The following is a 72,089-nucleotide window of genomic DNA, read 5'->3' on the forward strand; positions in this document are numbered from 1 at the left end:
CTACTGGGAAAATGGAAAGAAAGGAAGTAGGGGAACAGTGGTGGTAAAAGGTCTCACTCTGTATTTTGCTATGATAGGAAGTTAAAAGAAAATGTTTAAAACATATATATTTTTTAAAACCTCAAAAATTCTGTTTAAACACCTAGCAGAGCTAAAAAAGAACTGAAAGTTACTTCTGGGTAGGACAAGGCCAAGAGTGAAAAGAAGTAAGGCAGATGAAGGGTTTCTGGTTTTGAGATATGCTTCCTAATACTCTTAACCTTCAAACCTGCAAATGTTATTTTATTTTAGTCTTATAGATGGAACAAATAGCAGAGTTTTGTCCCCCTTCTTTGTAAATGGGCCCATTATATGGAAAACAGACTCACAATACACTCATAATCACAAAATTCACAATACAAACAAAAGCAAGCTTCTTCCCCATTATATCTCATCACCCCACCCCCAGACCCAGCAGTTCCACATCTCCACCCTTAGTTGGGAGTGGGGATAGGGGCGTAGGTAGGTAGACAATCTACACAAAAGAGAACCACCGGGCATGGGCTCTTTTCAGGGCACCTGCCAGAAAGGGCAGCAGGTGACATCGCCTGCGTTAGAAGTAGTCCTGGGACCGGGCAGTCTGGCAGGAAAGGCTCCGCTGTTCTCGGGTGTAACCCTGGCGCAGAACCAAGTGGCTGTGCTGTCACAGCAGACTACTTAGAGAAAGCACTGAAGCTTGGTTTCAAAAGCAGCCAGTATTCATAGGCAGGGCTACGTGAACCTGACTACGAATCCTGCCAAGGTCTACCAATCCTTCCAAACTTGGTTCCTTGGGAGTCAAGTGTAGTTTTAAAATTCAAACACCCGACTTGTACTTAAATTCAAATTGCTGCATTATTAACAAATCCGCATAACCTTCCTTCTAACTCAAACCCTGGAGGTCTCAATTACTTTAGGGAAAAGTTCCAAAAGAGAGAGTCTCATTACAAAGAGCTGGAAGGCCCAGTTTCAAAGACAGGAAGATCTTCCCTGTGACCCTGACATTCACACTGCGACCCAGTGTGATCCTTTCATTCATCCAGCACATTTTCCCCTACAAATCTTAATTTACTGCAGTCGCTTGTTTCCAACAAAATCTAACATGGTGTCCAATCCATCAGGCAGCTGGGAATGCAGCTGCCCTAGATGTAGAGAGGCCCCATCCCTGTGCCCATTGGGCCCCAAGGGTTCCTGAAGCACTGCTCCCACCAAGGACTCCCCAGGGCTCTCATCCACCACATCCTCGGGAAGATCCCCTGGAGGAGGAAACGGCAACCCACTCCAGCATTCTCACCAGAAGAATCCCAGGGACAGAGGAACCTGGTGGGCTACGGTTCATGGGGTGGGGTCACAAAGAGTCAGACGTGGTGCCCCTGAGCACCTGAGCACGCACACATGGCCTCACCTGAAGCTCTGCGATTCCTCCTCCTCCAAGAAGCTCTCTCAGACTGTTCACTCAAGGTTCTTTCCCCCTGAATCAATGCATACAACTACCTTATATGAATTTGTTTGGTCCTTGTGTACGACTGTCAAACCTTTTCCACTGTGACTTGCTTACTATTCAGTATGATAAAAGAGAAGGCTGAGATTGTTTTCTTAAAAAGGACGTTTTTAGAAACCATTTTATAAATAGATTCTTATACAAAGAAGAAACACATATACAGAGCACCCAAATTACCAGTAAGATGGACCCTAGCCCTTCTTTCCTGCACTGGGAGAACAGAACAAGAAAAATGATTCCAACTGGTTCTTAACTGTTTCCACCTAGGCAGTCAGTTTTTCAAGTAGCATTTCTATTCCTTTGCTGGTGTTTTTGCTTTTTTCCAAGGCAGGAATCAGGCTTTTCAGTCCAGCTTTGACTTTATTTGCAACTTCTTGATCAGAACTCTGGAGAAGGCTGAAGAGAGAAGACAGAAATAAACAACAACAAAAAAGTGTATTTCATAAAGCCTCCTAGATTGGTCTGCAAATACTACCTTCAGACACTGTAAAAAATTCAGAGCAGATAGTCAAGAAATGCTCAGAGTAGCTGAGTTAACATCTACGAGTAGGTGTACATGTAGGGAGGCGGGCAGCATAAAAGGTAAGCAGTTAACGAATGGCCTTCTTGCTGAACTCTGTTGCTAAAACATTGACTGAAGGGGCGAAGAGGTTTACCTTATACCTCACCTGTCCAGATTTGAGAAATGCCTCTGACACCCTAGTAACTATACAACCAAGAGCGTGCATTAAAATTCTCAAAGACTGCAATTTCCTGGCCTATAGAATGGAATCAACAAAAGAATCCACCTTCTACCTCACAGGGTTGTTTTCTGAGGCTCACATGATCTCGTACCTAAAGCACCTAGCCAGAGCCTGACACGTAGTTAAGTACTCGATGTGAGTCACTGAATAAGATAAGGTCAGCTCTGCTCTCTGATTCCTTGCTGGGGCACTCTATCCCAGGTGAGCAGGGCCCTGCAGGCTGGCAACAAGTAGGCCCCTTTCTCTAGATAGGGGCCAGGTCATAGGGACTCTGTTGTCAAACACCAGGGCTGAATTTCTTATTCTCCCCTGACTTCCTCATGACCACATTTACTGACCACTTTAGTACATCCTAGAAAGTAATCACTTGGCACTTTTGAAAGACCTTGGCTGCAATATTTCCATAATGTCCATAGAGAGGAGGGGAAATGAGCAGCCCCCAACAGCATTCCAATGCCTGTGGGAGACAAGCAACAAGTACTGCCTGCCACCTGCAAAGCTGAAAGGTGCCCTCTTAACAGACTTGTGACTCACTAGGTGTTTTTATTTTATATACCTTGGCTAAACACACAGTCACATTGTGCACAATAGTAATACAAGTTAATATTTACTGAACATACGCATTAGACCCACTGCTAAGCATCACGTATGCATTATCTCATTTAGTTTTCCTAACAACCTAGGATTATTATTAATCTCATTTTACATACAAAAAAAATTAAGGCTCAGAAAAGTCAAATAATTTGTGCAAGGCCACACAGTGAGCTGGGAATGGAACCCATGCATTTCAATGCTAGAGAATAATGCTTCCCTGAGTTATTTTTCAGACTGCATACAAGGCTGTTTTTTTTAACCCAGAATGAGGCTTTTCCACTTACTCCTAAAAAGATTTAGCAAAACAAACAAACCAAAAATAAAAACACATACATGTACTGCATGAGTTTAAAGAAAAATATAAACAAGCAAAGAATCTTGCCAAACAAGTCAAGCACGTGACTGACAATAATCTATAACCAAATACACAATAATTATAATAATCAATTATTATCTACAGCTTCACTTCTCTTAGAACCTCAGATATTTCATATTTCAGTTTTAAGGAGTACTCCATAATAAACCTACAGTATCCTTCTCATGTTTGAAATCCATCCAAGGGGAGTTCTGATTGATGATCAATCTTAAAAAATTAATTTTATGGCACTGCCAGAATTTTTAGTTAATTGCATGTAATGAAAGAATATGTCAGTAGGTTGTTAATACTCCAAATGCCTGGTAAAGAAATCCATGTCAAAAAAGTTCATGTTTCAACTAATGGACTCCAGCTGCTCAACATCAACTGGAAAATAAGCTAATTTTAATGAGGAATAATCTAGTGATCAATATCACCTGTGCATCTGGAGACACTGATATACCAAAAAAAAAAGAATGCCCATTTGGAATGTACATACTTGTGAGTACATGTGTACCAAATCAAAATATAAACTGAAGAAATACCTGAGACGTATAAACAATACAAATTAAATTGCAGAGGATCTTGCATGTGAAATACTATGGGAAATTCAAGCTGAAACTGGTAACTGTTTTTTCCAAAGCTTGATGACACAGCAGGGGTAAAAATCAACTGTGATGGCTTTAAAACAACACAGAATCTATTTTAAAATGAATATCCTTAATAGAAGGGTTTTATCTGGGAACAGAATACATGGCAATTTCAATGCCCTGTAAATTATAAACTCAACCTATGTCCAGGCAAAAATATACAAGTTAACCACATGTCTCAATTCACAAGTCATTAATTTTCTATCACCTTAATTAGAAACAAAGATAAGCAGGTAGACTATAATAGCTAATGCTTCTCGAATCCTTTCGGAAGAGTTGAAAACAAAGAATTATATGTAAAGTCAGTTGTGATTTAAAAAAAAACCTTCATCAGATTCCACAGGAACAAAAAACTAATACATTAAAAAAGCATACAATTATACTGTGGTCAAAACCAAAAATATGGTGAAACAATCAAATGATACCTTGTAAACGCCCTAATTTTATGATCCTTAATATCCAAAAGAGGGCATATGGAAAAAGTGACATTTACTCTCTAATATTTGGCAAATTAAGACCAAGGGTGACTGAGAGGAATGCTGGGCTACTGAAAACAGACATTCCAACTGAGAAATAAATGTGAAGGAACCCCGTTTTGCACCAACAGGCGTTTGGATAAGAAGCCTCAGCAGGAAAGGCACACACTCTACATACCTAGAGAGAATAATGGCTCCTCGATTGACACTAGCCCAGGACTTCAGGTTCTTCACACCAACATGTTCTATGAGTGTTTTTGCAAAACAACCTGTAAAATAAACTGAAACTTCATGAACGTCATATACCAATATTTAAACTCCCACTCTCTCTCTACTACTCTTAGAGTGGGAAACATGTTTTAATAAGAAAGCTAATAGAGTTCTCACCCAATATCACTTAACACGATATTGTTAAGCTAAGCTTGACAATGTTAAGCTCAGCTTGATATAACACATTTTTAATATAGCCATTTCTTTCAACTCTGACCCAAATCCCCAGCTATGTTTAGCAGTAATTACTCAAGAGAAACAATGAATTTTTATAAAATGCTCACTTGGTCAGGTTTGCATTTCTTTGTACTATTTAATGATTTAACCCTAATCTGAAAGTTATTCAGGAAGTAAAGGATGTAATAGCAGTGTTTGGTTAAAATCAAGTTGCTCCTCAAGGAAAATGCTCACTCCAAAGGTGCCATGAACACAATTATGTTTTCTCTCTACAACACTAAACATTTATTCTTCCATCAAAAATACCATTCATCTTTTGTTATTGCAGTACATCTGATTCCCAAGGTTTTAGAGTATATTACCGTATTCACTGGGTCATCTAAGCATGACTAACTCCAGGACAAAGGAGAAACTCTGAATACCAGGATCTGGTACAGATGGAAGTAGGGACAACCTATTTTAAAGGCGGATATCTTGGGTAGGTCCTAAGTATAATTCATTCAGAGATATCCAACAGTGAGGAACCTTTAAAAGCCAAGGGGTCTATGGCTATGTCACTCTGTGGCTTGTGCTCAAGAGGGACAGAAACCAGCTGGTGAGGCAGATGACATTTTGCAAAGGTGGCCACAGCAACATCTCCTTTCCTGCGTCTGCTTCTAGAATAGTGCCACTTCCCCATCTAGAGGTGGAACTGGTATCTTCTGTGAACTGGATGGGCCTTTGTGACTGACGTGAAAGTATGGGACAAGTGACCTTAAATCACTCCTGAGGCTAAATCATGAAGTACCACATACCTACTTCATTGTCCTGAAACTCGACCACTATGTTGTAAGGAAACTCAGCACACCAGAGAGGGGGACTGAGACTGCTGGACTTAGCCACTGCCAGTCATGGTGTAAGTGGATACTCCAGCCCCAGGCCAAGCAGCCCTGGATGACTCAGGGCAGAGCTCCACCAAACACCACCAAATGAATGCCGTTCTGAATACGACTAGGCTTTGAGGCAGCTCGTTCCACAGCAACAGATAACCAAGACTGGTAGCCATGCATCCGGTGCTACGTGAAAATGACGAATACTTCAGTCCAAGCAGATGTGTTTCAGGGTTGCCAGTGCAAGTGAAATAAGGAGAAAAGTCACTAGAAAATTCTTCACATTTTAAAAGCAAGAAAACTTTTCTGACATAAACTCAGCTCAACTGTGTCTCGACTTTTTAATAATGAAAAAGATGATTCAATATATTATTTTTTCTTCAAAGTTTATTACAAGAAGATTTCTTTTTTATTAAAAAAAAATTACAATGAGAAATAGGGCCAAGTCTATCTTCTTAAAGACAGAGTGAGAAGTGACAGCTCTACTGCTTCCGTGATTGCCTTGCTAGCCATCAGCACTGCAACTTGCCTCAAGACATAAATTCATGATCTGTCACTTTTTCCAGACACAGTAATAGAAAGCCTGAACTGTTTTAACTCAGTGGGAGGAAATCTCTTTAGTGGCTAAAATAGAGTCTGAATCGAGTTTGAATTTAGAAAGAGAAGGTCTGGTCAAAGAGACAGGACTGACAGGGGAAGGACATGCAACTTCTCACTTAGATAAAAGATGCCGTCGTCCTCCTGGGAGCTAAGTTTCTACAGAGCAGCTGTAAGGTTTATGAAAAACCGTGAAGTGCCAAGGACTGGCTTGCTCTTTGGTCATATGCATTCCAAGGCCAAACTGGCATCAGTTCAAAATTCTCTGATAAGGGTAATTTTCTTCTGGTTATCCTTTCCTCAAAACTAGAGATAAATATGTTTTCAATTGGGGTGATGATACTCACAAACGGGCCCTCCTACTCAGCTCTCACCATCCTCAAATAAAATGGCATTTTAAAGCACTGGACAAGCCTTTTTTTTGAGGTCTGAAGTAGTAGAAGAGGGAGGGAGGGTGGGAAAGGGAAAGAAAATGGAAAGATTCAAGGAGACAAATCTCCAGAGGAAAAAGTAGTAACCACTAAATCATTTCTTACAGCTATCATGTCTCAACACTCAATAAGCTTTCATCTGAGCTCATAAAAGGCCAGCATAAAGTTCAAGGATGCCAGACATTACTGAAATTTCACATACATATCAGAAGAGGTCAAGTTGCATAGCCTACCTTCTCTTCCACGTTCTTTCATCTTTTTATCTTGCTCAATTAACCACTTCAGAACCAAATGTCCAGCAGGATGTTCTGCTATGTGAAGCTGTAAGTGGTCAAGAACACATTAATTAAGAAGCTGCCTTCATCCACCTGATATCACCACATACGGATAAGGTTTCAGGCGAGCTGCAAGTTCCACATGGCCTGCTGCTGCTGCTAAGTCGCTTCAGTCGTGTCTGACTCTGTGAGACCCCAAAGACGGCAGCCCACCAGGCTCCCCGGTCCCTGGGACTTGCCAGGCAAGAACACTGGAGTGGATTGCCATTGCCTTCTCCAATGCATGAAAGTGAAAAGTGAAAGTGAAGTAGCTCAGTAGTGTTTGACTTTTTGCGACCCCATGGACTGCAGCCTACCAGGCTCCTCCATCCATGGGATTTTCCAGGCAAGAGTACTGGAGTGGGGTGCCATCGCCTTCTCCATCCACAAGGCTTAAGAGGTCTTTATTGAGAATGATTACTACTCCTGGAGAGACAAGACCTACTCCAACCCCAACTGAAACAAATACAGTTATTCAAGATAACACAGCCACCAAAACAGCTCACACTCAGCTTCGCGAGCTCCAGATTGAACAGCCTTACCACTAGGCTCGTCTTAAGATCACACAAACCACTTTTCAGATCATCATATGCAGTTCTGAGGAGCAACACAGTAGAAACACTGAAACCTGATGTTGAACGATGTTTAAGTACAGGTGCCTGAGGAGCACTGCCTGGTGAGCAGGATAAGAAACCATCTTTCCGCTTAACCTCCCTCCTTTTCAAGGGCCATATGAACTGTTTGCATAGAGATCAATCTCTCCGCGTCCAGTGTGGGAGACAAGCTCTATCTTCTTACAGAGGAACTTTCAAGACACAAGCATCATCCCAATTTGTTAATAGGATCTGCTCCATGATGGCAGGAGTCAGGGCATCTCTAAGACCCTGACCCATTTCTTTCCCCATCTCTTGTGTCAGACAACGGCCAGCTCCCCAAACATGTCTTTCCATCAGGAGCTCACAACCCTGCACGGGACAAGGCCCCAGCAGAACGTGGCTTCTGCCTTCCTCTTCCCTCTGCTCACTGATTTTCAGCCCCCTGTGCCTGCTGTTCTCAAACATGCTGAGCTCTTTACTTCCTCCAGGAGGCTGCACATGGCTCTTCTTTCTGCCTAGAATCTTCTTCCTTCACTCAGCTACCGATCTTCTGGGTCTCAGCTTAGCTTTCACTGCCCTGGGAAGTCCTCTGAGGACAAGTTGGTTCTCATTCATATACAATCCCATAGAACCTAAAGTTTTCCTTCACACCGCTTATCTCTATTCTACAATAAACAATCATTTGTGTACATATTTATTTAACTATAATGTTTCTCCAAGTGGTATTCTCTTTTTTAGGTGGGGGTAGGGGGAGTGTGGGCCACTGTCTAGCACGTAACTGATGCATGAACCGATAAGCTTGAGATACAAGACAGAATAATACAAGGCCCAAATAACATAAGCAAGAGCAATTAGAAAGAGCAAAGAGGATTCTCCTGATGTCCAGTGGTTAAAAGTCTGCCTGTCTATGCAAGGGACATGGGTCCAGTTCCTGGTCTGGGAATTAAGATACCACGCGCCAATGGGGCAACTAAGCTTGTGCACCGTAACTACTGAAACCCACTCACCCACAGCCTGTGCTCTGCAACAGGAGAACTCACCACAGTGGAAAGCCTGTGCATTGCAGCTAGAGAGCAGCTCCTGCTCGCTGCCACTGGAGAAAGCCTGCACACAGCAACCAAGACCCAACACAGCCAAAAATAAATAATAATTCAAAAAAAAAAGGAAAGAGCATAGAGTTTCTGCTTGAGAGGGAATTAAAAAGACTTCATGGAGAAGGATTCTGAGGACTCGGAAGAATAGGCAGTTTCTGCAGGAAAAGTGCGGGAAAATGGAAGTATGGGCAGCACTTGCGACTGAGAAAAGAAGTACATACAAATGAAGAAGTACAAAAGTCCGCAGCAAATTCTAAACAGAATTAAGAACACAGAGAATGCTGGAAAGACAGCCTGGGTCAGTCATGGACAATATTAACAGGAGTCTGTTTTTACTCTGCAGATAATGTAGAATCATCAAAAGACAGTGAGTGTTAAAGTCAGTGTTAACAGCATTGGTGTTCTGAATTCACAATTTCCAAATGTACTATGGGTAAGGCGTGAGTGAACAATCATTAAAAGGCTCTTTCTAGCAGTGCTCCCAGAGACGGGGGTTTCTGTGGCCATGGCGGCTTTCTCGCCTGTCTCACAGTGGCATCTCACCTCTCCGTCCTTGCCGCCAGGATGTAGCTCTGCCGCTGCCAGGCTGGCAACAGCGTCCATGGCGGGCTGCACGTCTCCCGTGGCGGTGCCCAGGATGTCAGCCACCAGCACGCACGCGGACTTATCCAGGACCACCTCCTGGGCGTGTCCCTGCAGGTAGCTTAACAAGGCTGGAGAAATGGACTCTAAGAGCTCTCGTCGGCGGATCTCTGTGTCTTTCTTACTGTGGGAACATGATGAATGAAGAATCAAGGTAAGATGAATAGCAAAGTTAATGTGGTGCTTTGCTCATACAGAAACCTCTAAGGCTTTTAAGAGCTAATGTCCTGCTCTGCTATAATTGTCTGATTTCTGCTGTGCACATGGATAAGCAATTGGAGGCTGGGATATCTTTCATTTTTGGGTCCCCAGGATCTGAACAGTGCCTGGCACAGAATGGGCACTCAGTAAGTGAAGCTCGCCTTGTGTAACACACACACACACACACCCCCAAACCAAATAAAGACAACAACAAAATATCTCACAAGACAACACATGTTTAGATTACAGTATGGATTCTGCTTTCTAGAGGACCTGACTAACTGGTTGCTTTAAATATAAAGCAAAATCACAAAAACACCACACACCCAGCCACCTACTATGTGCTGGGTCCCAGAGGCATTCTTTTGGCAGGATACTTTCATTTCCTTTTCAGGATAAAAACTTTTAAGAATCTGCCACAACTACAGGCTTAAAAATGGAATTCACCTTTGGAGTTTGAGGGAGGAAGCATGAGATGTGGACACGTGTGCCACTCAAAATGAATGAACAACCAGAGTGGGCTTAAGCCCTTACCTGTGTGCATTACCGTCTCCCTTCTGCAGAACTTCAATGATCTCTCGTACCGTGTGGGCAGGATCTCTGGGGCTTAGTAAATACAATAGGACCTTCCTTCCATATTTGTCATTTACTATGTTCGGCAAGGAATTGATAATTTCCTGTAAAATTATAGAAACAGAAAGTGAAACTATACACTTAAACTACGCTTAGAATCTGAATGGAAAAGAAGGATACATAACTTTCCCCCAACATAATGAAAAATGTACAGCTAGTTCTGAAATCGTCTCATTAAAGCTAAAGAAATTTCTTACACAAGGAACACAGAACTGCTTCTCTACTGGGACTAGCGTTACTGAACAATCCATTTATAGCTGACTGACCAAGCCCAAGGACTTAAGGAGCTAACTCATTCATCGTAACCAATATTTCTTAGGCGGCCATTACTTGGGACACTGCTTGCTGGGGCCACTGAGCAGATACAGTTAATTTGCAGCTGCACTTAAATGCAGCATCAGCATTGATTGGGACCATTCTTCCTAGAATTTCCCCACTGAGATGTATGTGAACAGAGATAAAGAAACTCTGTTAAATAGAACAAGTGGATAAAGGCTTTTAAAGTTAGGTTACTTATTCATAGCAAATGAAGTATCGCATGAAAAACAAAAAGAGGGGGGAAGGGAAATAACTGCAGAAAGACTCTATGGAGCAGCTACACATAATTGCTTTCTATGACATTTCCCATCAAGTTACCAAGAACAGTAACCTCCTTTTCTAGTTGTTTGAGTTTAAGGAACAAAGGCCATGTCATCCCCACCCCAAATGAGCTCCCATATAGATTTGGTGATGTCTACTAAGACAGAGAAATCACTGTGTAAAAATTCCTTTATTCTAAATATGAAACAAAAAAATCATTCGCCTTCCCCTAACATTCCTATTTCTTATAAAACAAACCTAATAAATATTCAAAGCCATGTGCATCTGAACACCAGAGATACTTCAGAACTGGTTGGGGCCACAGAAAAACTCCAGCCCAACCACACACATTTACAGAAATGAGGAACCCCGAAAGTGGGGAGGTGACCCACAGGATGATGCTGGGTGTTAGTAAAAGGGCCCTGACTAGTTTTGGTCCCCTGACTTTCCAACTCTAGTCTCTCTCAAACAGAACATGTACCCCCTCATCAGGAAAGGAATTCTCTAGGAGATGTTATACTCAGATCTGCTATTCTCTTTAGTGTCTATCAATCAGAATGAGATTAGTAATTTTAGTGGGGGAAAAAAAACAAGCTGGAAAATATGTACAATAGATATCACCACCTCAAAATGAATACAATTTTAAACCACTCAGAAAAAATGAACTTAAAATTTCAGTAAAAAAGGGGAAGACAGAAAAAAAAAAGTACATAATTTACCATGGGGATGGGAGCTTTTCTCCAATTTCAAGGTAAACTTGCCTCAAAGTAGACTCAATATATGGATTTCTGATAAAGAACATTTAGTGCCACAAATATGGGCTATCTTTAATGTGGCTTTTTCAATTTCAATTTTAACTAAGGCATAAAAGAAAACAAATGCTTTAATCAGAAGAGACTGAGAATTACATGTAGCTTAGGTGAATTTCTACAATCGCTAAAACTCCATAACTTTGCTGTCTTTAAAAAACACTCTGGAGTATTATACCTTTAAAACATTTGATTTTTTGAAGGGAAAAAACCAAAAAGGGAAGGTGGGGGGTGGGGTATGCTGTGAAGAACTATAAATGGCTGCTATTTAGCTATTTTCTCTTGGTATAGGAAGAAAAGGGGGGTGGCATGAAGCCAGCATGTATTCTTCAATGGACTTGGTCTTCTCTACACTTACGGGCTAGTGCAGTGTATTTAGCTTAGGCAGAAATGGCTTCACTTTAACACAAGATGCATATAAAACCCATGCAAAACTACTACTCAAGGACTAGCCCCCAAATTCACTGAAATTTAACTACCTTTCAGTTTGCAATTAAGGAATTTAGAATCTACATTCAGCTTGGTCTGTTTTCTTGAAATAGCATAATGTTTATAAACTAACAATCCTAAGAAACTAAAAAATGGTTACTTAAAAATGTGTCATTTAATTCTCCCCCAACTCCTACTATCTTGGGAAAAAAAGGCAGTCTGAGTGATGCTGTTTTATGGAATTCTAATTCATTTCTATTTAACCTGGGGTACACAAAGGACAGAAAATTCTAGATGATCACTTGGGGAACACCGAGTGTCAGAACACGCAGAGACAAGAAGAGGGAGCTATAAAGCGCAGCTGATTTGTGTTGAATTTGGTCTTTGAGTTCAAGTTGTGTGGCCTTTGGAAAAACCTTAAACCTCCCTACACATCAATTCCCTTCTCTGTGCAAAAGGAAATTGATATATCTGCCCAACCTGTGGGCCACTACCAGGAGTAAATCAAAAAATTCACTCTGCAAACTGGGAAGTGCTATGTCATTTTCTTCATATAAAAAACTCCTCTCAATGTACAGCACCTTTAACTATGGAGATTAAATAAAGCTGATGGGGTCATGAGTCTAGCATCCTCAAAAGAGAACTCCAACAAGAAAGGTTCAAATGCACAGGTTTTCAATTCACTTTCCCTCTGACTTAGAGAAAATCAAAACAATTTTAATTGTTGCAACTTCTTTCCCTTATTTATTTTACTCCAAAGCAGGTGTGCCCAAAGAAAGGCAATGCCAAAGAATGTTCAAACTACCACACACACTAGTATCTCACACACTAGCAAAGTAATGCTCAAAATTCTCCAAGCGAGCCTTCAACTGTATGTGAACCGAGAAGTTCCAGATGTTCAAGCTGGATTTAAAAAAGGCAGAGTTCAAACTGCCAACATCCATTGGATCACAGAAAAAGCAAGAGAGTTCCAGAAAAACATCGACTTCTGCTTTATTGACTATGCCAAAGCCTTTGTGTGGATCACAACAAACTATGGAAAATTCTTAACAGATGGAAATACCAGAGCACCTCCCTCCCTCCTGAGAAAGCTGTATGCAGGTCAAGAATCAACAGTTAGAACTGAACATGGAACAACAGGCTGGTTCCAAAATGGGAAAGGAGTATATCAAGGCTGTATATTGTCACCCTGTTTATTTAATTTATATGCAGAGTACATCATGCGAAATGCTGGGCTGGATGAAGCACAAGCTGAAATCAAGATTGCTGGGAGAAATATTAATAACCTCAGATATGCAGATGACACCTCCCTTATGGCAGAAAGCAAAGAGAACTCAAGAGCCTTTTGATGAAAGTGAAAGAGGAGAGTGAAAAAGTTGGCTTGAAACATTCAAAAAACTTAGATCATGGCATCCGGTCCCATCAATTCATGGCAAATAGATGGGGAAACAATGGAAACAGTGGCAGACTTTATTTTCTTGGGCTCCCAAATCACTGCAGATATTGACTGTAGCCATGAAATTAAAAGATGCTTGCTCCTTAGAAGAAAAGCCATGACCAACCTAGATGGCATATTAAAAAGCAGAGACATTACTTTGCTGACAAAGGTCTGTCTGGTCAAAGCTATGGCTTTTCTAGTAGTCATGTACGGATGTGAGAGTTGGACCATAAAGAATGCTGCTGCTGCTGCTGCTAAGTCGCTTCAGTCGTGTCTGACTCTGTGCGACCCCATAGACGGCAGCCCACGAGGCTCCACCGTCCCTGGGATTCTCCAGGCAAGAACACTGGAGTGGGTTGCCATTTCCTTCTCCAATGCATGAAAGTGAAAAGTGAAAGTGAAGTCGCTCAGTCGTGTCTGACTCGTAACAACCCCATGGACTGCAGCCCACCAGGCTCCTCCGTCCATGGGATTTTCCAGGCAAGAGCACTGGAGTGGGGTGCCATCGCCTTTTCCATTAAGAAAGCTGAGCACCAAAGAATTGATGCTTTTGAACTGTGGTGTTGGAGAAGACTCTTGAGAGTCCCTTGGACTGCAAGGAGATCAAACCAGTCCACGCTAAAGGAAATCAGTCCTGAATATTCCTTGGAAGGACTAATGCTGAAGCTGAAGCTCCAATACTTTGGCTACCTGATGCGAAGAACTGACTCACTGAAAAAGACCCTGTTGCTGGGAAAGATAGAAGGCAGGAGGAAAAGGGGACAACAGAGGATGAAATGGTTGGATGGCATCACCGACTTGATGGACATGAGTTTGAACAAGCTTCGGGAGGTGGTGATGGACAGGGAGGCCTGGCATGCTGCAGTCCATGGGGTTGCAAAGAGTCAGGCGCGACTGAACTGAACTGAAGTGAAAGAAGGTATGTACACAGAAGAAAAGTGAAGGAAGAACAAAAGAACTCCCTTGTGAAAACCTGTGGCCATTCTGACCTTGTGATGGACCCCTGTTAGACTCTTTGGCACTCCTGTTTCGCCACCCTCTTTTAAGAAGGAAAGGTAAAACTCAAAATGAAAGGTACACACTGCAAGCAGGGTTAGAGCACACACGGATTTTCAGTGGAAGAAAGAAATGCAAAATGCCCATCCATGGTGCTCGTTCCTCCATGGGAGGTTGTGTGTGGAACAAAAAGAAATGCAGGCTGGCCTTAACCTTAAAGAGCTAAAATCTAGCAGAATAGGCAAGAAAACACAATAAAAAGTTAAAACTAAAAATAAGGGATTTAAATAATGAATAAAAACAGAAATGTAAAAAGAAAGATCACTGGCAGTGATTGAGTGTTTTGTTTAAAAAATACAGTGATTTATCCAGAAGTCCAACTTTTGGGCTGTACTCAAAAACTTGGGATGTGGTTATTAAAAGTAGTGTTTGGTTTTGTAAGATAGAAAAGCTATGGAGACTGGTTGCAGATCAATGTGAATATACTTAATATCACTTAACTGTACACTTAAAAATGGTTAAGATGGAAAATTTTATCACAATTAGAAAGAAAAACAAGTTGGAAGACCTAGCTCCATGGGGCTCACATTCCCAGAGATGGGAGCTGGGGGTGGCTATTGCCTTGGACAAGGCACGGACACTCCCCACCTTTCTTCACAGCACCCCACCACCCCTCCAACTTGGCCTGCCTCACTCATTTACCTGCCTGGTCAATGAATGTTTCTGAGTCTGTAAGCCCTGGGTGAGATCACGACTAACTGCTAAATGAACAGACGGTAAGGACAAAAACCTGTAAGAGTTGAGAGGATGTGGACAGCAGGTCCAGTTGGGAGATCAGAGAACACTATGTGGAAATTAAACTGGAGCTTGGTTTTAAAGCAAAAAGGAGTGCTTGTTAGGCTACAATGTTAACCTGACATTTCAGGAAAACCAGTTACTCTGAATAGAGTGCTTAGCAACACTAAGCTTTCTTGGCTATTTTTATAAGCACTGCATAATGCAACAGGTTTCGTAGTGGCTGGGCGGGTAACACAGACACATGACTCTTTATAAACATATGGGCAGCATATCTGGCAAGCCTCAGTTCTGCTAAGGAAATGCCTCAGAGAAATGAGGAGACATGCAAGAATAATTATAGAACTGTTTGCAATAGCAAAAAATAATAACAGTGTTTAAAGTTTTAAACACTATAAACCACCTAAACATCCATCAACAGAAAAATGGAAAAATCAACTGTGGTGTATTCATACAGTAGAAAATTATTTGGCATTGAAAAACGAATGGTTTAGAACAACTGTGGGTAAACCATGGCCTGTGCTTCCTGTGAGTTAAGAATATATATTTTTGAACATTTTAATGTGCTGTTTAAAAAATAAAAAGCAAACAAGAATATGCTACAGAGACCAGATTTAGGCCCACAAATCCTAAAATAATTACTATCTGGCCATTTACTAAAAAAGTTTGTTGACCCTGATGATGAGTGACAAATACAATGCCAAAGGAAAGAGCAAGTTGCAGGAGAAAGCACACATCTCTTATACAGAATTTGTAAACATGTAAATACTGTAAACATTTACATATAGCAAAAGGATAAGGGAATGCATGCCAATAGTAAGTACCAATCCATCAGAACAGATATGAGAGGATGGGAAGGGGGGTGGTGTATATATAGATTATATTAAAAAAAAAAAAAAAGAGGACACAAGGGTCTTGAACTTCAACTCTATTTGCCAAGTTTTACTTCTGCATGCCCAATCAGTCGGGAGGCTGGGTGTTCACTGTTATTTTCCTTTATACCTAACTGTACAGCATTTTAGAGATAATACATGTAAAAGTATGCATCAATATTTATTCACTCTCGAAGAGCAACTGGTCAGTGTACTTACTTCCTTTCGAGAGACTCACTGCTCTCAAAGCAGCTGCACCACACCAACAATTCCAGGATTGGATTTTTAAGTCTGCTTATTTTGGAAAGCAAAATAGGTGGGAAACAGTGAGTATCCATTTTGAAAGGTGAGGGCTCAGCTGACCAGGCTGTGATTTCAACCTGCCATTTCAGAAGTCTGGTTACCCTAAACAGAATGCTTAGCAACACTAAGCTTTCCTGGGTATTTTTAAAAAGCACTGCATACTGCCACAGGTTTTGTGGTGGATGGGCGGGGGAAATGCAAGCACAATTAGCATTCCAGAATTTTATCGCTAGCTACAGAGTTTAATGATACAGAGAACCCAGTGAGCATTTGTCAGCTAGAGGCAGGACATCAGCAAATGAGGCCATTTTCAGCGTAAGCTACCATAAGTATGAGAAAGTCACTAGGAATGTGGGTTAAACAGTTGTGGGAATCAAGCTGGTAAGCACGAGGAATTAACACTGCTTCAACAGCAACTGTAAGTGGGATAAATCTTTGGAAAAAAATAATCTAGCAGACAATCGTGGCAAATTCTGAAGGAAGCTGGGTTTCTCTTAAAATCCATTTGGAACAGTTATGCAAATTTTAGTTGTCATGAAAATATTAAACAAAAGCCAAGTGTTCAATAGCCCAGTCTGTTTCCATTTTCATGAAACAACTTTATTCATTAGCCAATCTATGGCCTCACATTTCTGTCACTGGAATGAAAAACAAGCATTATTGATTGGAGTCAAAAGGGTAATAAAGTCACAAGGAACGTGTCAAAATACTCAGTTAGTGACATGAAAGTCTTGCCAACTTGTTTCTTCCCACAATCCTATTCCAGAGAAAGTCATCACAATCCTAAAACAGTCAAGGGAAAAGCTGGAAAATGACAGCAAGGGCATGAGAAATTCACACACTGGGACGTACAGCTGGCTTCTAAGAGAACAAATCTCCTGCCCCTTCACTAGTTGGGATACTCTCCCTGATCACCAGCTCCACTGGTCCAGACAGGACTGAGAGAGGCCTCAGCACCACCACAGCCAACAGGGCAGTCCTCTTTCTGAACATTCACATGCTGCTCCCTGCAGAGAGTGTGGAAGCAGCTTCTGTCACTGAGATGTCTGCAATGACCCCATCTATGTCTAACACCCTTCAGATGAACAACTGGTGTCTATACATATGCGGCTTTAAAACCCTTCCCTTATCCCTTCCCCTACAACCTGTATCACACGCCCAACACCACTTGTCCGCTAGAAATAAAGGAAGGAAAAATAAAAGCAGATCACAGGATCAGAAGTCAGAAAAGTGGGCAGTAATTAAAGAACGAAGAAAATTATTTTATAATGTAGTTTCTATATTGGTGCAGGGTTTTTTTTTTTTTTTTAAAGAGAATATTCAGTTTTTCAGAGGGCAAATTAAGTCAGGACAATGTATTGATAAGGCAGGACAGATGTATTGATAAGCTATGCAGAGGTAGTTTCTCCAAAGGGCGAGAGAAAAAGGTCGTGGATATCTTCTGCCTGGGGGGACGTAAGTTCCTGAATAACTGAAGAATTACTATGTAAATAAATTTCTGATCAAATCTAAACACTGCATTGCTGATTTTTCATTTACTATGGGGTTGGCCAGAAAGTTCATTAAGAGTTTTTCCGTAGTATTGTATGGAAAAACCAAAACGAACTTTTTGGCCAACCCCAAATCATATGGTCTAAGAAGTCATGCTATTCTAATTTAAGCAGTCTTTTACATGTTTAAAGCAATATTAATTAGTAATATCAAGTAACAAGATTATGGTTTGTATAGGAATAAAGCAACCCTCCAAATTAGGCTTAATTAAAGCAACTAAAAAATAACAAATACTGACAGAAAGCACACTTTACACATCTATGTGTGAAATCAAACTTAAATGTTAAAAAATGATATATCCATTTAACTTAAATTCAAGACCATGCAAATTACTTACTGATATGATTATCTGTTTCACAAGCTTCGTATCATCAATACAATCAAAGGCTGCCAGTAAAACCAAGTGGGAATATTGGCCCTGTTGGAATTAGAAAATTAAAAGTTAAAAGATACACAGATTCTCCCTTTTCTTTCACCCATGGAGTTATTTTATTAAGGTTATCAACCTGACAACTTATCCAGCATAATAGAAATGGGATAGATAAAAGTCCCTCAAAGAAACGTGCTCTCTTATCAGGACCTAGTTAATTACATTCTAGGTTGAGTAACAAAAAGAAAGAAACAGAGGAGCACATTCTTCAATATCAAATAGCTGAGACTCATTTTTGAAACTAACCAGATACCTCTTAAAAATAGGTATCCTGTTAATGAATAGCTACTTTAAGATTAAATTCAAAAGAAAATTACAGTCAAAGTGGGAGGAAAAAAAGGAATATAAAATAATACGTTAAACTATGTATAGCATTTCAATTATGAAAATACAAATAAAATAATATATATATAAAATATACATAATACACACAAAAAAAAAAATCCTGGAAGGAAAAATCCTGTCACCTTTGGGTTGAAGGATTACAAATGATTTTTCACTTTCTTTTGAAAAATTACACAATTGCTTTAAAATAATCTTATATAATAAAAATAGAAACACTAAAAAAAACTAGAAGAATATACTTAAATACTGCATATGAGAATAAGATGAAGTGAACTGCTTTTAAAACCTATAGCAGCACGAGAGTACATAAATATACATTAGGACTTTCACAACTGTCACTCTTTAAATAACAGAATTATTTTCATAATGCTGACAGTGTTCCAAAGATTTAAAGAATTTCTACTTTATGTTAAAGAAGAGTTTTCAAAGCTTCTGGCATATTTCTTTTCTATCCCAGATGATGATATAAAATTTTTTTAACTCTAGAGGTATTTGACTTTTGCTACCAACCAATGGATTTCTCTGGCGATATATAGATATATAGAGAGAGAAATAAAATGACCCCTGAGATGAATTAAGTGAAGGAAACAAAGTAGAGAACACTGTGCTTATAGTACACAACCACCGGTTTTCTGGTTCTTTAAGTCCCACACACGGAAGTGTATGCAGTGCAAAATATCACTGGGTGAATACAGAAGATGGAACAGAATTTAAGTGAGAAACAGACAATTCCACAATTATAGCTCTAAGTTTTACGACACTTCCTCAGCAACTGACAGAAGTAGACAGTGATAAATAAGTCAGCAAAAACATCCATGATCTGAAAACACTACCAATCATTTTGATCTAACTGACATTTATAGAGGACTATAGCCACACATTCTTTTCAAGACATTAAGACAGACCATATGCTGGGCCATAAGTCATAAATTTTAAAAGACTGAAACAATACAGAGTATATCCTAATATATGGAAATTAAACACTTCCAAATAACCCAGAGACCAAACCCATGGACAGTATTAGCTTATCTCACCTCCTTAGAAGCAACTCCTTAAGATAAAACAGGCACTGCATTGCTAATTTATTAACTTTGCAATGCCTTGTGGGGATTTGGTTCTCCAAAGAAAAATTATTGTTGATATAACAAAATTGGAAAACAATCTAACTTTATTACTGAAGACTTTTAATATCTTTCATAACTTTCTCTTTTGATGTCATTTTATTTTTAAATTTTTATTTTATATTGGAGTACAATCGATTTACAATGTTGTGTTAGTTTCAGCCGTAGAGCAAAGTGATTCAGTTATATATATACATGGAGTTCTCTGTGCTACACTGTAGATCTTTGTCGATTATTCACTGTCTATATAGTAGTGTGCATATGTTAATCCCAAAATTCTAATTTATCCACCCCTCCCAAATAAGGGAACTTTCCAGTAACATTCTATTTTTATTCATTTCTAAATCAAAATATTCAAATTAAAATGCTATACAAAAAGATTTAATGATGAATCATAAAAAATTCTCATACTTTGAAAACAACTCATTAGAGAATCTCTTACTCCATTTTGTTCCAAGCAAGTTGGCTGCCTTCTCCATGGTTTTATACTCTCTTCCTAGTCTAGAACCCTACAGAAGATGACAGGTATGTATATAATCTCAGAGCTCTAATTTATCTGAATTTGAATTATCATTTACTATATCAAGTATTCATTAGATGCCAATAGTGCTTACTGGAATTTTTTATAGGGAAAAGTTGTTGATATCACTCATTTTTAGTTCACCTGCAAATTAGAAGCTATAAAACATAATATAAAAAAAATTAAAAAATTGAAAATTAATGCTTATTACTACATATATTTTAGAATTACTATGGAAAATGACTTAGTTTATTTAAATACAGAGATATTATTTTTTGAGGTAATTATTTCCTCAGAAGAAACACATTTTATATCCTCTAATTTCATTTGAAAAGCTGTTAAAACATCTCCAAAAGATTTCAAAGAAAAAAAAAAAAAAAAAAAAGATTTCAAAGAATTATAAAACTTAGAACTAAAATTTTCTTTGACCATACTAAAGATTTAATTGAAGAAAAAAGAGAGACAAGTTTCACTTTCTGTTATTTTTTTGATGATAATGAAAACAGGTAACAAGTTTCTGAAGTGCAGTTTCCCTAAAGACTAAATATTAAGGTCTTCAAAATTATCTAATAAAAATGGAAAACTGCCAAAGTACAATGTCAAATGAAAAACAAACTCATTTTGTATAAATTTAATAATATGTAAAAATACATGTATATGCATATATTTAGATTATAATGAAATAAAATAACAAGTAATTTTCTTGATAATTTTCTAAATTTTTCTAATTTCCTATAATTTTACTATTCAAAAGTATTAAAAGAAATATGCAGTTTTTATACTTACATTAGCCACCTTTTCAATGTAAGTCTTCATTGTTTTCACAATCACTTTTCTGTCCTTAAAAAAGAAAAATTGTCTCAATGAACTTACAGTTACAGATTTAGTTACAGATAGCTATAGATTAAGGTATTTCGTAGTTAGAAATTTTATATAATCCTAAACTTCCACTGGAGTGGCATACTTTTCATTAGTGAAAACAGTTATTTAGCCAGAACAAAAAAATGCAATATACTATAAGAATTCCTCTCAGAGCTACTATAATCTTAGACTTCTTTGTGACATTCCATTGAGACATAAATATGGAAGCATGAAATTATCAGCTGCAAGGCAAGCCTGGTAAAACTACTTTCCTTTATACTAAAAACTGAGATCCCTCTTCCAATATCTGAGCTGTCTTCAAATGCATAAAAGTCAAGCATACAGATGGCATTCAATACATTATTTATTGAATAGAAATTAAATTTGTATTAAAAACTGGACAAAGTACAACTGTCCTTTAAAGGAGAATATACCAATTAAGGAAATGAGGATCATTTCTATTAAGCTTCTATAATTAATATGGATCTGTAGCATTTCCCTCAAAGTACTTGAGATCCAGAGGAGCAATGCATGGCTGTACATTTTCTTTTCTTTCCTCTTCCTTCCCAGCACTAAAATCATTAAATAAGGAATCAAAGAAACTGACAGGTATCAAAACTTTTAAAAACCCGAACATAAACACTGTTTGGGCTTCCCTGATGGCTCAGTGGTAAAGAAACTGCCTGCAACGCAGGAGACACAGGTTCAATCCCTGGTCGGGAAGATCCCCTGGAGAAAGAAATGGCAACTCACTCCAGTATTCTTGCCTAGAGAATCCCTTGGACAGAGAAGCCTGGTGAGCTATAATCCACTGGGTCACAAAAGAATTGGATGCGACTTAGCAACTAAACAACAAATACTGTGTTTATCTGCTTGACAGATCCCTTCCCATACAATGGCAACACAAGATTTTCAAACTTGAAGACTCCAGCAGAGAAGCAACAAGAAGCTCAAAGAGGAGCTGGTTTCTCTGAGGCCTTGAGGTACAACTTTGCAAAGACAATGCTGTGCACAACAGGGCAAGACCCCAAGGAGACTGAAAATGCAATTCCTGACTGACCCTTACCTTGGGCGTGCCATGCCAGAGGCAGTGCATGGCCACTCTGGCGCCATCGTGCGTGTGTGCCAGGTACACCACTGCTTCTCGGATGGCTTCAATCATTTCCTGGGGAATAAATGCAGTCAGGGCTTTGGTTTACTCTTTCTTTTTGCTTTTCACAGTCTGTCTAGTAAGGAGCAGTAATGCACAGAGAATGAAAGGCAGAGAGTATAGGTAGCAAACAACTTAAATTTTAATTTTGTAGACAGGCATGCATATATATAACTGCTTCCTAGAAACATTCTTTTTCTATCAAAAGCAGTAAACGTTGCCCCCAGGAAATTTCTATTAAAATACCTAAGTTTCATCAAAGTCTATTCAGAAAAGTATGTATACAGGGGACCCCTGAGTGTGATTTGAAGAAGGTTCACTTACACATGAATTTTTTTCACTAATATGTACTACAGCACTATACCATCTGCAGTTGGGTAAATCCCCATCCCTGATAGGGTAGGGATGATTACAGGTGGGTTTCTGACTGAGGACAGAGGACAGGAGTGTCAGTACCCCTAACTCCCATACTGTTCAAGGGTTAACTGTATATGTATAGTATATTCTCAATGACTTTTCAAGAAAAAAGAAATCTAAGAACTGGCTGTGGTATAAGAAGAGAGCTTTTAACTTAAAAAGCCAGATAAATAAAACGTTCATCCAAAAAAGTCAAAATAATAATTTTGTCTGAAAACATTTTTCTTTTTTTAGTTTATCAATGGATTACCTCTGGAAATCACATTAATAATTCACCATCAAGACACTTAAGTAACATTTCTCTTAAGAAAAATTAATCTCTATATTGACATTTAGACTAGGCCTTCACTTAAATAGATGGGGAAACAGTGGAAACAGTGTCAGACTTTATTTTGGGGGCTCCAAAATTCCTGCAGATGGTGACTGCAGCCATGAAATTAAAAGACGTTTACTCCTTGGAAGAAAAGTTATGACCAACCTAGATAGCATATTCAAAAGCAGAGACATTACTTTGCCAACAAAGGTCCATCTAGTCAAGGCTATGGTTTTTCCTGTGGTCATGTATGGATGTGAGAGTTGGACTATAAAGAAAGCTGAGCGCCAAAGGATTGATGCTTTTGAATTGTGGTGTCAGAGAAGACTTTTGAGAGTCCCTTGGACTACAAGGAGATCCAACCAGTCCATTCTGAAGGAGATAAGCCCTGGGATTTCTTTGGAAGGAATGATGCTAAAGCTGAAACTCCAGTACTTTGGCCACCTCATGAGAAGAATTAACTCGTTGGAAAAGACTCTGATGCTGGGAGGGATTGGGGGCAGGAGGAGAAGGGGACGACAGAGGATGAGATGGCTGGATGGCATCACTGACTCGATGGACATGAGTCTGAGTGAACTCCGGGAGTTGGTGATGGACAGGGAGGCCTGGCGTGCTGCGATTCATGGGGTTGCAAAGAGTCAGACACGACTGAGCGACTGAACTGAACTGAACTGAACTGACCTTTTAGTAAAACCCAGTCATTAATTACCTTTTAGTAAAACCCAGTCATTTTTATTATGAGGTAATTTTAGCTATTTTTAGTCTTTATTTTCTGTTTTCAATGTATGCATATATTTTGTAATTATATTTGGAAGACAAGCATATAGGACAAGATGAGTTCTGCCAGCTAACAGCTGCAGGGCCAGTTTAATCCATTCCCAATTTTAAAAATTTATATTAAATAAATACAAAGTCTCCTGCCAGGAAGGAGAAAAGTAGCCTATTTTTATCAATAAGAACAAAAAATTCCACTTATAACTATCTTACAACCCTTTTCAAGAGTACAGCTTTCAGTTTACATATCTAAACTTATGAATCTCTTCAAAGCTGTCCAGTTGGGGAGTTACACATATATTCCAATCATGCTTCTTTTATCTCCAAAGGTTTTTCTTTGTTTTTTTTTAAATCTCTCTATTGAAAATGCCCCAGGGCCCACAAAGATTTGTCTGTTTACTTTATATTCACACTAAGTTCCCAATGATTTTTTTGCTATTACTAAAACACATTCAACACTAAAGATAAACACTTTATGGAATATATTAAAATGATCATTTTCTCAGTTCTGAAAATAAAGTCCTGCCTCAGAAAATCCAGAACTATGAGATACTGTGCAGGAAACGAGAGCTCTTCTCCAAAGAGAAGCAGCAACTGCTACGTTCACTAAACTACGTGCTTAGATAGGTGGCTACACTTGGAAAACTAATTTGCATGTCAATTTTGAGAGGGTCAAAATTCCTATGTATGTTCAATCTGGCATATTTAAAAAAAAAAATGTGAATCTCATTATTTGGTTATTGCTTATTATTAGAATGAGAACAAACGGACAACGAATTCACAGTATGATGAAGCAAGCAAAATTCAAGGGACTAAATGAATTCTCATCTATAGTCCCATCATTGACTTGAAGGGCAGTGCAATTTACCTTCACTCTTATATAAGGTCCAGTCTTTCACGGTCCATTTAGTTTTACCTAAGTATCCTCCAGTCACCTTTTAACACCAATATAATTTCTTTTTCATTTTTTTTGGTATCAATAAAGGTGAATTTCAAACTCCTTGAATGCTGAATATTCCTCCATGTGTTAGTTAATTTTCTGATTATGTTAAGCTAGAGTATACTCTCCAGATTGTAATTAAAATATGAAAATTCAATGGAACTGATAAAACTATGGTCAGGTCTACTGTCTTTCTAGCAAAAGTCTAAATGGAATTTAGTCTAAATTCCATAGACTAAAAAGTCTAAATAGAAGAAGTAGACTTCTTCAAAGGAAGTAGAGAGCATTATATTTTCTAAATACGGAAACAATTCTTTAAAAATTTCAAAAACCAATATACATGAAAGAAGTATTTCACATTTTTACACAGCACTCAATGTTTCAGTTTAAAAACTAAAACCAAGAACTTACTGATCTTAGCTTTGGGGGTGCATAGGTGAAAAAGTCCAAAAATACTTTATGTACCAGTGAGTGCTTAATCACAGCTTCTCTGAAAACAGAAAAAAAAAAAAAAAAAAAAACGGTCAGAAATGGTAGTATAATAATACAGAGATAGGTAACTTTGGTTGTCCTAAGATAATCAAAACAACTGAAATGGTTTTAGCAAATGTTATTTGTCATAAAAAGACTACCTTCAGCAACACCAAGACTTGAAAAAAAACTTACAGACCTATAAAAATATTAGTGCCATCTACAACCAAGACCAGAATACAAATTTCTAGTACTTAAACAGCAAATATGAAATTATTATTCAAAACACACTCAATTTTCTTCAATAAAGCCATTAACTTTCTTTTACCCAACAATGGACACGTGATTAGAAATCCACATGTGGACTACATTTTAATGGCTATTTTCTTTTTGTCATGCCTCCTTTATAATGTACCCGTTTAACAAAAACATTTCCGCAGTTAAAACCTAAACAGATCAAAGTGAAAGTGAAGTCACTCAGTCGTGTCCGACTCTTTGCGACCCCATGGACTGTAGCCTACCAGGCTCTCTGTCCATGGGATTTTCCAGGTAATAGTACTGAAGTGGATTGCCATTTCCTTCTCCAGGGGATCTTCCTGACCCAGGGATCGAACCTAGGTCTCCCGCATTGTAGACAGACGCTTTACCGCCTGAGCCAGCAATTGCAACAACACCTAATTGATCCAAGCCTCCTAGCGTGACACATGATGAATTCAGATGTACAGTGTAGGTTAATGATCAGGCACCAAATTTAAGTTCACATGGAATTTTCAAGTAGAAGGCAAAAATAAGCTGCTTTTAATGGCAAAGCACTGTTCTGAGCGCTTTAGAAATATTAACTCGTTTAATTTTCATAAAACTCTATGAAATAAACACTATTATTATAATTATCTGGATAGGGAAACTGAGGCACAGAGAAGTTAAGTTGCCCAAGGGCATAGAGTCAGTAATTGAGGAAAGCACCAGGATTCACAACCCAGGAAGTCTGGTTTCAGAGCAACGCCCTAATGCCAAGTAGGCCACATGCATGGACTTTTAAGTCTCACAATCTAATTTATATAGTAGACCGTAACTGGCAAACTATTCACCTTTCCTATGCAAAGGCTACATAAAACTTTCCCCTTTCAAATGCTATTTGTTAATAAAACATAAAAAAAGTTTTCTTACTTTTGGGCCATTGGAGTTAGAATCTGTTTCATTTCATCCATGATAAGCTCTAATTTTTCTGGCTGTACCTTTAATACTTTGTCCAGAGTTGGGTGATCTGCTGACTGCAACAGAAGAAAAATCAAGCCCCTCTAAATTTGATCACGTTTCTCCAACTTTAGACCAAAGAAAATCAATTAGAGTCATTTTACATAAACTTAAATTTTTAGATTTCCCATATTTACATAATAAAAGCACCTCTGTGGATATATTCAGAGTAATTCCTGATTACCTAATTCTCATTTGATGTACACCATTGTACTTTCAGGCTAAACAACCAACCAAATCAAAAGCTAGCCAGTAAAGACCTGCCAAGCACTTAACAAGTGCCTATTCACAAGACCAAGTAGTCAGTTAACAAAGTCTTGCCACCATGTGTTCTGTGATTAGCTGGATATTCCTAGAGTGACTGTGACAAAGGAGCACTAAGTTCAAGCCAGGAGCGGAACCTGACTAGCAGAAGCAACCCAGGAACCAATCCATCTCCCTTGAGATAAATGTGTGTACTTGTGTCTAAGGTCTGAACTAGATCCCTTAACTGTCCTAGTCCCACTACTAGCCTTGTAGTACACCCAGGGTTGGGTCTCTCCACTCTGCGTCCTCTCCACGTAGGACCCAGAGAAGGGTCAGCCACAGCCAACAGGGAGCTCAATGCCCTTCAACCAGGGCTGGTTAGCGGGTGTTTACAAAGCTCCATTAAGAATCTTCCTAGGTCTATCTGACTACTGTAGCAACAGAAGTATTGAAGCAGTACACAAGAGTACTTGCAAAGGAGTAATGCAAGCAGTTTTAATTTATAGGGGATTTAAAGATAGTGCTCAGGGAAAGAGAAATTTAAGTATGATCCCTTGCTCAATACACCAGAGACAAAATAGTCCAAGAGGATAAAGGCTAGGAGACAGTCTCTTCAAAGAACAACCAAAGGAAAAATACATTCTGAATACAGGGCACTGGAGGTAAGGAACAGCACAAAGGAAAAGTAAATCTCGAGGAAAAAACTGTCTTGAAGCATCACCTTGTAAAGCTGGAACGTGTTCCCATAGAGTTCCTCCGTCAGCATGTTCCTCTGCTCCAGGATGGCTTTGTCATTGTAGGCGTACTCCACAATGGCGGACGCTTCCGCGTGCCGCAGGAGCTTCCTCACGTGGCCCTTAAAGCTTCGTATTATCTCTGCGATCTGTGCTTTACTCCTAAATCCGATGTGACCACAGGAAAAGTAAGCGATACAAGGAGAAAGCTGGGTGGTGACAAAACACACACACTTCTCCTGAGACCCCTCATCACTGTGTGTGTGGGAGTGACTACCCCAGAGAAATGCTGTGAGAAGGAAAACCAAATTGCCCTGTATTTCTACCTTGTATTTCCTTGCTTTTTTTCCTCTTTTTGGCCATGCTGTGCAGCTTATGGGAATCTTAGTTCTCCAACCAGGGATTGAACCCAGGCCCTCAGAAGTGAAAGCATGGAATCCTAACCACTGGACCACCAGCAAATTTTCTCTGTGACTTGAGGCGCAGCCTGCCTAGGTTTGAAACCTGGCTCTGCTGACCAGCTCAGACTGCCTGAGCAAGATATTTAACTGCTCTGTGCTTCAGCTTCTTCAGTCATAAAATGGAAAGAATAAGGTTACTGTGAGGATAAATGAGTTAAGGCACACTGAGAACTGTAAGCAGCACATAGTAAGTGCTCCATAAATGTCCGTTCCCATCAGGAAACTGTTTAGCTTGAAAGAAGTTGGGTAGAAGGAGAAAAGGAGAAGGTAAAAGTCAAAGTGCAGGATAATATGAATAAAATATATCCCAGGATTCTCTTTTAAAACAGGACTTAATCACAAGTATTTCTATTCTATCCTAAAATAATCAAGAGGCCAATAATTCCAGTCAGGAATACAGTTTTTAGGAATTTGCCAGCTGTACTGTTTGGTTGTTGGTTAGCACATTTTGGCACATTATTATACTTGGGAGGGCAAGACGAGTATTAATCCCACCTGGTTTAGGAAATCCTCCTATCTTGCCATTTCCTAACCCACTCACCCTGGTTTGGTCTACTCACCTGCCCCTCCCACCACTCCAACCTCTAAATAACTTGTGACGAATTACAAGTTCATTATAACCATTTCTCTTCTTCCAGGACTTCAAGATACACTTGTAAGGTCAATGAAGGCAATACTACTTTTACATTTTTTCAATAACTGTTTTTTAAGACCATATTCCTTGCAAACATTACCAGCATCTGCTTAAGGCTACTATCATGGTCACAGATTTTTAAGAAACATTTGCACACAATACGTTATCCAAATCTTAAAAAACTAATTAAAATATTTTATAAATAAAACAACTCACCCATACATGAGAAACTTCTTAACAATATTTCTGGAATATTTAGCTTTACTTAACTCAACCAAATCACCTGAAAAACAAAATACATTACAATGATTGGGTAACCTCCAGAAACAAGGAGAGAACTGAACGCACAATCCTGGGAACACAAACAAATCGCTCCCTATTTGTCCCAGGCAAAAAACACACAAAAACAGAAAAGGTCCTGCCGAGGACACTCTGCTATTCCTCAACAGAATTCTTTTTCAACACAGTGTTGGGTATTTCAAGAGAAAACAAGCAACTTTATACCAATGATTACAAAATACATATAAGAAATACCTGCAATTCTTCAAAAGCCTGTTTCCTTTGCTCTTCATTGCCGAACTGAATGTAACACTGGATCACTCGAGTTGAATCGTGCGCAAATGCAATCTGTAGGAAAACAGTTGGGGCCTTTAGACAAAATCTCCCTGAAAATGTATGTTTCTATCATATTACTTATGTTGTATTGCTCCCTCTTTTACAACTCCTTGTGAGAAAAAAAAAAAAAAAAAAGGGGTCTTCATGGCTAATCAAATCTACATTACTTGGGAGTACAATTCTTTATTTAATTGTTCAGAGTGGCACTCTTTGGTTTTGCTGGCTACTGTATGGCATTGAGATAGGACTGGATTTAACTATTTTGTAAGATTTTATCATTATAGTTAAAACCAAACCAAATCTGTACAATGATTATACATACTGTATTTCTCATTTCTCTGACAGTTACTTTACCTAAAAGAGGAATTTTCCAGGGCAAAAATTCTATTATGCTATGATTTTTTTTTTAAATATAAATGATCTAGGAATGTTTGGCTTTGGCAACCAAAGTCTTGCTACATAAATAATTATATCCAGATACACACTGCAATTACATTATGAGCTTACCACTCCATTTCTCACATTTTCATTATAATTCCTGAATATACATCCAGTTATATTCCTAGAAAAGTATTTCAAATCTGATTCTCCAACCTTAACCCCCTCACAACTACTGGATGGATTAGATCCTCATTGATGGACTTCCTGATTAATTTTCTAAAGCAATAACCACAGATAATCAGTCATGCACTATTACTTTTTATATACTAGTCTATTTTAATAGTGCTTATTACCTGTTGCTAAGTCTGTCTTTAAATTTTTAAATTCTAACAAATCTGAAGGTAAAGGTGTATCTTCATCAAAGTCACAGGTTGCAGAAGAATTTGCTTAAGGGAGATCTGTATAGACATTTTTGATAAAATTTTTAAAATTTTATAATTTTAATTTTTATGTTATATATATATATATATATATATAAATATATATAATATAAAAATATATAGTATATATATATTAATTATATAATTATAATTATAATTTTAATTTATAATTTTAAAATTTATAATTTTAAAAAATCAGTCTGAGATTTCCCTGGTGGTCCGGTGGTTAAGAATCCACCTACCAATGCAGGGGACATGGGTTCAATCCCCGGTCTGGGAAGATCCCACACACTGTGGGACAACAAGGCCCGCGTGCGACAACTACTGAGCCTGCGTTCTAGAGCTGAGAGCTGCTACTACTGAAGCCCATGTGCCTAGAGCCCATGCTCTGCAACAAGGAAGTCACTACAATGAGAAGCCTTTGCACCACCACTACCGTAGCCCCTGTGTGTCCCAATAGAGAAAGCTCAGGTGCAGCAACGAAGACCCAGTGCAGCCATTAATAAATAAATAAACAGTTATTATTTTTTTAAATTAGGCTGTTTTTGTGCATATATTGATTACCTACTATGTAACCAATGTATGTGGTTTAAATTATTTTTCCGATGTAGAGTTAAAAGTGAGTTGGTGTTATTAGATATTTATAGATGAAAGTAAGTTTATGAGAAATTAAGAAACTTGCTATCCTTATGACTCTGGAATGAATTTCTTTGAGCCCAGATGCTGTTGTTGTTCTCCACTCCCTGCCCCCCCGCCCCCCACTCCCCATTTGCCATGCAGTAATGGGGCCAGATGCCATGATCTTAGTTTTTTTTAATATTTAGTTTTAAGCCAGTTGTTTCACTCTCCTCCTTCACCTTCATCAAGAGGCTCTTTAGCTTCTCCTCGCTTTCTGCCATTAGAGTGGTATCATCCACATATCTGAGGTTGTTGATGTTTCTCCCGCCTATCTTGATTCCAGCCTGTAACTCATCCAGCCTGCCATTTCTCATGATGTGCTCAGCGTATATCACATCTCATGATGTGACAGCAGACAGCCCTGTCATACTCCTTTCATAATCATGAACCAATTAGTTGTTCCATACTTGCTTCTTGTTCCATACCGCATACACATTTCTCAGGAGACAGGTAGGATGGTCTGGTATTCCCATCTCTTTAAGAGCTTTCCAGTTCATTATAATCCACATAGTCAAAGGCTTCAGAGTAGTCAATGAAACAGAGGTAGATGTTTTTCTGGAATTCCCGATCTCTATGACCCAGCAAATGTGGGCAATTTTCTCTCTGATTCCTCTTCCTTCTCTAAACCCTGCTTGGACATCTGGAAATTCTTGGTTCGCATAATGCTGAAGCCTAGCATGCAAGATTTTAAGCATGATCTTACTAGCATGGGAGATGAGCGCAACCGTCTGATGTTAGCACATTCTTGAGTATTACTCCTCTTGGGAATTGGGATGAGGATTGACCTTTTCCAGTCCTGTGGCCACTGCTGGGTATTTCAGATTTGCTGACATATTGAATGTAACACTTTGATGGCATCATCCTTTAGGGTTTTGAATAGTTTTACTGGCATTCTATCATATCCACTAGCTTTATTAACAGCAGTACTTCCTAAGGCCCACTTGACTTTGCTCTCCAGACTGTCTGGCTCTGGGTGACTGACCACATCATCACAGCAATCTGGTTCTCTTAGATCTTTTTTGTACCGTTCTTCCGTGTATTCTTTCCATCTCTTCTTGATCTCTTCAATGTCTACTAGGTCTCTACCATTTCTGTCGTTTATTGTGCCCATCTTTGGGCAAAATATTCCTTTGATATTTCCAGTTTTCCTGAAGAGATCTCTAGTCTTTCCCCTTCTGTTGCTTTCTTCTAGTTTCACGTACAGTTCATGAAGAAGGCTTTCTTGTCTCTCTCTGCTGTTTTTTGGAAATCTGTGTTCAGTTGGATATGCTATTCCCCTTCTCCCTTGCTTCTTGCTTCTCTTCTTTCTTTAGCTATTTGTAAGGCCTCCTCAGATAACCACTTTGCCATCTTGCTTTTCTTTTTCTTTGGGATGGTTTTGTTCGCTGCCTCCTGTACAATATTACGGACCTCCATCCATAGTTCTTCAGGCACACTGTTTACAAGTTCTAATCCCTTGAATCTATCAAATGTCTAATAGGGATGAAGACTAAGCTAAAGGATACAAAGTATGCACTGGTTACCAATGCTGCTGGCACACAGTAAAGAATAAATGGGCTGTCTTGTCTAAAAGCACAGATTAACTCCCAAGTCCATGGGCATCAGTAGTCACAATAACCTAAGGGTAAATGAGAAGGATCTTAAGCGTGCATGATTTATAAATTGAGCATTACTGTTAGAGATGAGTAGTTCTATCCTAAAAAGATCTTGCTGGCTTTAAGAATGCAGCAGCTGGAAACTTGCTATTGGAAAACAGTCCTTCAAATTTCAATACAGCATTTGTTTAGACCTATGTACATGGTATGACAAAGGGAGGCCCTCAGGGTCTCCAAAGATACTGAGTCTGTTGGCTTATAAGTGAATATCACTAAAAGTGTAAAAGTGTTAGCCATTCAGTCGTCTCCAACTTGGCAACCCCATGGACTGTTGCCCATCAGGTTCCTCCATCCATGGAATTCTCCAGGCAAGAATACTGGAGTGGGTAGCTGTTCCCTTCTCCTGGGACTGAAACCGCATCTCCTGTGTTGGCAGGTGGATTCTTTACCATCTGAGCCATCAGGGAAGCCCAAATATCACTAAGTATTTATCCAAATATACAAGAATCAATAGAAGTTTACTATAAAACAGGATTAAAGAGCAATAATGAAAATCACTTTAAAACTCCCAAATCTACTATATTTTAAAGATCCTTTGTACAATGCTTATAAAAGCAAGGAAGAAAGTAATATGTTTGCTTTGCACATTCAAAATAGCCAGCATTTAGAACTTACAGAGTTCACAGTAAGAGATTCTAACAAGCACTGTTGAACTAATAAATTCCCTGAGATAACTTTAAGAGAACATTGAGTGAATGGAAAGGTCACTCAGTTGTGTCTGACTCTTGGCAACGCCATGGACTATATAGTTCAGGGAATACTCCAGGCCAGAATACTAGAGTGGGTAGCCTTTCCCTTCTCCAGGGGATCTTCCCAATCCAGGGAATCAAACCCAGGTCTCCCGCATTGCAGGCAGATTCTTTAACAGCCAAGCCAAGAACACACTGATTTAAATAAATTATTTTAAAATGAACAGCCAAATACTTGATAGTCTTTTTGTAATTTCCCAGCAGTGAGGTCTCTATTAAATTTTTCAGGGAGATTATAAAAGGTATTTGAAAACTGAAGCCAAATACAATAAAAACAGAAACAATTTCATCTGTAATAAATAATCAACTACCCTTTACTGAGAGTGAGTCAATTTAGTTCTTAAAATTGCAACTATGAGTACATCCTACTTACAGTTTTAATCTTCCCTTGAATCAACTTCTGCAAATCACTCATCAACTTCACTCTTTTCTCTTTGTCACAATCTTTTCTATAAAAGAGTCAGGAAACATAGCCTAAGTAAAGACATTATTTTAAACACACAAAACTAAAAACCGTACCAGTGTACGTTCATGCAGTTCAGTATGATCTTCCCTTCGAAGAAAGCAAATCTTTGACATTAAAATTACTATTCCAGAGCAGCTAGAGAAAAGTAATTTTCTCAAAGGCAGAAACTCATCTCATAAGGTATAATTTCATGTATCAATCTAAATCTTAACAGCCAGAACTTCAAAGCAAAGCAAATAATAAAACAAGTCCAAGATACCAAATACTCAAGTATTTCAAAACCTAGCCAAAAAGAACTATCCTCCATTTTCTCAGAAATTTCTCAGGAAGGATATCAAATCCATTTTAACTCTCATACAGTTTCCTAAGCAGATCTTGATACCATCCTAATGATTCCACGCATTTCTGTAAAGGGCACACACCCAGACAGTGATGCCTTTCCTGGAGTGTTATGCTGCTGCTGCTGCTGCTGCTGCTAAGTCGCATCAGTCGTGTCCGACTCTGTGTGACCCCATAGATGGCAGCCTCCCATCCCTGGGATTCTCCAGGCAAGAACACTGGAGTAGGTTGCCATTTCCTTCTCCAATGCATGAAAGTGAAAAGTGAAAGTGAAGTTGTTCAGTCGTGTCCGACTCTTAGCGACCCCATGGACTGAAGCCTACCAGGCTCCTCTGTCCATGGGATGTTCCAGGCAAGAGTACTGGAGTGGGTCGCCAGTGCCTTCTCCGGGAGTGTTAAGAAAAATCCCTAAATAACTGAAGTGCTATGTGATTTATTTTAGGACATCTCACTATTTACAAAGTATACTGCTACTCCTCCATCATCTCCAAGAGCTCAATAAAGACATCATTAGCTAGCATTACCTTCTTAAGATCTCCCAAATCTGCTTTGCCCGAATGACGATGTCATAGTTGGTTTTATCACTGAGTTGCCTGCTCTGCTTCAGTTCTTTCTTCTTTTTTTTGAATTCATCCCATTTGGGTTTCTTGGCTGCTGACTCTAGTCATTACAGAAATTATTTTCAATTACACTTAACATTCTCAGTGCCATAAACACAGAGCAAATTTGGTACCTATGGCAATCAGTAATCAAGATCAATACTCATTGTGGGAACTAGAAGGGGAAAAATCATTCCCTATCAACTTAAACTTTATTTCATTTTCCAAGCAGTTTACACATTTTAAATTTGGTTGACACCAACTGTTCATTCACTCAACAAATTGATTCTTAACAGAACACCTATTAAGAAAAAAAAAAGGAAACTAAAAGGATTATAAAATCAATTACAAATTTTTAAGCATCTTTTTCCATTGTAAAAATAAAATTTTACTTTAGAACATAAAGATCATTGGACATTAGGCATAGTCAGTTCTCAATGAAAACAGAAATTAGTCCAAGTTAACATAGGAAAAACAATAGTCACAAATTCACTATTCTGAGTGCTGTTACGTATTAATTAATTTTTACAACAGCTCTGTGAGGTGGGTACTGTTATTATTCCCTCTCATGTCAGGGAAAGAAAGATACTGGGCAGATAAGCTCCCTATCCAAGGTCACGTAACTCCTAAGTGGCAGAGACAGGATGTAAACCCAGATATGGCTCTGAAACTTTATTCTCTGCTGTCTGTTACTCATGACAATGCACAGTGAAAATTTCTAAGTTCTCTACAGTTAGGGTCATGCTATAAAAGTATCTTTCTACTGCTTATTTTTTTATCTTCATAATCTAAGCAACTTATTAATTGAATTAAAAAAAAAATCCCAATGAGGCCAAACAAAGAACTTAATAAGATGGGTATTATTTACATGAGTACCCTGCAAAAAACCCTTGGAGAATTAGTTATTTCTAGATATTGCCCCTTCTCTGATTAGAAAATATATTCAAAAAACAAAATTCTCCTATAATCTTAAAACCTAGAGACTAAAATTACATTTCCTTCTTGTCTTTTCCCCCCACACATATTTTATATTAATTTCCTTGATGTCTTTACTTAAACATCATTATACTCTTAAGTATTCCTCCATGAAACTAAATATTCCTCAAGAATGTAATTTTTAATGGCATATCATATACTACAATGTATTTTACTCCCCTTACTGCTCACTTACTTATTCCCAATCTAATAACAGAAGATTACAGGCAACAGAAGCATATTCACTATTAATATTAGGACATCGTGTACTACACAGCAGAGGATAGTAACCGATCCACAGTTCATTTAATTGTGAAAATATCTGGGCACCCTCAACATAAGCCATGTTGGGCTGCAGGAGATATAACCAGTTTTGGGAATGACTAGTATCCAGTCCCCCTCAGTTGCTGGTATTAAAATGAGAAAATCAGAGTTCCACTTTGAGATGCGGGGAACTTATCTCCTATAGCAAAAGGAACGAGGGCCACTCTTTAATGAGAATGTGTGTGCACTTAAAATGCAGGTATCAAGAAAGCCAGTGTAGGGACATCCCTGGTGGTCCAGTGGTTAAGAATCCTCCTTCTGATGAAGGGAACGCAGGTTCGATCCCTGGTCAGGGAATCCCACGTGCTGTTGGGCAACTAAGCCTGTGAGCTGTAACTGGATAGCTCATGCTCTCTAGAACGTGGGCTGCAACAAGAGAAGCCTGCGCATCACAGCAAAGACCCAGCACAGCCAAAAATAAGAAAATTTAAAAAAAAGAATACCAGTGTGGAAAGGAAGAATTAGGATCTATGAGAGAGAAGCAAGGTAAGAGTAGATAGGCCTGGAAGAAAAGGGGAAAAGAGAAAAGGGCTAGACCATGAAAAAATCCTTCAGGCCTCATGAAAAATAATGAAAATTTCCCTCCTTTCCTCTCTCCCTACGTCTCTGTCTTAAGGCTGCTGTCCCTCCAGCAAGCAACCCTAGGCAGAGCTGAGAGCAAGGACCAGGGCTCAGGGACTGGACTAAGAAGGCCCCTTGGCAATGGTCTCAGTTGGCAGCAAAAGGGCAGTGTCAGGCTCCAGCATGCTGGAGAAAAAGGGAATGAAAGACAGCAGAGAAAGTCTCCTGACGCTGCACAGAAGGCACCTGCAGGTCAGCAAGACGCACAGCAAGGGCAGGTTGTACAACAGACAGCAACGCTCTGAGTTAGAGACCACCCCTTGAACATCATCATGATGAAGAGAGTAGTAGTTTGTTTCAACAGACAAAGAATAGCCAGGCCAGCACTTCTAATCAGTTAGCAACCTAGCCTGCACCAGTTCAAGTCAAATCTATGACATATTATATACCTTCTCTGGAACGGTTTACCAGGTCTGAGCCGTATGATAAGCTAATACTCTTAAAATGGCCTGAGCTCTGTGAGAGCAGTATCTACATGTATCTTGTTCACCAGGACACTGGTTATTTAAGGCTGGCTTCCATGCTGATTACCTGGGGCTTGTACCCTCACTGGTTATTAATTTCTTTTCACTGTCTCTTGATGACAGTGTGCAGAAAACTCAAGTATTTGTTTGCTAAATGAATGAGTTCATTAATGTAAGCCTACAGAAAGGAATGCTTCATTGAGAGTCCAATGTATAAAGCCCATTACAACTTAGCCTAACTCCACAGCCAGGGGAATTTAGCAAGGGCCTAGGAATTCTAAGCACTAGAGGACAATTTTGTAAAAATAAAGAAGACAATAATAGCAACTCTCGAAAGTAAAAATAAAGACACCAGTAGCAACCCTGGAAAATGGAGAAGATGCTTTCTGTTGTTTATTTAATCCCATCTACCACCTTCCCATCTCCACCCGAGATACTGCCTGTCGTGGAACAAGAACAGGAGGTCTCTAACAGGCTTCAAGAGTCCCTGTGCACAATGGTTCAGGCAGGGCAGTTCAGGTCAGTTCAGTTCAGTCGCTCAGTCGTGTCTGACTCTTTGCGACCCCATGAACTGCAGCACGCCAGGCCTCCCTGTCCATCACCAACTCCCAGAGCCTACCCATACTCATGTCCATTAGTCGGTGATGCCATCCAACCATCTCATCCTCTATCGTCCCCTTCTCCTCCTGCCCTCAATCTTTCCCAGCATCAGGATCTTTTCAAATGAGTCAGGTCTTCACATCAGGCAGGGCAAGCTTCTGCAAAAACCACACTGAAGAAATCAGTGCTTACCATCACTTTTACTGTCTGGCTGGAATTTCCTCTTCTGGTTGAATTTATTTGCCTGTTGGAATTTGTTCTTTGGTATTCTATCCCCTTGCTGCTTATTCTTGAACTGCTTCACCCCTTTTTTCCCAGGTTTTGTGGCAGTTTTCTCAAAGTTCTTAGATGTGATTTTAGGTCCACCTTCCTTAACAACTTTTTTGGGGAATGTCTTTGAAGAACCTGAATCTAGTGACAATAATAAATAGTTATTAGTTCAGTGATCCTGGGCCTGGATCTTTTATCCACTGGGCTGTATTTGTTACAGAAAATTACACATTTTTTAGTGAAACATACTTTGTCCTTCTCTCAAAATGGAGCACAGGAGGACTTAAAAAATTACAACAAAATTTAAAAACTTCCTCTGATTATAAAATTATAACATAGGTTCATCATAGAAAACCTACAAAGTATAGAAATACATAGTAAAAACTGCTCATAATTCTAGAGATAACCCACCACTGTCAGGTGTATTTCTGTTTTAAGCACACATCACAAGATGAGATATTATTTATGTCTTTGTGAGTGTGTGTATTTTGGGGGTTAACGACATAATAGGAGTCTAAGAATAAAATGAACATTTAGAACTTAGGAAGTACATCATATAGACAAATTCAAAATGTTTATACCTCAAAATTTCTAGCTGAAAGAAAAAAAAAACATAAAGACTGCTTAGGAAATTCATCATTGACTTTTCTATTTTGTAATACTGACACCTGATGGAACAGTAAAGACATCACAATGAGAAATCCTGAAGATCTGGCTTGCCAGTAAACATATCAATCACTCATACACAGTGACACTTGGTCCGCCATTTTAATCCTAACTCTAACCCATGAAGATTGGAATCTGCTACATCCCTTCTCATCCCACCAAACCCTCCCTCCAAGAGACAAAACCACCACAAGGGAAGCATGTTTTGAGTATCTTACCATTGTTTTTATGAAATTTGCTTTTTTCTTGTGACGTCTTTGTACCTTTACCTGTTAATTTTTTTTTCCCTTTGACTTCCATTATAGCAACTCTGGAAAACAAAAACAAAATCCAGAAATGATCACTAAATTGCTCTCATCCAATGAAGGTCCTTAGTCATCACGGCTCCATTTACTCCTTGACCACAGATGCAGGAGAAATTATCTGTGCCCATGAGGAGTCCAGGAACTACACAATCACTATTTCTAAGATTGAGAAAGTAAAATTAGACACCAATACAGAAACTAAGAACACACACACACACACACACCTTGACTAGTGAGTGATGTTTTGGAGGCAACATTATAGTGACAGTAAAGGTTACAAATAAATCATTATTTTCACTAAGCAGACTACAACTGTCAGTGTTTGCATTTCTTACAACAGTGGGAGGATTTTTGTGACAAGAAACTGAAAATATTACCATTTCCCCAGCCAGGAACAAACAATACATTACACTTAATCACATTCAAATTTAATGAAATAATACAAAAGATTATCTAAAAGTTTCCTATGTAACCCAATGTAGCTAAAACAAAAAACAACTTCAAATGTTTGTTATTCTTTGAGAGGCAACAGATAATTTTCAAAGACCTCCAAGATAAGACTGTTGACATACGGAATATTTCATTTGAAAGGAATCTGGCTAGCAGGTCATTTCTGGATTGAGACCCCACTGTGCACAGGGCAAATACCAGCTAACCCTTCCGCTGCCCAATGCTCCTGAAAGCAGAATGTATCAAGAACAAAAGTTACTATGTGTTATTTGTCTATTTCTGTACCTTCCAAAGTTGCATGTTCAACCCATTTCAAAATATCTAAAGCTGACCATCTAGGGCAGATGTTAGAAATATCTGACAATTCCAGATATTTCTAGACAAGAATTGTCCATTGAAGAACAACACACTTCTCAAAATATTAATAGGTACACGAAAAAAGGTTCTGGAGTGAAAGGCATTTGGGAAACACTTAAATGAAAATAATTAACGAGGCTTCTTTAAGGAAAATCAGATTCTTAGAGTCTTTTAATTTGCTAATTTAAGCCATTAATCACCAAGCACAAGCTAAAGTAAGCATGATTTTCCAACCAGGTTGAACCACTTTTTCCTGGAACATCACAAGGGACCAGTAGGGTCCCAAAGAATACTCTGGAAAATGAATGGCCTCTGACTTAGTTTCCTTCGGTCATTTGTAACTGCACGGTCCCAGCCACTTGGCTGAAGCCTTCATAACCACTTCTGCATCCCTCAGCTCCTCTATGCAGGAACTTTCTATTTCCATATGTTTAGTTTTAGAGAAGAGTTGGGAAAGATACACAGAAAGTTACAGTATATCCCTATTTCCCCTAATGTGAACAACTTACCATGATGCATTAACCAAAACTAAGAAACAACCTTAATATAATGCTAAATTTGGATTTTGATAGTTTTTCCACTAATATACTTTTTCTATTAATATTCCAGAATTTGTTGTTATTGTTCAATTGCTAACTGGTCTCTTTTTTGACCCCATGGACTAGGGCCCACTAGGTTCCTCTGTCCATGGGATTTTTCCAGGCACGAATACTGGAGTGGGTTGCATTTCCTTCTCCAGGGGATCCTCCTGACCCAGGGACTGAACTTTACTTTCCTGCTTGGCAGATAGATTGTTTACCACTGAGTCACCTGGGAAGCCCATGCCTTGCATTTAATTCAGTCTCCTTTTAATTTCCACTAATCTGTGACAGTCTATCAGTTTTCACTTGTTTCTCATGACCGAGACTGGCACTGTGCAGAATGAATATCCCATATTGGGGGTGGGTCCGACATCTTCCCATGAATCTACTGATATTACGGATTTGAGGGAAGAATACCATAAAGAAGCGCCCTTTCAACCCATCACATTAGGGGAAGCATGATATCGACATGACTAGTGTTAGTAACCTTGATCGCTTGGTTAAGGGTAGGGTTTGCCAGGTGTCTCCACTGTAACGTTAGTGTTTCCATTTCTATACTCTGTTTATTCAAAGCAAGTTACTAAATTCAGCCCAAGCTGAAGAGGAGGGGAATTAAGCTCCACTTCTTAGAGTGCGGAGTATTAACAAATTTGAATCAATAATACAATAAAATCTCCACAGCAATTAATAAATATTTTGGATGATACATTTTAAGAGCATGCAAATACCGTGTATCTTCCACTGATTTTTTTTAACTCTCTCCACTGGATCTTGCCTGCAGCAATTACTGTAGTGTTTTAATGGTGACTATTTTCCTACTTACTTTTACCTTTATTATTTTGAATTCTTCTGTATGTAAACTTTATTCCTTCTCTCCATTTATTCAATCATTTATTTACATCAGTATAGCCTCACAGACATTTTATTACTTGGGTTATGGACTCACAGTATCTTTATTTTGTTGCTAAAATTATTCCAGTTTTGACATTTCTCAGTTTCTGTGTCCTTTTACCATGGTCCATCCTTTTTTCTTCTTAGCATGTCTTTAATTTCTGGCACTTCTTTCAAGTTTACCTTTTCTTATCTCTGCACAAGTCCTAAAGTCAGTCATTGTTCAAGGAACCCTGATTCCTCTTATTGAGATCTGAGTGCTAGGTATGCCTGTCACTGTGGTGCCACTGCTTCTTGGTCTTTTGACTAGACAAGGCTAGGTAATATATGTATGTACATTAGTCTTTTGTGTACAAAGAAACCTGTATTTCTGTATCAAGTTCACACTAATGTCTTGAACACTAAACATGTACCACAGGGTTATGGTTGGTAAAAACAAATTTATCAACTACAGTATTTATTTACAGTTTGTCATTTCCTGACAGTATCCATTCAAAACACTGCTTTTCAAAGTTAGTTAGGTTACATCTTTTCCCTTCACTCCTTCAGTGAGGTCACTGGAGGCGTGGGGTGGGGTTGGCCCGGGTGGGGGGGGGCGGAAGCAGGCGAAGCATAGCATGTGGGATCTCAGTACTTCGAACTCAGCGTCCCCTGCATTGGAAGCTTGGAGTCTTAACCACTGGATATACATCTGTACTAGTTAGATTCATTTTACTTAGGTCTGCATTCCATTTCCAGGCATGTCAGTTGACTTTCTTTTCATTCGCCTAGGGTCGATCATTCTTCTTGATGCACAGTGCTGATTTTGACAAACCCACAGTCATGTAGCCTCCACCACAGCACCTTACAGAACTGTCCACAACTCCCAGAGGTTCCCTGTGGAGCCCCTTTGCAATCATCCTCTTCTGGCTCTCTTGGCAACACCTGATCTTTCTTTCTACCCTCCAGCTTTGTGACTTTTCAAAAATGTCATGCAAATGGAATCAGACAGTATACAGCCTTTGGGGTCTTGCTTCTTTCATGTAACAAAATGCATTTGCTTGTAGACCCTGTGCCATAACATCCAACCATCACATTCCAGTGTCTTGGAATCATCTCCTCTTTTTCCCTTCCATTACTCTATCCAGACACTTTATCTCTTGTTCAGATTGCAGTTAGTCAATTTGCTATGATTCCACTCCCTGCTGCCGGATTAATCTTCCATTATTACATCTATTCCATGTTATTTACCTGCTCCAACACCTCCAGAAGTTTCCCACTGCTTACAGGAAAAATTTCAAACTCAGTCTTTGTGCTGTGTCCGACTCTTTGGGACCCGACAGACTGTAGCCCGCCAGGCTCCTCTGTCCATGGGGATTCTCCAGCCACGAATACTGGAGTGGGTTGCCATGCCCTCCTCCAGGCGATCTTTCCAACCCAGTGATTGAACCCAGGTCTCCCACATTGCAGTGCTGAACTCACTGCCTCTGGCTGAACGTAGTTTTCCCTGGGTCTCCAGATTTCAGGGGTGCCTCTAGCCACGCTCTGCGTCTTGGCTTAAAGATCAGTTCTTTAGACTCCCCTATCCTCTATCTCGGCACCTAGTTCATTTCTTCCTAGCGCTAACAACTTTCAACTGTACATTCAGATTGCAAACTGGGCATCTGGTCCTGACCGGGCGCAGAGTGAGTGAGTGTCAAACATACAACAGAAAGGCTGAAAGCGAACTAGCCCGGACCCGGACTTTAGAGGCTGAAGGTAATAAAAGCTAACCCAGCACTCTCTAGGCAGCGTGGCAGGGAGAGGAGCTGTACACCCGCCCTTCTCCCCAGGCTCCCTTCAATCCCCAAACTCCCACAACAGAGACGGCCACAGAAAGCCGCCCGGCTGGTGACAGGGTGAAACCTCTACCTCAGAAACCCTCCGACTCCAGCACCGGGCAGGGAGCTAGGCCCTCCAGAAGCACCGCCGAGTCCCCCTCACTCACCGCACACGTGTGGCCCTGGCAGGCGCGGGTCCCGGCTCCGCCGCTGCGGCTTCCGCTTCCCCGCCTTGCTCCGCCCCCTAGCCTTTCCTCTGCTTCCTCAGCCGAGCTAGAGTTAAGGGGCTGGCAGTAGCCGGAAAAACGAAAATTCGGCATTTCTACTGGTCCGCGTCTAGTCACACGTCATCTAGAGGCGCGAGTGCGGCGCCACGGGAGTTTTGGCCCTAGAAAGTATCCGTGGGTCAATGACGTGATGGTGGCTACTCAAAGTGACGTAATTAACCCTTTCCCTTGCCGGTTGCAGAGCTGGCGGTTTCTAGAGGAGGCTGACCGATTGTGGAAGTGGAAGTTTGGTTGGCCGGGCTTCTCCTTGTTCTTCAGTCGCTAAGTCGTGTCTGACTCTTTGTGATACCAATGAACTGCAGCACGCCAGGCTCCTCTGTCCTCCGCGATCTCCTGGAGTTTGTTCAGCTGAGTCGGTGATGCTCTCTAAGCATCTCATCCTCTGTCGTCCCCTTCTCCTTTTGCCTTCACTCTTCCCCACCATCAGGGTAGCAGGGAGCATTACAGGGACATCTCGGTAGTTGGCTAGGATTGCGATCTCGTTTCTTTCAATTTCTTAGCTGGATGGTTTTGGGAAAATCACTCAATTTCTCTGAGCCTTGGTTACCTGATCAATAAATTATAGATGGCATCACTGACTAGATGGACGTGAGTCTGAGTGAACTCCGGGAGTTGATGATGGACAGGGAGGCCTGGCGTGCTGCAATTCATGGGGTCGCAAAGAGTCGGACACGACTGAGCGACTGAACTAACTGAACTGAACTGAAGTCATACATGGAAAGCGCCTAGCACAATAAATGATTTGAACAACCGCTCAATAAATGCTTGCCATTTTAAACCTCTGCGAGTTCCTCCAGACGGTAGTTAGCCCACTTAAGGCTTTAGGAAATCAGACTACTTAGGATGTTATCCCCATCTTACAGATGAAGAAACACACCACAAACTTGCTCTGGTCAAACAAAGCAATTTATTCCCTAACAGTTTTGGAACTCAGGCTAGTAGCGAGGTTGTGCACCCTCTGGAGGTTCTAGGGTAGCATTCTTTGCCCCTTCCAGCTTCTAGCGGTTCCAGGCATTCCTTGGCTTGGACTGCATGACTGCACTCTCTGTCTCTGTCTTCACATGTCTTTCTCTTCTATGTCTTCCTGTCTTCCATATATTATAAAGACACATGGCTTTGGATTTAGGGCCCATCAGGATAATCAAGGATGCTCTCATTCAGAGGTCCTTACTTAATCATATCTGCAAAGATCCTGTTCCCAAAAGCAGTCTCTTTCATAGGTTCTGCGGGATGGTATACTGATATATCATTTGGAGGGCCACTGGGAAAGTTGAGGAATAGGACTTGATCCCAGGGGTGTCAAGCATCAGATTTTACTGTCTTCCAAATCACATTTCCCACCTCTTAAGGCATCAGGCTTGAGACTGGTATTTCACTAGACTTGGCTTCTTGAGGACAGGGACCATCATTACTTCCCAAACACCTATGGCACTATTCAGCACATAGACAGTTGCTAAGTACGTTCTGTGAGCCTTAAGAATTACGTTTGGATAAGCTCTTTTAAGTCTCATAAGAACAGTTAAGCAGGTCTTTCCCCTCAAGTTATGTAGAAAGGGGAAACATTCAGTAGTTTTGATCCAGTCAGTCTGACTCCAAACTCAAAATGACTGACTATGGACTACTATCTCTAATTCACAGATCCTCCAATGAAAGCTCAAGAGGAGAGAATACAAAACAAGAACGGCAGAAGGTCCATTGCAGCACCTATTAGGCAAACAGAATGGTATGTACTAGCCAATAATAATGATAAAATCTTCTTGTACACACCCTACCTGAAAGAGATATATTTATATTTTCAACACCACAGTTTGCATCACCCACATCCTCTCAGACACATCCATGTAGCTGTCAAACGTATTGGGTTGGCCAGAAAGTTCGTTTGAGGTTTTCTATCTGATCTTACTGAAAAACCCCAGAGAAACTTTCTGGCTAACCCAATACATCAAACTCTGTTCATCTGCCTTCTCACCAAGAAGAAAAAAAAAAGTCACATACCTAAGTCCTAGATTATTATTAATGATGTTATTTATCCAATCTGTGTGCTGTCAAAAATTTCACAGTAAGATTGACTTGAGTGTTTGATTTGTTTGGAGTCAGTTGGAAGTATCTTGTGGTTTCACAGGACAACAACAACAAAAATTTTCTATAATTTTACAGTTAACCAAGTTAATTCTTCAAATATCTAATACCTGTCCATTTCCCCTATGCTCCATGCCCTCCCTTCCCTTCCAGCCTCTGACAACCATCAATCTATTCTGTTTTTATGAGTTCAGGTTTTTGAGATTCCACATGTGAGTGAGATCACACCGTATTTGTCTTTTTCTGACTGACTTGTTTCTCTGTTGTTTCCTGACTGCAACACGTAACTCTCAGTTTCCAGATCTATATCAGAGTTCAGGGCTGGGAGAATGGAGAAAAGATGACTGGAGAAAAGATGAAACCCACTTTTTTCCTCCCAATAGGGCTCTATCCTTTCATACCAGAGGGAGAAGACCTGGCAGTGTTTCCCGTCTATTTAAATGCCTAGAACTCAGTCACACGGCTGCCCCCTGGACTGGAAGACCATCAGACATACTGTTAACCAAGCATTTGGATTCCATTCTTTTTCCAGTACTGTAGTAAAATTACAGGTAACTTGGCAAATATGCTTTCATCCAGCAACAGAGATTTGTTATTTAATCTGGTTTAAAACTTAAAATAACTCTAGTTAAGCTAAAACTTAAAATTATTGTGGTATCCAAGGTAGGGGATCTCAATCTTGGCCACACATCAGAATCACCTGTGGATTAAAAAAAAAACAACCCAACAACAGTAATTCTGATTTAATTAGTCTGAAGTGGGACCTGGCCACTGAGAATTTGGAAAGTTCCCCCAGATCACACTAAGGTGTGGCTAAAATTGAGTTGCTTATTTAGGGAATGGAGTTCAAGTTGGTGATTTGATTTGATTTTCCAGTTAAATGAGGATTAAACCCTATAACCTTCTGGTTCCTCTTTTTGTGGTCACCAGAATTAGAGAATTAAATATAAAGTGCACTTGTTTCTCTAAGTAGAATTTCTTAGATATAACTGTATCTCTCTTATTGCTTGAGGTCTCCTGCAGTGAGTTAACATCATTATATATTGAAAATGGTTTAAATTTGAACTATATGCTTTCAAATGTATTCTGGAAAAAAAGTTTTTTTTTTTTTTTTTTTAATTTGTCACTATTTTGTGCAATTTTCCTCTTTTTCATAAAAATAAAGTGTTAGGTGTCAGCTCCCATACATCTCCCCTCCCTCCAAATCAGTTCTTTAAAGTTTTAACTAATGGATTTTTAACTAACGATGTTCTTTTTGTGTCTCCCAATGCATAAGCAGGGATAAAGGGCATGTTATTGATGTAAAACATAAGTGGGACTTTGGCAACGATTGGGTTTTATTTTCAGGACCTATTAGAATCATAAATCCATGGAAACGGAGCAGTTGCCAACACATTTTCCTTTAGTAAAAAAGAACTGCTTCTGAGTAGAGCGGATTATGTCTTTCAATACCACATATTTGCTAAAAAGTGCACAAATATAAACATTAATTGTGCATTCCGAATTTCCAGTTACTGTGTAGTAGACATAAAATTGACCTGGTCCTAGTTTTACTTTCTTTGATGACATTGTTAAGAGCCACAGAAAAATCAGATCAATAAGATGGTGGCTCCGTTGGTAAAGAATCCGCCTGCAATGCAGGAGACCACCTGCAATTCAGGAGACCCAGATTCAACCCCTGGGTCGGGAAGATCCCCTAGAAAAGGGAATGGCAACCCACTCCAGTATTCTTGCCCGAGAAATCCCATGGACAGAAGAGCCTAGTGGGCTACACTCCATGGGGTTGCAAGAGTTGGACATGACTTAGTGATCAAACCACCAGCACCACCAAACATAAAATTGACCTTGTCCTAATTATACTTTGTTTGGTGACACTGTTAAGAGCCACAGAAAAATTAGATCAATAAGATAAAAGTGTATCTGATTGTAGTATAAAATACCACTTTTAATGAAAGATCATATCAAAGATTAGTTCGTATCACTTAAAGCCCATGAGTCATACTTAACACTGCACTATCATAGAACAGAACTCCTCAAGCAATAGGTACCAGCACTAGGTTTTAGCAGGTGGGAACAATGAACATGTTTTTGGTTTAACTTTTTGCTGAACTTGTTTGCAGGCTTTATGAAAGGTATTTCCTTTGCAAACTCGTGACTGGTTTTGACTTGTGATTTCCTTGATTTCTGAGCAAGCTCATTAATATATGAATCATTTTCTATTTCTCCCGTTTTACTTTTAAAAACTATAGAAATGTTAAGTCAGGACTTAACAGTGATGTCTAGCTCTATATACCTACTCAGTTTTCCTCCTCCTTTTAAGATGGTGAAAAGATTAACCAACAACCTAAGCCCGTTATGTCACTTTGAATTTTCCAGCAGATGCCCAGATAGTATTAGAAGGCCAAGACATGTATTGGGGGTGGGAAGCCTGTGAAAGACAAGGAGAGAGAGAACAGGATTAAGTCAGAAGCCTCAGGCCATAATACTGATCAAATCCTGATCTGAAGGCACTGATGGACAGGAGAAAGGTGTGGTAAAAAGATCTGTTGATTGAGACTCTGGTAATCATACCCTTGTAAGGTGAAGAATACTACAGAGATCCTTTTGCACTGACCATATCTGCTAAGAAGTACTGAGAGGCGCCTGAGTGGATCACCTGGGCTCTACAGTGATCCCACGCATCCCCCATGTAGAAAAGCAGCCTTAGCTCTTCCTGCTGATGTGAGTTCATCACTCTTGCCAACATGGTTGAGGAGTTCCTCTTCTCACTGTTGGTCCTGGACACAGTGAGTCCAAAACATCCAGGAGGCATCTATAGCTCAGTGGAACTCTTGCTCTATCCTCTGCCAAGAATGTGTCTCCTTTGCAGAGCCCAGAGCTGTAAGAACAGAAAGCACAAATTGCCCAGAGGACCATTTAGAATGATGGCAAGTGGGGCCATTCCTGCTTCTGCTCCTTAGTTCCAGGCCTGTGTGGTTGTCATCTTATAGCACCGTATAGAGATCTCTCACTTGGATTTATTCTGCATTCTGGAGGACAGCATCCCATTTTTGCAGATTACGGCCTCTGAGTTGGTGCTTCGGCTTCACCTTTAAAAAGCCAATGCACAGCTGTGTCACATGGCTGCCTCTGGGGGAGCAGTGTGAAATGTGTTTGTGGATTACATGACCTCCTTTGCTGTGAAGTGTGTTCCCTATTCAGATGCTATGTTGTGTAGTTTTCCATGACTATAGATCAGGTACTTCTTAGCTTCTGGACAGTGGTCCTGGCTGAGGCTCTTGGGCAGGAAAAGCAAGTCCATACTTGAAATAGGACTCTATATTATGAGGAGAAACAGCTGGCCCTTCCAGAGTAATAGGGGCCCAATGTCATCAACTCATCAGTAGGTGACCTGCTGGTCTCTGGGAAACAGTGCCAATTCAAGGGCTCAGCACTGGTTTCTGTTGCTGGCAGGTCTACATTCAGAGGAATCAGTAGTTAGACTGGCTCTGGTAAGTGGGAGTTCACACTGCTTGGCCCACATGTAGCCTCCGTCACTGTCACTGTGGCCGCTACGTTCATGTACCCACCAGGCCAGCTCTAGAGTGTCTAGTGTTGCAAGCTCACCAATGTCAACTGGCTGAATCAGCTTGTCTTGTTGGTTGTTCCGTGGTTATTGTGGATGCCTTTTGATTGGGCTTCCTTTGTGGCTCTCATGGGAAAGAAACTGCCTGCCCTGCAATGCAGGAGACTTGGGTTCGATCTCTGGGTTGAGAACATCCCCTGGAGAAGAGAATGGTTACCCACTTCAGTATTCTTGCCTGGAGAATGCCATGGACAGAGGAGCTTGGTAGGCTACAGTCCATGGGGTTGCAAAGAGCTGGACATGACTAAGAAACTAACACTTTGTTGGGTAGTATCATGTGAAAATGGTCACCTGCCATGTCCATTCCCATCTGCCTTTACCCTGGACCTTGTTTCCCACCGTCCTTTTCCTTCCAGGTGCTTGACTGGTTGGGGCATTGGCCAATGATAGCAATTTCTATATGCTCTCACCTTGGGCCATTTCTCCTTCCACATAACCTGGATGACTAGGTATACTCTTGCCCACTAGGAAGATTCCCTCCTCTACTGTCTCTCACCTGAATGAGGTTGTAATGCTACTATTTACTTTCAGTTTATACCCCCAAACCTTGCCAACTCACCTGTAAACTCTGCTGGAGCTTTTTCCTCCTCCATCAGCTATTTGTAAGGTACCCTGCTCTATGGCCACAGAAAAGAGCTGAGGAAGCAGGGCTGATGCAATCATGTGGGTGATGCAGAGATTGAGGCTTCCTATTTGTGCACCCGACTCATGCCCTCTGGTCTTACTTGGGCTCAAGCCAGGACATGCCATTTCCACGTTCTAATGGATTGTTGCTGGGCCCTTTTCACTTTACAGAATGACGGGTGAGACAGAACCCATCTCCCAGTGGACAGCTGTGGGAGGATGCTCATTGGACACTATAGTCAAGCACTGCCTCTCTCAGGTCTCAGTAACATGCTAGGAGATGCGTATAATTCCCCATTATAGATGATCTGGCCTTGCTCTAGAACCCCAAGGCTCTAAGCTGTGATCCTCCTTGGGCTTACCATGAACTCTGTGCTGCATTTTTTCTCACCACTGACACATCCCACACCACAGGGTCTACCAGATGCTCTGCTCTAAGTGGGGAGGCTGCTTTTGCTACATCTTGGCCCTGCTGTATAGTCCTCCCTGCTCCGGGTTCCACTCAAAGCTGGCAGTCTGTCATGCCCTCCAATGCATGGACCAGACAGAGCAGGATTCCTAGATGTGAAGTACTTGGCCGCCAGAATGTGAAAAGGCTCCCCGGGCATTGTACTTCCTTCTTTGTAATAGGGAATCTGAGATGCCACCATGTCTCTTCACTTTGGAGGGATACCCTGACATGTCCCTGACCCTAAAAATGTGCACCTCCTTTTTTTCAGTCCTAGTCTTAGGAATCTGTAAGCTTTACTGAAGTGGCCTGTCCTTGAAACTCTTCAGCATTTATTTCCCATCTTTTTGAACGCACATTTCTTACCAAGGTCTTGAGCGTACTAGTCGTGTCTTTATTTCACAAATGTAATGAATTGGTGTGCTGTTCTGCGGGATGTCCAGATGGCCCAGATCTCTTTGGACTATATTAAGACAGAAGGTGGGCGAGCTAACACAGCCCTGGTGCAAAACTGTAAATGAATACCGTTGTTCATTCCAAGGAGTGTGAACTGTTTCTGATCCTATTTTCCAGCTACTTTTTCTATCCTGCTTTGCCATCTGCTGCGGTAACTCAGGCATTTCACCTCTGCTCTGCGACTGGAATAAAAACTTAGTGTTCGCCTCCTTCTTCCAGGGTCCATGCTGGAGTGTTAAATCCCATGTTCCTAGAAAGTGAGTCCAAGTCAAGGTTTTCCCATTTGTTCTCTTTGGCCTTCCAGCCCCCTCACACCCCAGTCCCTCGGTGGGGCTCTCCCCTGACAGTGGATGCTGGCCAACTCCTGCTGGTCCTCTGGGAGGTAATCTCTCCTCCCTCAACAGGCTCAGCATGTCCTCTGTTGGGTTTAACCCAAGTGACTGGCCAGGCAGCCAGGAGAGGCAGTGGGGGCTGCTCCTGAGGGCAGAGGTCGGGGAGCAGATATTGTCTTGAAGGGAGAGGCCTCTACGGTATCTTCCTGCTCAAGCAGAGTCTGGATCTTAACAAGGCAGTGCGGGCTACCTCTGCAAGTTCGCATGTTCAGGGCCGTCAGCAGAGCCAAACCGGGGGCACCCATTCATGCACCCATTCCACAGCTCATGGTCTCAGGTTGTCCCAGTCAGGTCTTTGGCTCCGTTGTAACAGGATGCCCTGGCTAAGCACTTGAAACATTCTGGAGATGCACACTTCCTGAAATCTTGGGCTTGCTTTTCACATCATCCCCTTCCCCTGCCAGAGACAGCAGCCTCTTTGCAAGTAACCAGAGATGGCTCTGCCTCCCCCATGAGCCTTTAACCATCTGATTCCAGTTCTCATTGTCACTCTGCAGGGAATCCTCCATGTCCACTCTCCTTGTAGATACCTAACCGCCCTCCAACCCCCAATAACTTTCAAATTCCTGACCCACTGCACTGGCAAAGGCATTCCTCTCCACCAGATGACCCCATGCTCATCAGTAGTGACTGCTTTTTTAGCAGATGAACAACCATCTGTGCCCCACATACCACTTGGACTGGGACCCTCCTTGCCAGCCTGGGATGAGTGATCTGGTCTCAAACCCCATCTTTTCATCAGCTTTCTGGAACCACTCCTGGTACCAGTGGCATTGTTTCAAGTTCTCTGGGAAACAAGAGCAGAGTTATAAATGTAAGATTTATACAAGGAATATTCCATAAAGCTAAAGGGAAGAGGCAGTGGGGTAAGAGGGAGAGCCTAGGACAGGGATGTGGGAAGGATCGTACAGGAAGAGCCCCCAAGAACAGCTTTGAGGATTCTTTGGCCTGGCTGGTGTGAAGACTCAGAGCCCAGACTGGCCATTAGAGAGGTGGACAGGAATGTCCTGTTGTTGGCTTGGAGCAGCCCCAGAGCCCATGGTCTTGGTCTGGACACTGTGGATGCTGGAGGTTTGAGAGCCTGGAGGCCTTCAGCTAACCCACCTCTCACCTGCTGCAGCAGGTGTCCTCCTGAAGAAAGACCTGAGCTGTATACTTTGCCTTCAGTGTTATATGACTGGTTCAGTGGCAAGGTCAAGACAAGAACCAGGATGGTCACCAGGGTTTTGGAAGCCTAATCTTATGTCTTTTCTATATTTGGGGGGAGGGGACAAGATTAATTTCTGCCATATATTCTTTGATGTATTATCTAGTATTTAGCAACTCAATGCAATAGGTCCTCAAAAAGTCTCAAAAAATAGCTCCTTGGACAGTAAATTATACTATACAATTAAAATATGACTTCACACTGAGTGTAGAAGTCAGGGTTTGGGAGCTACACAATCCAGTGTTTGTTTTAAGACACCTTATTGCTGAGGTTGACTATGTGCAAGACAGGGTGCTCGTGGGGACTGTCCTCGAGACAGGGAGGTGAAAACAACAATCGAGAATTTTAAATTTGGTGGCCGAGTATCTCAAATACATTAACACCTGAATTTTTATAACATCAACATATCATTTCACAAGGATTAGCTAGGATTAGCTATCTGAGAGCAAGGAAACTGTCCTTTGTTTGTTGTAGTATCTCTAGTGAAAGTGAAAGTCGCTCAGTCGTGTCCGACCCTTTGCGACCCCATGGACTGTAGCCCACCAGGCTCCTCTGTCCATGGAATTCTCCAAGCAAGAATATTGGAGAATGTTGCCATTCCCTTCTCCAGGGGACCATCCTGACCCAGGGATCGAACCTGGGTCTCTTGCATTACTGACAGATTCATTACCATCTGACCTGCCAAGGAAGCCCACTGTATCTCTAGGGCCCTATACATTGCCTGGCACATAATTAGTTGTCGATAAGATTAGTTAGATGGGTATCACTGTTAAGCTGTAACTGCACAAGTTTAAGGATTACAGCTATTTTATTTGCGGGCACACAGTGAGAACTTAAGTCAACAAATTCAGCAACTGTATTCATTCAGTGGCTATTCTGTCCCAGGCACTGTCCTGGGCACTCGGGATATCTATTAGTCAACAAATCTAAGCGTTCCTGATAATAAACACCAAACAACCACAAGCAATAAACAAGGGCATGATAAGATACGTTAGAAGTACTACAGTAAAAAGAATGGAATTGAGTAAAGAGAGAACCAGACCAGGAGAATAGGTTATAATATCAAATAGGGTGGTCAGTGTAGGTCTCACTAAGGAGAGATTTGGAGAGTTTGGAAGTTTGCCAAGCATACATCTGGAAGAGGAGCCTTCCAAGCAGAGGAAAGAGCTGAAGCAAAGGACCGAGAGCAGGAGTCATCACCCTCATGACTATGTCTTTGAGGAACACGGGAAGGGGTGGGTGGCTGGAGTCAGCCAGGGAGGAAAGTAACAGGAAACAAGTTCAGGAGGAAGGTGGGAGTGGTTTGCAGGTGGTGAAAGGGTTTTTTAGGCCATTTTAAGGACCTTGGGTTTTACTCTTGAGTGAAAAAGAAGCGCCGTCTCAGGGTTCTGAGCAAAGGAGAAAAATGATCTGACATCCAAACAATAAACTTTTGCAGGATTAATGAATATATGAAGTAGATAGAATCATGCTATTTTATTGCTCATGAACTGGTTCTATAAAACTCATCATAATGATATATTATTTTTTTGCTGGTTTTTCCTGACACTCATTCTTTATCTCTAAGGAGCTGCTTGTCTTACGTAACTTGATCGTTCCCACTTCCAGCAGCAGCAGGAGGAACTATCTGCCAACCACTTAATCATGGCTAACTAGACACCATTTGATAGTTTTGAGAGCATTTTTCACATGTATTGTGTCACTCAAATCATCCAAACTGTATGTAGTATTACATTACAGATCTATCACAAATACAGAAACAAGCTCCAAGAGATGATGTATATATACTGCCCACAGTCACACATTTAATAATGGCAGAGTATGAATTTTGTCTCCTCATCTAGTATTTTGTAGAGCTACATTCCAGGTCCTGAAGACAGAAAATGGCTACATTACTCTAAGAGGGGTTTAGAGTTCAGGTGGGAGGCCAGGATGGGAATAAACACAAATATGGTAAATATCAGAATAAAGAAGTAGAGGCGAAGTACCAAAGTTTTGTAGTGTGTTCAGCAAAAACCCATAAAGAGGACGATGGTCACGATGGTTGGTGGCCTTAGATACACTGAAATGGGGCGTGGAGGGGGCGGTGGCGGTGGTGTACTTGGGTAGTGGGAGTAGTGCTGGCACGTGCTTGGAGGTCCAGACGAGCACTGTGCCCCTGGGAATGGTTGGACGCTCCATTCTGAGTGGAAGGAAGTTGTAGGAAACAGGATTATAGCCAGTAGAAAAAAGCCACATTATATAGAATCTCAAGCCACAGACTAAGACCATATGTACTTTATCTACTGCAAGTTGCCAATGATTTATGAGCGGAGATGATGTTAACAAAGTTTTTGTTTTTTAACCTCCTTGAACTTTTTAAAAGTTCAATATAACACGACTGTTTAGTGGGAGCTGACATGAGAGGCAGTGTCTCAGAATGAGTTCCTTCAGAAGTCAACAATGAGATGAAGATTCAGGTGAAAATCCCTGATTATGGGGGTGATGCCAGGAAACACCAGTGTGGGACTAGTGGGGAGAGGTGGGAACCAGAGGCAGCCGGAAGCGTGTTCTCTGTCAGGCAGTTCACCACTCTGGGTAACTGGAGATTAACCTTGTTGGGGGACTCTGGGGGCCAGTGTGGAACACAGAGAGCCAAGGGATCCCCCCCAAGGGATGCAGGAGCCGGGGTGTTTATATGTGAGCTCCCAGCAGTCACTGATTGAGGCTGCTCCTGGGGGCGGGGATTTGAGGTTCCCCAGAACTCCCAGCCTGACACCCAGGCACTGTGATGGCATCTGGTAGCATCAGAGAAGCCCTCAGTCAGAAATGCATCTGCTGGCAATGGGGGGCTGGATAGTGTGCAAAATAGATAAGGTGCGTGGTCCAGACAGGCTGGTGGCAGGATTTGCTACAGGCAGCAACAGTAGTAGATTGAGACCTCTAAGCCAGAGAGTCACATGGGTTCAGACCAATGTGCTGACAACAGGGAATGAAAAGAAGGGACAGCTTAAGAGCTTTTATAAAGGGAGAATTGCAAGCCTTGGTCTTATAGACCTTTGTCTTATAAGGTCACAAGTAACTCAACCTATTTAATGACTGGAGTTAACCTCTGAAAAAAGTCTAACTGGTCCCACATGCATTCTTTTGAACATATTAGGGAAAATAAGTATCTATAAGACTAATCATTTAAAAACACCTATGAAAGAGAAAAGTGAAAGTCACTTAGTTATGTCCGACTCTTCATAGTCCATGGAATTCTCCAGGCCAGAATACTGGAGTGGGTAGCCTTTCCCTTCTCCAGAGGATCTTCCCAACCCAGGATCGAACCCAGGTCTCCCACATTGCAGGCAGATTCTTTACCAGCTGAACCACAAGGGAAGCCCCAAGAATACTGGAGTGGGTACCAGTGGATCTTCCCAACCCAGGAATCGAACCAGGGTCTCCCGCATTGCAGGCATATTCTTTACCAAGTGAGCTATCAGGGAAGCCCAAAAACACCTATAAATTACACTTATTAGGGAAGGATCTGGGCAAAGGTGTGATAAAGTTTATATACTTATGGGAGAGCAACACACATCCATGGGAGAGCAACACACATCCAAATTCCAGACCTGCTCATTTTAGCCAATTCCTCTTTTTCATGGGAACACAAGGAAAAGTAATGAAGAGATAATGTAAATCAAGAAACATTACCTATGAATAATGGAGATAAAAAACAGTAATTACATGACTTCCCTAGTGGTCTAGTGGTTAAGAATTGCCTGCCAATGTAGGGGACATGGTCGATCCCTGCCCTGGGGAAATTCCACACGCTGCAGGGCAACTGAGCCCACGTGCCACAACTACTAAAGCTTGTGCGCCCAGAGCCTGTGCTCTGCAACAAGAGAGGCCGCCACAGTGAGACGTCTATGCACCACAACGAAGAGTAGCCCCCATTCATTGCAACTAGAGAAGGCCTGCGGGCAGCAACAAAGACCCAGTGCAGTCAAAAATAAACACATAAATAAAAAAGAGGCAAGTACAACCTAATCATTTGTTCACATATTTCTAGCAGGAGCTTTTGAGAAAACTCATCAAAGAATGCAGATAGAAAATGGAAACATGGGAGAGTAATTTATGGAGGCATTCATTCCACTTCATTCTCATAGTTGTCACTAATAAGATAAGAGGTATTACCTCCTTTTCTCACCCCTCTGCTCCTTGGCTAGACGGTCAGACTTGGAAAGGAAAAGAAAGAGAAGAATAGGAAAAGGAAAGGGATATGCTCCTGGAAGAAAGGAGCTGAAATGTCCAGGAGGGAAAATGCTGAGGTACCAGAAGAGCAAAATCAGGGAAATATAACGTGCAGTTCAGTGGAGGTGGGTTCAGGGGCTCCAGAGATGCGGGGGATTCAAGGTGAACTGGAGGGACCTGCCTCAGAAGGTCATGAAACCTGGAAATGGGCATTTCCTCAGGCACTGTCACAAACTAAAGATTAAAGTTCCCTTCCTCAGTTTTGCGGGTGGCTAACCCTGATTCTGGGAAAGACTGAGGGCTGGAGGAGAAGGGGGCAACAGAGGATCAGATGGTTGGATGGCATCACCGACTCAATGTTTGAGCAAACTCTGGGAGATAGTGATGGACAGGGAAGCCAGGCACGCTGCAGTCCATGAGGTGGCAAAGAGTCAGACGCGACTTAGTGACTGGACAACAACGATGTCCTATAGGACTCGTTAGGATGTATGAGGGAGGCAGAGGTTTCTAAGATCCAACTGAAAATATTTACTACCTTTGACGGGTGGACATGCAGCCAAATCAAGCTGATTTCAAAAGAAAAAATGCTGATTCTTGCAGCAAATTCATCCCTGCAGTAGAAGAACTATATAAGCTTGACTTTTCTTTCTCTGTTTGCTTTGTTGAAACTACATGTCCCGTCCTGAGACTCACATGGGAGGAGAGTGAGTGATATTCTGCCGAGTGTATGGATGGAACCATCCTCCGCGTGACTCTTCCCAGACCTGGTGCCTTTGTGGAGGCCTCTCCATGCTGACATTCTCATTAATGGAAGAAGAATCGATCTTACCCCCTTCTCCTAAATTTTTCTCTTCTTTCCATCAAATTTGATAGAAAAAGAATGGGTACATAAGCACAACGGGATGGAGATCTTTGAAAGGTACATATTTGAAAGGAAGAAGGAGAAAACAAGGAGATTAAGGAAACCAAGGAGGAGGCTGGGATGTGTGGGATGGAGATTGATGGGAAAAGGAAGTGGAGAAAAAGGCAGAGTAGAAAGGTGGAAGGAGGAAGGCAAGGAGCTTGGTAACTTTGATCCCTTTGCCTTTAGAATGCCAAGGATGCTGACTATTCAGGGTTCCTTCCTGTGTCAGCAAGACAATCTGCAAAAATACATTTGAGCCAAATTTATAGATAGAGGGAACCAGTCAAATATCTCCTTGTGATGTTAAATTTATTTAGTGACATGAACAACTCAAAGGCACATTTAAAATAAGATACAAATTTGGAAATACTGTTTGCTTCAATTCACATTTCATTTAATAAAGCCTTCATATTCATTTTTGATGGAAGTATCCTTGTCATCAATAGAGGTACTTTTCAGTTCAGTTCAGTCACTCAGTCGTGTCTAACTCTGTGACCTCATGGACCACAGCACGCCAGGCTTCCCTCTCCATCACCGACTCCCAGAGTTTACTCAAACTCTTATCCATCGAGTTGGTGATGCCATCCAACCATCTCATCCTCTGTTGTCCCCTTCTCTTCCTGCCTTCAATCTTTCCCAGCATCAGGGTCCTTTCAAATGAGTCAGCTCTTTGCATCAGGTGGCCAAAGTATTGGAGTTTCAGCTTCAATATCAGTCCTTCCAATGAACACTCAGGACTGATCGATCTCCTTTAGGATCGACTGGTTGGATCTCCTTACAGTCCAAGGGACTCTCAAGAGTCTTCTCCAACACCACAGTTCAAAAGCATTAATACTTCAGTGCTCAGCTTTCTTTATAGTTCAACTCTCACATCCATACATGACTACTGGAAAAACCATAGCCTTGACTAGACAGACCTTTGTTGGCAAAGTAATGTCTCTGCTTTTTAATATGCTGTCTAGGTTGAACATCTGGAAGTTCATGGGTCACGTATTGCTGAAGCCTGGCTTGAACTTCCAGATGTTCAAGCTGGTTTTAGAAAAGTCAGAGGAACCAGATATCAAATTGCCAACATCTGCTGGATCATTGAAAAACCAAGAGAGTTTCAGAAAAACATCTATATCTGCTTTATTGACTATGCCAAAGCCTTTGACTGTGTGGATCACAATAAACTGTGGAAAATTCTTCAAGAGATGGGAATATCAGACCACCTGACCTGCCTCTTGAGAAACCTGTATGCAGGTCAGGAAGCAATAGTTAGAACTGGACATGGAACAACAGACTGGTTCCAAATAGGAAAAGGAGTACGTCAAGGCTGTATATTGTCACCCTGCTTATTTAACCTATATGCAAGGTACATCATGAGAAATGCTAGGCTGGTGGAAGCACAAGCTGGAATCAAGATTTCCAGAAGAAATATCAATAACCTCAGATATGCAGATGACACCACCCTTATGGCAGAAAGTGAAGAAAGAGCCTCTTGATGAATGTGAAAAAGTTGGCTTACAGCTCAATATTCAGAAAACTAAGATCATGGCATATGGTCCCATCACTTCATGGCAAATAGATGGGGAAACAATGGAAACAGTGGCTGGCTTTGTTTTTTGGGGCTCCAAAAATCACAGCAGATGGTGATTGCAGCCATGAAATTAAAAGATGCTTACTCCTTGGAAGGAAAGTTATGACCAACCTAGACAGCATATTAAAAAGCAGAGATATTACTTTGCCAACAAAGGTCCATCTAATCAAGGCTATCGTTTTTCCAGTTGTCATGTATGGATGTGAGAGTTGGACTATAAAGAAAGCTGAGCACCAAAGAATTGATGCTTTTGAACTGTGGTGCTGGAGAAGACTCTTGAGAGTCCCTTGGACTGCAAGGAGATCCAGCCAGTTCATCCTAAAGCAGATCGGTCCTGGGTGTTCATTGGAAGGACTGATATTGAAGCTGAAACTCGAATCCTTTGGCCACCGGATGTGAAGAGCTGACTCATCTGAAAAGACCCTGATGCTCGGAAAGATTGAGGGTAGGAGGAGAAGGGGACAACAGAGGATGAGATGGTTAGATGGCATCACTGACTCAGTGGACATGGGTTTGGGTAGACTCCAGGAGTTGGTGATGGACAGGGAGGCCTGGCATGCTGCAGTTCATGGGGTCACAAAGAGTTGGACATGACTAAGTGACTGAACTGAACTGAATTGAACTAGGTTGGTCATAACTTTTCTTCCAAGGAGCAAGCATCTTGTAATTTCATGGCTGCAATCACCATCTGCAGTGATTTTGGAGCCCAGAAAAAGTCAGCCACTGTTTCTACTGTTTCTTCATCTATTTGCCATGAAGTGATGGGACTGGATGCCATGATCTTCATTTTCTGAATGTTGAGCTTTAAGCCAACTTTTTCACTCTCCACTTTCACTTTCATCAAGAGGCTTTTTAGTTCCTCTTCACTTTCTGCCATAAGGGTGGTGTCATCTGCAAATCTGAGGTTATTGATATTTCTCCTGGCAATCGGGATTCCAGCTTGCAATTCATCTACCCCAGCGTTTCTCATGAGGTACTTTTGGAGTCACCCAATGCTGTTTTCAGAAAGGACTTACAATATTCAAGTTTACCACCCAGGAATAATTGAATAATATTTCTTTGCCCCCTTAAACAAAACTGATTATCTCAGGATCCTTCTACTCATATTTAAAATCTATATTGATTTCAGCTAGTTTATGGCTCATCTTCTCTAAATGATATGCTATTTATCAACACAAGATAACTGAGAGAAAGTCTTATAAATGAGAGTATCTATAAGGACTGGTGGAGAAGGCAGTGGCACCCCACTCCAGTACTCTTGCCTGGAAAGTCCCATGGATGGAGAAGCCTGGTGGGCTGCAGTCCATGGGGTCACTAAGAGTCAGACACGACTGAGCAACTTTCCTTTCACTTTTCACTTTCATGTAATGGAGAAGGAAATGGCAACCCACTCCAGTGTTCTTTCCTGGAGAATCCCAGGGATGGGGGAGCCTGGTGGGTTGCTGTCAGTGGGGTCACACAGAGTCGGACACGACTAAAGAGACTTAGCAGCGTAAGGACTGGATTTAAATTTGATATGCTTTAATTTTTCTTTGAAGTAAAACTTAGGCAAATATGATACAGTTTTTCTAGAAGAGAGAATTTAATGGCTCAAGGCCAAGTTGACTAGTTTAAGCTCAAGATATTCCAGAGGTTCCTTGAAACCTCTGCTGTCAGACCAGGCTTGGAACCACACATAGAGAACACCTTCCAGAAAGTATTTTAGCCTCCATTTGGTTCTGGACTATTCTAGCCAGGTCAGCCTTTTCAGGAACTATGCCGCAAAAGAATGCCAGCCTCACCTGTCAGCAGCGGTGGTTCTCAACTGGGACTATTCTACCCCCTGGGAGTCACCTGGCAATGCCTGGAGATACTCTGGGTTGTTACTACTGGGTTGTATTTGTCAGAGTTCTCTAGAGAAAGAATCCAAAGGATCTGTGTATATATATACACACACACAGAGAAATTTATTTTAGAGAATCAACTCACATGATTATGAAGGCTGGAAAGTCTGAAATCTGTAGTTCAAGGTGAAAGGCCATCAAGACGGAGACCCAGGGAACAGCTGGCATTGCAGTTCAAGTCCAAAGGCCATCTGCTGGCAGGATTCCCTGTTGCTTGTAGGAGGTGAGTCTTTTGTTATATTCACCCACCTGATAGGGGCAATCTGCTTTCCTCAAAGTTAACCAATTTAAATGTTATTTCATCCATATGTCAGAGCAAACCATAATTCAAAAAGATACATGCACCCCAATGTTTATAGCAGCACTATTTACAATAGCCAGGACATGGAAGCAACCTAGATGTCCATCAGTGGATGAATGGATAAGGAACATGTGGTACATATACACAATGGAATATTACTCAGCCATCAAAGAATGAAATAGTGCCATTTGCAGAGATCTGGATGGACCTAGAGACTGTCATACAGAGTGAAGTAAGTCAGAAAGAGAAAAACCAGTATCGTATAATATCGCTTAGATGTGGAATCTAGAAAAAATGGTGCAGATGAACTTATCTGCAAAGCAGAAATGGAAACACAGATGTACACAACAAACTTGTGGTTACCAAGCAGGGCAAGGGAGGGGTGGGATGAATAGGGAGAAGGGGATCGACATACATACACTGCTATGCATAAAACCAGTCACTAATGAGCACCTGCTGTAGAGCACAGGAAACTATTCAGTGCTCTGTGGTGACCTAAATGGGAAGGAAATCCAAAAAAGAGGGCATGTATGTAAAGGAGTACATCAAGGCTGTATATTATCACCCTGCTTATTTAACTTATATGCAGAGTACATCATGAGAAACGCTGGACTGGATGAAACACAAGCTGGAATCAAGATTGCCGGGAGAAATATCAATAACCTCAGATATGCAGATGACACCACCCTTATGGCAGAAAGTGAAGAGGAACTAAAAAGCCTCTTGATGAAAGTGAAAGGGGAGAGTGAAAAAGTTGGCTTAAAGCTCAACATTCAGAAAACGAAGATCATGGCATCAGGTCCCACCACTTCATGGGACATAGATGGGGAAACAGTGGAAACAGTGGCAGACTTTATTTTGGGGGGCTCCAAAATCACTGCAGATGGTGACTGCAGCCATGAAATTAAAAGATGCTTACTTCTTGGGAGCAAAGTTATGACCAACCTAGATAGCATATTGAAAAGCAGAGACATTACTTTGCCAACAAAGGTCCATCTAGTCAAGGCTATGGTTTTTCCTGTGGTCATGTGAGAGTTGGACTGTGAAGAAGGCTGAGTGCTGAAGAATTGATGCTTTTGAACTGTGGTGTTGGAGAAGACTCTTGAGAGTCCCTTGGACTGCAAGGAGATCCAACCAGTCCATTCTAAAGGAGATCAGCCCTGGGATTTCTTTGGAGGGAATGATGCTGAAGCTGAAACTCCAGTACTTTGCCACCTCATGAGAAGAGTTGACTCATTGGAAAAGACTCTGATGCTGGGAGGGATTGGGGGCAGGAAGAGAAGGGGACGCCAGAGGATGAGATGGCTGGATGGCATCACTGACTTGATGGACGTGAGTCTGAGTGAACTCTGGGAGTTGGTGATGGACAGGGAGGCCTGGCGTGCTGCGATTCATGGGGTCGCAAAGAGTCGGACACGACTGAGCGACTGAACTGAACTGAACTGATGCATATGCATAACTGACTCACTTTGTTGTACAGCAGAAACTAACACAACGTTGTAAACCAACAATACTCCAATAAAAATTGATTTAAAAAACCAATTAATTTAAAAAGAAAACATATACAAACTACTATACATAAACTAGATAAGCAACAAGGATATATTATACACCACATGGAATTATAGTCATTTTCTTGTGATAACTTTTAGTAGAGTATAATTTGTATTGACTCACTATGCTATATACCTGAAACTACTATCTTAAATCAACTAGACTTCAAATATTACACTTACTTAACATTACATTATTTTTATTAGTATATACAAATATTAAATATGTTTATATAACATAATAAAAAATCGGGGCTTCCCTGGTGGTCTAGTGGCTAATACTCCACGCTCCCAAGGCAGGGTACCCATGTCCGATCCCTGGTGGGGGAACTAGATCCCACATGCTGCAACTAGAGTTAGAAGGCGCAACTAAAGATCCCACATGCTGCAACTAAGACCTGGCACAAGCAATGAATAAATTAAAAAAATATATATATATAATAATAAATAACAGGAAAAATAATAAATGTTATCTCATCCAAAGGACCCACACAGAAACAACCAGAATAACATCTGAGAGCAGAGCTGGGCATAGTGCCCCAGGCAGAAGCACAAAATTAACTATGACGGGGTGGGGGTTATTGGCCTCTAGAGGGTAGAGGTGAGGGGGGGCTGCTACAGCCCTGTAACACACAGGACACACCCCCACAACAAAGGCTCATCCAGCCCCAACTGTCAATAATGCCGAGGTTGAGAAATGCTGTTCCCAGCTCCAGTCACAGACTTGTAATGTGACTATAACATCATTGAATGGAAGTGATGAGACTTTTCCTGTTTGTAGGGAGCTGTCAGAATCATCTAGAAAGAAAGTAACTCATGGATATGAAACCTCTTAATGAAGATCATCCTCCCCTTCTCTTTCCACTCTGACTTGCTGGGAAAGAGAGCTAACTCCACGGAGGCCTACCTGTAACAGGTCTGCTGGTATGGGACTCTTGGGCAGACAGAAATTGAATTTCTTCATGCCAACGCCTCAGTCAATGTTTCAGCTGCAGAAATGTGCTGAGGAAAAGGGAAGAAAAGAGAGTTTGTGGCAGCTCCTCTGATCTAGATAAAATGTGAGCTCAGGTGTTTCTGGAGTAAAACCAGCATTTGAGTCCAACAGTCACTGGCCAGTGCAGCCACCAAAACAGGACAAAAGCACCCAATCTGACAATGAACTTGCTGAGAACAACAGAGCAAATGGGCCAGTGGTGCAAAGGCTGCATTCATTCATTCACTATTCATTTACTCAACAAATAACTTGCGCTAGGCTCTAAGTCGGAGAAGACAATGGCAACCCACTCCAGTACTCTTCCCTGGAAAATCCCATGGACAGAGGAGCATGGTAGGCTGCAGTCCATGGGGTCTCGAAGAGTTGGACACGACTGAGCGACTTCACTTTGACTTTTTACTTTCATGCATTGGAGAAGGAAATGGCAACCCACTCCAGTGTTCTTGCCTGGAGAATCCCAGGGACAGGGGTGCCTGGTGGGCTGCCGTTTATGGGGTCACACAGAGGCGGACACGACTGAAGCAACTTAGTAGTAGTAGGCTCTGAGTGAATAAAGCAGCCTGGTTTCTGTTCTCAAGTTTTGCAGTCTCATGGAGAATGAAACATAGAAACATGTCATGAAGGAGAAGGAAGTTCTGGATGGATTTACAACCTCATTTAGGGGTGACTTTTGCTCTGGTGGGAAAGAGTCCTGGATTTGGGGCCAAAACTGGATTCAAATCCTAAGTTAGACATCCTGGCTGGCAAGTCAGTTATCTTCGTGGATCTTCTATAAAAGGGGGCAAAAATACTTGCCATCCCATCTGTCCTGGACTTAATGTGAGAAGCAAATACAGTAATGCATGATAATGCTTTGTCAGTTGTAAAGTCCTGAATCACCGTTTTTGACCCCTGGTTGTACATTAAAATCACCTGGTAGTTTTTTAAAATTATCAGTTTTGTTGCTGTGCACTTGACACTGTCACACCATTGTTAATCTGGTATGCTGCTGCTGCGGCTAAGTCGCTTCAGTCGTGTCCAGCTCTGTGCGACCCCATAGACAGCAGCCCACCAGGCTCCCCCATCCCTGGGATTCTCCAGGCAAGAACACTGGAGTGGGTTGCCATTTCCTTCTCCAATGCATGAAAGTGAAAAGTGAAAGGGAAGTCGCTCAGTCGTGTCCGACTCTTAGCGACCCCATGGACTGCAACCTACCAGGGTCCTCCGTCCATGGGATTTGCCAGTCAACAGTACTGGAGTTGGTTGCCATTGCCTTCTCCATAATCTGGTATAGTCCAATAAAAAAAAAAAAAAAAAAAACTACTGATTCCTGACACCTTCCTCCCACTCCCACACCCACTACCCAGTAGCTCAGACTATTGGGGTAAGAATCTCTTGGAGGAAGAATCTAAAGCATTAGTATTTTTGAGACGCTCTCAGGAGAAAATAAAATGAAGCCATCATCTACAAGCATTGTCAATTTATATACTGTTACTTTCCCAAAGTAATCATAGTAAAAAAACTGTCACTTTTGTGTGATAGTGATCCTTGCATCCCAAGGTTGGTCAGACTTGACATAAAAAGTGGATGTGGGCTCTCTGCCCTGGGGCAGGGGGTGGTCTTGCTTTAATGCTATAAGCAGAAGCCTGCTACAGCTCAGGACCTGGATGCTATAGGTCACCAGTGGCCTCACAGGCCAGGAGAGTCTTGAGTGGCAGGCAGGCAACAGATCGCACTGCAGGTGCACAAAAAAAGGTCCATCTACCAGGTAGGGTGTGATTTTCTTTGGCGGGAAACTGGACTCATACAATAGACATGGGCTTTTCTGCTCTGTGACGGATCCTTTTTTAGATATTTGGGACATTATGATAACCTTAAGAGACAATAATCACTACCTTCATGGAGATAATGTTCTAGCAGGAGGAGGAAAACAATAAAAAACAATAAAATGCAAGTACTACAAGTATGACAAGCACCACAGAGAAAAGTAAAATAAGGGGGGGAGGGGTCTCTGGTCTTGAGAAAGAAGTGAAAAAAATGAGCCGTGTTGGTTCCTGGAGGAACAGTGTTTGAGGCAGAGGGAACAGCAAGTTCAATGTTCTGACGCAGAGACACGCCTGGTTTGGTTGAAGAACAGCAAGGAGGGCAGTTTTGCTGCCAAGGGTGAGGACAGGAGGAGGTCAGATAAGAGTTAAGGGTAGGTCTGTATACAGAGCCTCAGAGGATCCCGTGAAGACTTCTATTTTGACTTCAAGTGAGAAGGATTTCGAGCAGAGGATTTAACTCGTGTTTTTATAGGATCACTCTTGGCCACATGGAGAATGGCCTCAGGGTACAGAGGAGGAAGGGATCCCAGTTAGGAGGCTGTTATGGCAAGCTGAGAGGCAAGGCTGTGGCTTGGCCCAGGGAGGGAGCAGCGGAGGTCATGAGAAGTGGTAGGCGCGCGGGGAAGAAGTAGTGGAGCCTGTGGGAGGAACCAGCATCACAAATCGAGGACAAGCTGACCAAAGCAAGAAAGCAAGCCCAGACTCGACGTGTCAGAAACCCAGAATCCACTAAGACCGACGCCACCTGAAGCCTCCAGACAGACAGGAAAGGACTCCCCCGCAGCCCTCCTATCTCTCTATGCACCTTACATTTGAAATGCTCTGGCTCAGATGGTAGAGTCTGCCTACAATGCGGGAGACCCAGGTTCGATCCTTGGGTCAGAAAAGTTCCCTGGAGAAGGAAAGGACAACCTACTCTAGTATTCCTGCCTGGAAAATCCCATGGATGGAGGAGCCTGGTAGGCTACACCCCACGGGGTCGCGAAGAGCTGGACATGACTGAGCGACTAACACACACACAAGCACTATTAAAAAATGAAAATGCTTTTTAGAGGAGACTGTCACCATGACTGAAGCTCCATGAACACAAGAATTTAAACACTGCCAATTACTGCACGCTATAGAACATTTCTTAAGACATAAAGTGATTCTTCAGAACCTAGCTTTATTATTATTATGCATCAAATCTGTGATACTGGAATTGACAAGACTGGACACATGCAGTGGAAACAAATGGAGTAGAGCTATGTACGTGTGTGTGTGTGTGTGTGCGCGCGCGTGTGTGTGCGTGCGCCCGCAGGCGCGTTCACTGTGTCCAACTCTTTGCGACCCCATGGACTGTAGCTGGCCAGGCTCCTCTGTCCATGTAATTTTCCAGGCAAAAATACTGGAGTGGGTTGCCATTTTCTCCTCCAGGGCATCTTCCAGACCCAGGGACTGAACTCACATCTCTTTTATCTCCTGCACTGGCAGGCGGATTCTTTACCAACTGTGCCACCTGGGAAATCCCAGAGCTATATGCACAGATCATTCTAAATGCTAATATGTTCCACCTTGAAAGTTCCCTACCTGTAAGACAGAACAGTGTGGCTGAGGAAGAACATTAGCCACTAGATGGCACTATTTCCCCTGAAATGTCTGACAGTCTCTAAACCCACAGGATGGGTGGCTCCCTAGCAAGCTAGAGTACAGTCTTCACTTTCAGCCTCACCTAAAGTCCAGTGCCTGGAGCCCCAGAGGCAAGGAATGAATGTGGCCAGATCTGTTCTTAGGCAATTCTGCAGGCTCTCTTGGCGTGGGATAACTTGAAGGATTCTCTTCTTCCCAATCAAGCTCTTCACAAAGTTTAATATGGGAGTTATTAGCCCTCTGGCAGTCGGCTAGGCTTCTGAACTCCTCAGCATCATGTTTTTAAATGCACAGGATTTAAAATGAAATGATTATAAACTAAGCCAATTATACTGAAATGCAATCATAAGACTATAAAGAAAATGTGAGATACACTAATGCATGTGCTTCTTTAATAATGCAATAAATTAGATCCAGGGTGAGCCTCCTGTACATTGTAGTTCTGAAATAGCAATGAGCAAAAACGGTTATTTCAGGGACTTCTCTGGTGGTCCAGTGGTTAAGACTTCACCTTCCAATGCAGGGGATGCTGGTTTGATTCCTGATGGGGCAGCTAAGATTCCACACGCCTCAAGGACAAAAAACCAAAACATAAAACAGAAACAACATTGTAATAAGTTCAGTAAGACTTTTAAAATGGTCCACACTAAAAAAAAAAGTTAATTTAAAAATAATATTTCAAAGTATTTGCAACAACTGTATGTGATGTTTGTGGTGATTATTTTTGATAAAATAGATTCATTTTAGTTAGTGGTAGTTAGTTACTCAGTCGTGTATGACTCTTGTGACCCCATAGATAGCCTTCCAGGCTCCTCTATCCATGGGATTTTCCAAGCAAGAATGTTGGAGTGGGTTGCCATTTCCTTCTTCAGGAGATCTTCCCAACCCAGGGATCAAACCCAGGTCTCTTGCATTGCAGGTGATCTTCTGCACTACAGGAAGATTCTTTATCAACTGAGTCACCACATTTCAAAGGATCTGCAACAACTGTAAAGTGATGTTTGTGGTGATTATTTTTGATAAAACAGATTTTTAGTTTAGAGGCCGAACCTAATGAAAATAAAGTATATTTGATTTTGCTCTCTCTCGCTATTTCACTTCATGGACTGCTTGAATTCTATTTAAAGACCTCTCAGAGACTGGAAGTGGAGAAGGCAATGGCACCCAATTCCAGTACTCTTGCCTGGAAAATCCCATGGATGGAGGAGCCTGGTGGGCTGCAGTCCATGGGGTCGCTAAGAGTCAGACACGACTGAGCGACTTCACTTTCACTTTTCACTTTCATGCATTGGAGAAGGAACTGGCATCCCACTCCAGTGTTCTTGCCTGGAGAATCCTAGGGACGGGGGAGCCTGATGGGCTGCCGTCTATGGGGTCGCACAGAGTCGGACACGACTGAAGCAACTTAGCAGCAGCAGCCGCAGCAGAGACTAGAAGACCCCAGGTTAACAATCCTTGTTCAATGACTCTAACCAGTCAATCACACATATCGCCAACTGAAGAAAGCAAAACTTCATTCAGTCTAGTCAGGTTCCAGTTGAAGCAGGAGTGAGTTCATGACAACCCTTCCTTTCCTGGCCCTACTTTCTGGTCATGCCTCTGAAGCACTGCAATTTCTTGACCACATTCTCTTCCTGAAGTCTCTCCTCTCCTCTTTGGCAGCTAAAGCCAAAGCTGCTTCCTGGCCCCCTTGGCTCCTCTTTTTCTTTCTTCATCCAAAATCAAGATGAGTCTCATTCAGTTCCAGAATCAACGCTCATTTGTCCTTTGCTTTTTCTTCCCTTTCTTCCCACTCCAGAGGTGGAGGAGGAAGAGGGAGGGTGTAGTAATTGATGAAAGCCTGCAAAGTCCAACTGTTAGAGTAACAGAAAACAGGCAGTTTTCAAGTCTCAAAGTTGTTCTTCCCTCATCCTGTTAATCTCTGTCTCTCATTCTGCTTTACTTTCTTCATCTCTCTTATCCTTATCTAAGTCATCTATATACTTATTTTATTGTTGTCTGTTTCCCACACTAAAACTTGACCTACAAAAGGACAGAGACTTGTCTGTTTCATGGCAGTGTCCCTAGTGCCCAGAACAATAGGGCTGAATGTAGAGTAGATGCTCAAATAATACTCATTAAAGGGATGAGCCAAGCTGGAATGGAATGGGAATGTAAGTAATTCCTGGATTTCAATTTTTCAGTCATTTTTTCTACCACTGTATGCGAGAAGAACAAAAATACCCTGGGTAAGTTTCTCAGAGAGTGACTTAAGAATTAGATGAGTCCAACAGAGAATCTAAATTTTGGTTTGGTCACATCCATACATGACCACTGGAAAAACCATAGCTTTGACTAGACAGACCTTTGTTGGTAAAGTAATGTCTCTGCTTTTTAATATGCTGTCTAGGTTGGTCAGAGCTTTTCTTCCAAGGAGCAAGCATCTTCTAATTTCATGGCTGCAGTCACCATCTGCAGTGATTTTGGAGCCCCCAAGATAAAGTCTGTCACTGTTTCCATTGTTTCCCTATTTGCCATGAAGTGATGGGACCAGATGCCATGATCTTAGTTTTCTGAATGTTGAGTTTTAAGCCAACTTTTTCACTTTCCTCTTTCACTGTCATCAAGAGGCTCTTTGGTTTTTCTTCGCTTTCTGCCATTATGGTGGTGTCATCTGTGTATCCGGAGAAGGCAATGGCACCCCACTCCAGTACTCTTGCCTGGAAAATCCCATGGATGGAGGAGCCTGGAAGGCTGCAGTCCATGGGGTCGCTGAGGGTCAGACATGACTGAGAGACTTCACTTTCACTTTTCACTTTCATGCATTGGAGAAGGAAATGGTAACCCACTCCAATGTTCTTGCCTGGAGAATCCCAGGGACAGGGGAGCCTGGTGGGCTGCCGTCTATGGGGGTCGCACAGAGTCAGACACGACTGAAGTGACTCAGCAGCAGCAGCAGCATCTGTGTATCTGAGTACTGATATTTCTCCCAGCAATCTTGATTCCAGCTTGTGCTTCATCCAACCTGGAATTTCACATGATGTACTCTGCATATAAGTTAAATAAGCAGGGTGACAATATACAGCCTTGATGTACTCCTTTTCCTATTTGGAACCAGTCTGTTGTTCCATGTCCAGTTCTAACTGTTGCTTACTGACCTGAATACAGATTTCTCAGGAGGCAGGTAAAGTGGTCTGGAATTTCCATATCTTGAAGAATTTTCCAGTTTGTTTTCATCCACACAGTCAAAGGCTTTGACATAGTCAATAAAGCAAAAGTAGATGTTTTTTTGAATTCTCTTGCTTTTTCAATGATCCAACGTATGTTGGCAATTTGATCTCTGGTTCCTCTGCCTTTTCTAAATCCAGCTTGAACATCTGGAAGTTCACAGTTCATGTATAGTTGAAGCCTGGCTTGGAGAATTTTGAGCATTACTTTGCTAGCGTGTGAGATGAGTACAGTTGTACGGTAATTTGAACATTCTTTGGCATTGCCTTTGGGATTGGAATGAAAACTGACCTTTTCCAGTCCTGTGGCCACTGCTGAGTTTTCCAAATTTGCTGGCATATTGAGTGCAGCTCTTTCACAGCATCATCTTTTAGGATTTAAAATGGCTCAACTGGAATTCCATCACCTCCACTAGCTTTGTTTGTAGTGATGCTTCCTAAGGCCCACTTGACTTCACATTCCAGGATGTCTGGCTCTAGGTGAGTGATCACACCATCGTGGTTATCTGGGTCATGAAGATCTTTTTTGTATAGCTCTTCTGTGTATTCTTGCCACCTCTTAATGTCTTCTGCTTCTGTTAGGTCCGTACCATTTCAATCCTTTATTGTGTTTATCTTTGCATGAAGTGTTCCCTTGGTGTCTCTAATTTTCTTGAAGAGATCTCTAGTCTTTCCCATTCTATTGGTTTCCTCTATTATTGCTAAATAAATTTAGGTTGGAATAAATTTTATACAAACACACAATCTCTTAACACTGCAAATGAAAGTTGGTACTTTTATTGTTAATACTTTCATTCCTTTGTAAGTCGTCTTACTTCAGCATTATGCACAAGATGGGTAAGGACAGTTTATCATTTTACCTTTGTGCCTTTTGGCCTAGGCAAATCAAGGATATGTACTGAGATACTGAATTGCTGCTTGTGGGACTCTTGTAACCTTATGAGTAACGTGGCTAACAAAAGAATGCAAATGGGAAATACGTATTATTTTAATTTTCTAAGAAGGGAGAAAATAAATTCTGCAAGCTGCAGAGTGGGGAACTAAGTCAGTTCCAAAGAGACAGGCAGCCTGGAGAAGCTGTAAGACACCCTGGTGCCAGTGGGTGGAGCCAGTGAGCAGTGCCCAACCAAGGACAAGTGGCAGATAGGTAACTTCATTTCCCTCTTCCTGCAGCACTCTACACTTACCCGCACACCACAACCACGCATGAGTCCTCTGCAAGATGCCTAAGGACCTCACTAACAGTATACTTTGGCAAGTGGAGAGATGTGGGCTAAGCACAAATTAGGTGAGTTTGGAGCATTTAAAAAATTATTGACCGTTCTCATATCCTATGAAATTGTTAAGATTCACTATCCTATCTACAACCAACCAATTTCTAGATTCACACTGAATCACATATAAGATTATTTTTTTAATCAAATGAGTTAATAACAATCAGAGGGTTGATTTAGGCAATTTTAGGCTACATTAGGAAATAAAAACGAAAATAAACAAATGGGACCTAATTAAACTTAAAAACTTTTGTACAGCAAAGGAAACCATAAACAGAACGAAAAGACAACCCACAGAATGGGAGAAAATACACGCAAATGATATAATTCACAAAAGATTAATTTCCAAAATAAACAAAGAGCTCATATAACTCAAATATCAAAAAATTCAAACAATCCAATCAAAAAATGGGCAGAAGATCTAACACATATTTCTCCAAAGAAGATATACAGATGGCCAAGAGGCACATGGAAAAATGCTCAACACTGATAATTATCAGAAAAATGCAAATCAAAACTACAAAGAGGTATCACCTCACTCCAGTCAGAATGGCCATCACCAAAAAGTCTACAAATAATAAATGCCAGAGACTGTGGAGAAAAGGGAACCTTCCTATACTATGTAATGTATAGTATTTACTATACTAATACTAATTACTAGTATTAGTAATTTACTAATACTAGTAATTACTAATTACTAGTAATTAGTAATTGCAATGGCACCCCACTCCAGTACTCTTGCCTGGAAAATCTCATGGGCGGAGGAGCCTGGTAGGCTGCAGTCCATGGGGTCGCTAAG

General features: G+C 41.1%; 1 protein-coding gene and 1 long non-coding RNA gene across 7 annotated transcripts; one reads left to right on the forward strand and one right to left on the reverse strand.

The window, feature by feature from the left end:
* Positions 1-1,606: 1,606 nt before the first annotated feature.
* On the reverse strand, positions 1,607-43,147 carry PUM3 (pumilio RNA binding family member 3). Of its 3 annotated transcripts, none has more exons than XM_070375830.1 (18): positions 42,997-43,147; positions 38,665-38,756; positions 37,703-37,921; positions 34,452-34,587; positions 33,496-33,571; positions 29,140-29,231; positions 28,821-28,889; positions 27,497-27,671; positions 26,443-26,546; positions 25,216-25,294; positions 22,277-22,375; positions 21,136-21,189; positions 18,271-18,351; positions 10,063-10,205; positions 9,229-9,451; positions 6,915-7,002; positions 4,516-4,618; positions 1,607-1,915 (listed from the first exon to the last, which is right to left on the reverse strand). In XM_070375830.1, exons 2-18 carry the CDS (start codon positions 38,744-38,746, stop codon positions 1,783-1,785), a joined length of 1,956 nt encoding a protein of 651 aa, XP_070231931.1. In that variant the 5' UTR covers positions 38,747-38,756; positions 42,997-43,147; the 3' UTR covers positions 1,607-1,782. The 3 variants fall into 3 exon arrangements, with proteins under 3 accessions (XP_070231931.1, XP_070231933.1, XP_070231932.1); XM_070375832.1 differs by having other exon boundaries at positions 4,516-4,606; positions 42,997-43,146; XM_070375831.1 differs by lacking the exon at positions 42,997-43,147 and adding an exon at positions 42,921-42,939.
* Positions 43,148-43,271: 124 nt separating this feature from the next.
* LOC138988909 (uncharacterized) lies at positions 43,272-57,493 on the forward strand. 4 transcript variants are annotated; one of them, XR_011465166.1, is made up of 4 exons: positions 43,272-43,463; positions 44,755-44,839; positions 45,579-45,746; positions 55,981-57,493. It is a non-coding gene; the product is annotated as an uncharacterized lncRNA (long non-coding RNA). The 4 variants fall into 4 exon arrangements; XR_011465167.1 differs by having other exon boundaries at positions 56,850-57,493; XR_011465165.1 differs by lacking the exon at positions 55,981-57,493 and having other exon boundaries at positions 43,272-43,472; positions 45,579-55,974.
* Positions 57,494-72,089: the final 14,596 nt, after the last annotated feature.

This window comes from Bos mutus, chromosome 8 (genome assembly GCF_027580195.1).
Source record: "Bos mutus isolate GX-2022 chromosome 8, NWIPB_WYAK_1.1, whole genome shotgun sequence".
Classification (NCBI taxonomy): Eukaryota; Metazoa; Chordata; class Mammalia; order Artiodactyla; family Bovidae; genus Bos; species Bos mutus.

Bases quoted from the DNA above. Each gene is read 5' to 3' on its own strand.
- PUM3 (XM_070375830.1), bottom strand. From the start codon at position 38,746: ATGGAAGTCAAAGGGAAAAAAAAATTAACAGGTAAAGGTACAAAGACG. The intron at 22,376-25,215 runs GTAAGTTCTTGG...TTTATTCCCCAG, and splicing joins CACCCCCAAAGCTAAGATCA to GAAATGATTGAAGCCATCCG. The intron at 7,003-9,228 runs GTGAGATGCCAC...GACCACTTACAG, and splicing joins CTGGCGGCAAGGACGGAGAG to CTTCACATAGCAGAACATCC.